The 72,089-nt window shown below is 45.6% G+C and overlaps 1 protein-coding gene and 1 long non-coding RNA gene across 2 annotated transcripts; both read left to right on the top strand.

Moving 5' to 3' along the window:
- The first annotated feature begins 14,103 nt into the window (after positions 1-14,103).
- LOC119371723 (uncharacterized) lies at positions 14,104-37,427 on the top strand. Its single transcript, XM_037642177.2, has 6 exons — positions 14,104-14,130; positions 16,652-16,700; positions 21,130-21,154; positions 29,411-29,543; positions 33,945-34,227; positions 37,213-37,427. Exons 2-6 carry the CDS (start codon positions 16,662-16,664, stop codon positions 37,405-37,407), a joined length of 675 nt encoding a protein of 224 aa, XP_037498105.1. The 5' UTR covers positions 14,104-14,130; positions 16,652-16,661; the 3' UTR covers positions 37,408-37,427.
- Positions 37,428-48,868: 11,441 nt separating this feature from the next.
- LOC119372629 (uncharacterized) lies at positions 48,869-54,510 on the top strand. Its single transcript, XR_005179601.1, has 3 exons — positions 48,869-48,918; positions 51,649-51,787; positions 54,399-54,510. It is a non-coding gene; the product is annotated as an uncharacterized LOC119372629 (long non-coding RNA).
- Positions 54,511-72,089: the final 17,579 nt, after the last annotated feature.

The raw sequence follows: 72,089 nt of genomic DNA, 5'->3' as shown, positions 1-72,089 counted from the left end.
TGTTTTGACTAACTGGGATGTTCTACATCGAAACTGAATGATCTGGAGTCGACAGCACGTCATATCCGCTCTAGCTTTATGTGTGGAGATGATCGGGTTCTTAGCCCAACATATGGGCACTGCCACATCTTAAATGTTTTTTCTTTACAGACACCCAGTGGCGGTTGCGGTAGACTGGATGATCTACGGTGACTGCTATCCAGAGAATTTTAGAGGATGGCCACAAACTAATTGCATTGGATATTTTTCGTGGTCCGTTCATGAAGGCATAGATTGTCCTTTCAGTCTTAAGGAAAACACTACGCTTCCGGTCAGGTACCCTTGGCTAACTCCGCAAGCATTTGAGCTTAGCCTAAATCAGCGATACCTATCGACAAATATCGACATCTGGCGCAATGAAAGTGGCAGCACCGTAACAAAGGTGTTCTCCACGGTAAGTGACACTTCTGCGTAGTCTGTTGCTAGACGCTAGGTTGCTGGTTCGACCGCCGGGCAGTGCTGCCGCGTTGTGATAGAAGTGGTGTGCATGAGAGTCCGCTAACATGCATGCTCTTTGGATGCGCTGTAGATAGTACAATTTTCGGATGCATCGTTCTTGAAAGAACTTGTCGCATCTCTGTATGCGCATGTAAACAACGATTAGAACTTAGTATTCTGGCTTCTCTTTTATTCCAGCAATGCCACTTCGTTGCGAAGATAACCTTCGAAGGCTACTTCGTGTATAATCTCACAAATCCTGAAAAAGGGAAATCAAACTGGGTTCCTGTCAATATCACTGTGCTCGAGAACAGTACCGAAGGACTTGTAGTGGAAAGTGGCAAGTTGACGTACTATTTGTGGGGCATATTCTTTCAGAATATCTGGTGCTACTGTTAGAACGTAAAGAAAAAAAAGTGTTGAGATGCTTCATCTATGCTTTGGCAAATATGATTACGACAGTGCTTTTTTAGACTCCCAGCAAGACGAATACCTTAGCGAAATGTGGTCGCTTCAAACTATCAGAAGGATTGCAATAGAAAACTGAACGGTTAACCGACGAAGTCTGAACGCTCAAGAAGCCAATGCCGATGTGCATCGTGGTCTAAGTCAGTCATTGAATAAATCTTACTATCCCTCTGATTTCTTGTCGCATTTCATGTTCATTATTTGCGTACAATTTTGTACTTTTTTCGTATCGTATTTCGCGCGCAAGCATGCAGAATGTTCGATTGCTCTTCCACTCGAGGTCTTTCAAGTGCTCCTAATCGTCTTGCTGCTCCTGGCGTGCGCGATCCTACTCACATATTCCGGTGAGATGGGCCTTGCTAACCTCATGTTTTTCTTGGCTTAGCTGGAAGCAATAATAATAATATCCGGCGTTTTACGTGCCCAACCACGATATAATTATGAGGCAGGCCATATTGGAAGAGTCCGAAAATTTTGGCCACCTAGGTTTTTTTTACATGCACTGACATCGCACAGTACACGGGCCTTCAGCAATTCGCCTACATCGAAATGCGACCGCAGCGGCCGGCATCGAGCCCTCGGCCTTCGGGTCAGCCGCCGAGCACCGTAACCACTGTACCACTGAGACGGACTTAGCTGGATGCATGCAATGGCTATATAAATATTATTTTAAATCGAAGTGGCAGCAAAATGTCTTCCTCTGTGCAGCATATTAGCTAAAAATGAAAGCGAGAGAAACCATTGCATACCTCATTGAGAAATATACCCAAATGCATTTCACAATGACAGTGCCGACCACATAACATACTGGTTAGGTCAATCTGGTTAGGTTAGGTCAACAATAGTTGAGAACCAAAATATGTATAACTAGCTACATTTCGAATTACGATAAACGCATTCGCTGCTAGAAGAGAGTCCTGGAGTCTAGTCCATTCTGTGTATGCTTTAATTGATCATAGATATGCACACTTTAACTGATTCAAGTGATAAAGTTAAAGAGCAACGACGGCTCTTAGTTCTCAGAATAGAAGAAAAAGAGCGTACCGCTATGGTTTTCAATGCAGATGTCTGAATTGGTTCTGCCGTCGATGTCAAGAATGGATGTCGTCATCGTAAAATGGGGTGGATGCCCATCCTGTCACAGCGAAAAAAACGCCAGGCCTGCGCTGAAACCGCAGCACAGTCACAGCGAAAGCTGGAAGAGCGGCGTTTCTAGAGCCCGTTAAGCTCTCTTGGGGCTACAATACAAGTAGACTAGAAAGGTACCCACTACGCCATAAATCACAATTTTTGTGAAGTTGGGAAGCACCTACTAAGCCATTATTCATCATTCTGCGGAGAAGCGTGGCACCAGCTGCACATCTGTAAGGCATTATGTGCACTTTGTTGACGCGACGACTGATGACGATGAAGAATTATGGCTCAGCCCTTTGTAATGGGTTTCGTAAAATGGGGTGGATGGCCATCCTGTCACAGCGAAAAACTGTCTTCAGAGAAGGGAAATATTGTTGAAGGAATGTCCGTTTACTTTTAAGGTCATCACCTTAAAAGAAAATCGAGCAAGTTGGTTACTATTCGTCACCGAGTTGAGGTCACTGAGTTGGCGAACAACTCGTGAGTGACTTTCACTGTGTCTGAGTCTTGTATTCGCGCTGCGATTTTAACACACATAAGGTTGTCAGTTGCAGTAGCAGAAATGATGTTCTCCTTTGATACTGCGTTTCACGCGTAGCGTGCAACGCTGTGTACTAAAAAAAGAAATGTCATCTCACTCTCTTTAGGAGTCTAGATTTGACAGGCATATAAATCTTTTAAAGAGACAAGTGAACTCTCGTTAAAGACCATTATACTCCCGTCTGAGGGTCGTGGAACCAAAAGAGAGTTAATCTGTCTTTCTAAAAAGAGCCGTTTATGTAATATGTCAGGATTCACAAAAGATAGTAACGCCTGCTCTTTTTTTTTCTTTGAGTGCGGAAGCTACGCGGGAAGTTCGGTTCTCTGTGTATACAACTCCGCGTGTTTCGCCGTCGTCTTTCGTACATGCCCGTGCAAGGCGAGCCCGAGTCTTCGAGTGAGACGTATTGCAAATATAAAAGCTACAAAACGAGAAGCACGAACCGCTAAATGAATTAGAGGAGTGTATTTTTTTTATTGACATGATGTAAGGAGATGGCACACAAATAAGACGCTGGCCGCTCCTTAGCTGTTAGAGGTGTCTAACATAGAGCACGTAGGGTCCAAATTTGTAAGCATTACTAACCCGCAGCACATTTAAAATACAACATAGCATAACAGTCAAGACATAGTATAACCGTCAAAACATCATATTCAACAATCACATATATTAGTACACACGATGGTGTTGAAAAAAGTGAGGAGCAACCGTTGCATAGAATAACCAAGGCAAACATATCCAACACGCAAATAAATATACACCGTGACGTTAAAAGAAAACAAAGCTTAAATATGCTAGTAACGGCCAAGAATGCCACTGTCTTCGAGAAAAATTTTCAATGATCTTAAAGCACACTTCTCTAAAGCTCATGTTGGCCACGGGCCCAAAAGTCTCTTTAAACTTAGTGGTCTAATGTCATTAACGATGATTTAAGCCGGCGTCTGGGTGTGTCCTGTTGTGGGAATTCTAGAAGGAGGTTATGTATGTCTTCATCTACGAATCCACAATCACATTCAGGAGTTTCAGCGCGACAAGTTTTGGGTAAAAGATACTTGGCGTCGGGTGTGCGTAGCCTTAATCGGTGAATAAGGGTTTCCACACTTCTGTCTAAAGATAAAAGAATTTCAAATTCTATAAGTGGATCTATATGATATAAATCACGACTTTTAGAATTTTCGTTAAACCACGTATTTCTACACATATTGAAATATTTTGCCTTTAAAATGCTCCGCAATCCATTTTTCACTATTGGAATAAAAACCATATCGTCTTTTCGATGTGCTTGGCATGCTCCTTCATTAGCTGCTGTGTTGCCAGGAATGTTGCGATGTCCCGGTATCCACTGAAACACTATTTCATGTTTTACAGCGAAAGCTGTTATGAGATCATTTGCACCGGCCGTTTTTGGCGCCGTAGTTGTCCGCCGCCGCCGCCGCCGCCGCCGGTGTCCGTAACCAGTATCGATCGAAATAAGAAAAAAACTAATAAAGAAAAAAATTCCAGGATGGAACGAGGTTCGAACCTGGGCCCTCTGCGTGGGAGCCCAGTATTCAACCCCTGAGCCATGCCGGTGCTTGAAACTGCTTTGCACAAAGGTCCTATACAGGCTTCATGTCGGGAAGGAACCCCATTAGCATATGCAATATAGCGTGGTAGAAGAGTAAAATAAGCACCAAGCGTCACACAACGCGAATTCTGTAACCAGGCGTCACAGAATGCGAATTGCGCAACGAGTAGGTTGTGAAATGCTTCCAACCCATTACAAAGATCTTGCCATAATGCTTCGTCGTCACCAGGCACAGCATCAACAAAGTGCGCATAATGCCTTACATGCGTTTAGCAGGTACCACGGATCACCGTAAAATGACCAAAAATGGCACAGTGCCTGCTGCCCTACTTCTAAAAAATTAGAATGATTTAGAGCGTAGTGGGTTCCTCGCAAGTGCACTTGTATTGGTTGCCAAGGAAGCCTATAAGCGCAGATCCATTTCCTCGGGGTCTCAGTAAAATTACAATGCTTTATAGCGTAGTGGGTTCCTCGCAAGTGCACTTGGATTGATTGCCAAGGAAGCCCATGAGCGCATGATCCATTTCTTCGGGGTCTCAGTAATGTTCTTCGCCCCCCCCCCCTCCCGTCTCTCTCCCACGTCAACGTATGTTATGCAGCATGACGGGAGAGGGAAATAGCGAGCGGGAGTCACCCAATGCAAATTACATAACTGGTGGGCCGTTTAAAGCTTCCAACCCATTACAAAGGGCTGAGCCATAATTCTTCATCGTCATCAGTCGTCGCGTCAACAAAGTGCACATAATGCCTTACAGACGTGCAGCTGGTGCCTCGCTTCTCCGCAGAATGACGAATAATGGCTTAGTAGGTGCTTCCCAACTTCACAAAAATTGTGATTTATGGCGTAGTGGGTACCTTTCTAGTCTACTTGTATTGTAGCCCCAAGAGAGCTTAACGGGCTCTAGAAACGCCGCTCTTCCAGCTTTCGCTGTGACTGTGCTGCGGTTTCAGCGCAGGCCTGGCGCTTTTTTTGCGTTAGTGAGCTATTTAAGTGTCTCGTAGATTAAAGTATTATTGATTGTTTTTGCTTTTGTGATACAGAGTGATGTTAGTGCCGCCTGCGATCAATGAAAATCACCCATTTTTGAGCATTTCGTGCAGAAGTGATAAATTTTATAGCACTTAAGATAGCGAATATTTCAGCTCTTGTAGATGATGTCACACTACATATCGTAAATGAATCTTGTAGATTGAGGTGCGGTACAATAAATGCTGAAGTTGAAGACCTTCGTACACTGGAGCCGTCTATATAGACATGCGTGAAGTCCGGATATCGCATATATATCTGATAAATCGCTAGTTATTGGGAGGCTCGAACGAACGTGTCATTTTTGTGATTATGCCGTCCACTGACACTTCGGCTTTTGGTAGCGTAATCAGCCACGGAGGATAATCGACGTCTGAGTTAAAAAAAGTCACAGTTTCGCCGCAACGGCGAAGCAATGAATGCAATGATAGCAACAAATTAGAATGTCACACGAAGAACGGCAAGGAACTCAGTACTTGCAACGCGCCGCTGGAGTGCAAAGAACTGGTGAGAAGAACACACACAGGACGACCGCGAACGAACAACGGTCACAGCTCGACACTTGCAGCGCACTGCTCAAACACAAGGAACGACACTCAAAAAGAACGCACAGGTACACACAGGATGAGCGCGAACTAACTGTTGTGGTTGTTACTTCTGCGTTTTTGAGCAGCGCGCTACAAATAAAGGCTCTCAGACATCTTTTTATTTAAAGCTGCGGCGCGTGGAGTGACTCCACCGCGTCTCCTCCCGCGCGGTGGCTTTAGACGCATCGTTTACTCGACGTTCCACATCGTCAGTAACTACAGAAAGGGGCTATCTTTTAGTGCGCGTCTGAAGAAAAATGTAGGAGCTTTGATTTAAGCGCGCCCTTCGGGCAATCTCGCGGCTGATACTACACATACTGAAGCACCTTCGAGCTCTGCGTGCCGTTAGCGTTAAATAGTGCATATAAATAGCTCGCCGTTGTTATGCTAAATAGCGGGAGGTGCGTGGCCGAGTTGTTTAAGGTAGCGCGCTGCGGAACGAGGGGTCCAAGGTTTGAATCCCGGTGGTAGGTTTCGGAAATTGTTTCTTCTATTTTTCTTTGTGATATTTATTTATATATACATACATATACATATCCGGGACATGAAGGCGTCGACAGACGGCGACGGCAAAAGCCAGCCGAGAGTGTCCATATAATTGCTATCGCAATAAAAATAATTCCTTGACAGCATACTGGCTTTTAGATGCGAAGTATCTTAAGGCGGAGCTCAATCCGGTGGTGGTGGTGGTGGTGGTGGTGTGCGGCGTGACCACCCTTACTGCGCATGCGCATACCCTCTCCACACACCTCCTCTCCACACACCCTCTCCCCTTCCACTCTCCACTTTCCCTCTCCATTTTCCCTCTCCCCTCCCCCTCTCCCCTCCCCCTCTCCCCTACCCCTCCCCACTCCCCCTCTCCACTTTCCCTCCCCCTCTCCCATACCCCTCTCCCCTCCCCCTTTCCACTCTTCCTCTGAAACGCGGGCTAGACAAGCCGAAATTCTCTCCTGCGCAACGCCGCGATGAGCTCGAGCGCATGCGCGTCCCCTCCCCTTCTCCCTCCTCTCCTACGCTGCCCCCCTCTCGCCCACCTGTCGACCGCATTCCCTGCTCGCCCTGTGAGATATAACGGCCAGGCTAGATGGAAGATACGACGCGCGTAGCGTCCCTCTTCGCGTTCCAAGACGCGAGGTCGGTGGCATGCCCAACGAACGCCAACGGAACGCGATCGTGCAAGTGCTCCGGCTTCGCATCGCCTCATGGTCCCCTTTAGCGGGAGATGGTGTAATTTTTCCTTAATTTTTTTGTGAAAACAGCTTTTATTCCTACGTAATATCTCCAGAGCCAATGGGTGGTTTTTATGTGGTGTCTGAAGGCGAAAAAATCCGACATGGTTTCTATACTTCTCATGACTGTAAAGGGAAATTGGCGAGTCTCTGCTAGTACAAGGGAACTGGAAGTCGGTTGTGGAACTCTTAGACCTATGCGTAATCCCCTTGCTAAAACCCTCTGAACTCTGTTCCAATGTGGGCGAAAGGCCGTGTAAGATTGCCGCAGAGTTTGGAATTCTTTTTCTTTATAAAGCATTGTGAACAGTGAGTAGGCATGACACTGATCCACCTCATGACGTACCAGGAATTTTGCGAAGTATTTTCACTATTGTATTAGCATAGCTTTCGAGTTTTTTATATGTGGTGTCCAGGATAGCTGCCGATCAAGTACTATTCCAAGAAATCGATGCTGTGTCATAATCAATAAGGGTCGGTCTTCCAGACTAAGGCTGAAATTCTTGAACTTCTTTCGGGTAAAGGGCAACACAGCTGTCTTCACATGCGACAGAGCCATCCCCCTCTCTGTTAAAAAGTTATTGACGGTATTTGTGCCCTCTTGTAGTGCCGTCTGAATTAATTGAACATTAGTTCCAGATGTCCAACTGCACACATCACCTGCATACAGCGAGAATCGTAACTGAGATGGCAGTCGTCTTGCTAAATCAGCCATGACACAGTTGAATAGAAAAGGGCTAAGCACACTTCCCTGTGGCACTCCCTGCTTGACCTCGTGTTCTGCACTCTTTCCTTCACCCGTCTGGGCAAATATTTTACGACCTCATAAATATTCAGAAATCCATCGCAAGGACCTGCCGGACATTCCGTATTCCAACATACTTAGTAGAACATGCACGGGACTGACGGTGACGAATGCAATCCTTATGCCCAAGAATACTGCCACCGTCACATTACCGCAGGCGCGTTCGTGTTCCACGTACGTTACTATATCCAGTATAGCATCCATTGGGCATCTGTGTTGTCTAAAACCTGTTAAATAGTTGGACAACACATCCCTTTCATTGCACCACCACTCAAGTCACGCGTCAATCATCTTCTCCATTACCTTGCGAATAAACAACTTGTCAAGCTGACTGGACGAAAAGAATCGAGGCACAAGGGCGTCTTTCCAGGTTTTAGAATCGGAATAACTCGAGGGACTTTCCAAGGTTATGGTACGATTTAATCAGTCCACGAATTATTATAAATGTCTAAAAAAGCTTTTGTGCCTGTCGTCCCGAGGTTTTTTAGCATATTGTAAGTACCGCCATCCGGCCGAACAGCAGACTTTTGACGACATGAAGCAATTGCACTTTGCAGTTTGCTTAAAGCGAATGCAGGGTCTAGTTGAGGATGTTGTGCCCAATAGGAAGCATTGATTTTCTGCTTTGCTAACGTAAAAGATTGATTAAATGCTGCAGTATTTGATGTCGAGCCAGGTCTGCAGATAAGTTAAAAATATATTTGCAACCACTATCTCCCGTGTGTCCAGAGCTAAGGCGAGGGCCCGAAATGGGAAACAGGCGTAAAACAGAGTTACTTTATTTCTGCGGTACAAAAGATATCCGTTTATTACTCTGCCTAAATAAAGAACAAAATCACGCTGTCAATCGTAAAAACACCGAAATATTTCTTGGCGCTAGAGCGCCGGCTGCAAGGAGTCTCCCTTTAGCCTTCATAGCGTTGCATGCTATGTGTGAAGCGGAGTGTATAAGAGAATAAGTTCGTCCTACATTGCCCTTTTCTTTTTGTAGGCAACCCATTTCTGCTCTTACGGCGACAGCGGATAAGTGCTTGGTATAGGGCTTGCCGTGTGTGTTCATTTTTTATGCTAGCCGCCGTGGACATCCACAGCACACGATGGCGATCTATATCGTGCTTCGGAAGTGCCACAATATGCCTAACACTAAGATAAAAAAAAAGACAGCAGTGTGGATCAGAGAACAAACTTGGTAGTAATCATCCTAGTCGACACTGAGATAAAAAATTTACCGCGTATGTGCGTTCTTCGCTGCAAATGTCGTCAAAAGACGATAGTCTTCTGCTGGCCGTACTACATGAGTCCCGGTCTCATCCGCTGTAGAGATGGGCAAAGCGGTTCACTTAAGTGAGCGGCTCGGAACGGCTCAGCTCACTGTAATGAACCGGTTCAATTTAATGGCTCACCCGCTCACCGGTTCACCTAACCCGTGAGAAAGGCCCAAATACAAAGCACACATTCAAGCAAGCGGTTCTATGACAGTTGTAAACCTGAAACTATAGTTACGTCGCGTGTGTTTCATGTCCGATGCTTGTTCGTACAACCAAGTAAACGTAGCAACGTGTCCCTTTCAAATCAGCCATTTTTGAAAGCATTAACTCTTTCCCCACAGCTCAAAACAACGAATCGGTATGGACGTGAATTCAAACAGACGCAATGAAAACCACGACGCAAAGGGCACGCTCACCTGTCGTTCACTTGAGGGCCGGCACCATCTACCAGGACCTGTTCTGAAAGTATTCGAGCAACAAAGCGCAATGCACGAACAACGCGAGCCGTAAAACAGTGCGGCGCACAGCACACAGCGAGCGAGTACCATGAAACAGACGAACGAAGACGACCAGCGCACGGTTCGCGATCGTCAGACACGAAACTTTTAAACGGATTTCGAAGCCGCCACAGCCAGCAGGACGGCGGAAACCGCGCATCCCGCCAAAGAGGAGGTCGATCCCGGCAGACAGGGGGTTGAAGAGAATTGGGAGGAGAGAGAGAGAGCAATTGCCATTCTTCAACGAGGCTGTATGCTGCAACTAGGTTGGTTTCGCTGGCTCGAAGATAAGAAGTGCTTGTGCTGCCGAGAACCAATCCTCACCAATAATGAGAGGGAATACATTATCCGCCAACACAGGAGCTTCAACAATCCCTGTAAATGGGTCAATGGATATCTTTAAAGTGCAGCGTCAACAGGCAGCGCTGTGCCTCCTCCAACCACAGCAAGAGGGGCTTGGTCCATGGGATGATCATGCATGCAGGCACACGGGCTTTGGAGATTAGTGTTACATTGCATCCAGAGTTGGGAAATGATTCGCACTCGCCGCCTGCACTGAGAGTTGTGATGAAAAAGGGCATTGCTGCTGTGAGCGGTGAAGCGTAACGGGTGCACTGTGCAATGCTGGAGGCTGCTGTGTCTTGGACTTGGTTGGAGGCGCTGACGGTACTGACAATAGTAAGCGGCTGGTGCGTCTAGGACATTTAAATGCCAGATGACCCAAGGCGTGAAAGTCGGCTTCCAGCTGAATGTCGACTGCTGAATGTCGGCTTCCAGTAGCTGATGAGATCCTCTTTCGAACCTGTGGTGTCCAGCTCTCACCGCGCCAATTTTGTCGCGTATAATGTCGATGCCAGGCGCGACCTTGTCGCTTGGGTCGAGATGCTCCCACACAATTCCCAGCATGACGTTCCACGGAGACGGCTGTACGTAGGCATTCACACACGAGAGACAATCTTAGCGCGTCCACCAGCAAGCGCATACAGACGTGCACATGGAGGCGAGCGAACAGTGGGAAACGTTCTGGCGAGGACCAAGAGAAATATGGCGAACTGACTGTCGAAGGGCGAAGGCTGGCTTGGTTACCGAGGCGTACTTGCGTGGCTGGGCGGCTAGACAGGCTCGGGCGTCGACTGCGCCAGATGTGAGGGCTGAGCGTGAGGACTGAGGCGTTAGCGAGGCTTTGCGAGTTGGAACAGAAGAATACGTTTATTGGAGCATTGCGACACGTGACCGTCCGCGCCGGAGGCGGGAGCGAGAGAGAGAGAGAGCGCATCCCGGCCCTCGCTTGGGCCGGGCGTTGTGTTGACATTTTGGCTGCGAAGGTGGCGCTAGTGATTAGCAGGCCGCTATGCTCCGTCACATGCGGGCGCTCATACCACATTGCACAGGAAATTATATAATAGGCCCGATTCGCGGATTGTGGGATGGGGGGCTGTCTACAAGAACCTTTGCAATGCGGTGGAGCCTATAAGTTTGCGCCTACTGTGAGCGTCTCTTTATTGCCGCGAAATCGACCGCACCAGCAGGAACAGAGTTTTGGAGTTATATGTGTTGTGTTCACTGGTGACATGACAGATAAGGATTCTACTGAAGTTTAAGGGAGCCGCTTTTAATGAGTAAACATCATTTTTGTGCAAAATTGGGAAAAATACACATGCTTTGTACCTTAAAAAACTATCCAATCCAACTGCTATCGCTTTCAGAGACGGAACAGCAAGGACGAAAGTGGATAGGCCATATTCAACGTAGACTCTTTTCTTGCCTGCTTCACGAAAGCGTATGTTGCTCGCACACGCTTCCGAATGTTTTCTGCAGCGTGTTCCTGGAAATAAATTGGTGCAGAATTGAATGTGTATTATACTGTGCAGCGATTGTCGACAGCGCTTCACATTACAGGCGAAAGGTAGCTTCTTTATTTTTTCTAATATTTCTTGTTCAGGAGGCGCTTGCGTCTGCAAATGATGGCGGCTATGCCTTTTGAGAAAAAACTCTTAGCGCTTAAGTCCACAGACATAACAGATAACTTAAAATCGCACCTAACAACATCTTTTACAAATCTAACGCTCAGTCGTAGGTGGAAATTGCCATGGAAAAACATGTCGTTGTGAAGTCTACTCCCTTAACAACACCAAAGTTTACTAATGTTCAGTGACACGGAAAACTGATAAGTTGACGCACAGTGCAAGACGCATGAAGTTCAGATACGCAATACTAAAGTTTACAAGAAGTCCAGTCACACGGACAAGAGATGTGTTGATCCACATCTTGACCAGGTCAGGGCAAACTAAATATACACATTGAGAATTTCACATGATGATGGATTTGGAACGTTAAACCCCAGATATTATTATGGCATCATGATAGATGCTCTTAGGAATAATGTTAAATATAGCTTGCGTCTCAAATACGTTCATCGTCAAGTATGTGCTTGCCGTGGTCTTAGGAACTTTCTGAGATGGGAAGGCTGTCGATCTAGTGCTATTAAATTGCGACATAGAATGATGAGAAATACAGCCATTGCCACGAACTTTCGGTGGCACATGCGACTTAGACGGCCTACCAAAAAGCGATCGTCAGCATCATTATGTCACCAAGCGCTTCGTATTAAAGAAAAAAAAGCACACGAACCTAAATGCTGAGTTCTTGATAATTGTTGACATTAGCTGCGATACCGTAGGCTTTTTAGATGTCGAAAGTGATTGCCCTTCCAGTGAACTTGCGGCTGTGCGCTCATCGAAAAAGTCACCATATCCGTCAGAAGAATATTCAGCGGCATTTGATGTCAGAAAACTTTCTATCGAAAAATGACAACGCTAGCACATAACATTTGCGTTCTCCATCTTTTCTCATAAATTTATAAAATGCTTCCTCGCTCCACTGAAGATATAGCATCGTGAGCTGGCACACAATTACGTAAGTTCATTTTAAATATACGACAAGTTCCATGTCTGCAGCATCGAATTGTAGTTATCGATCCTCAGGTGAAACCGAACGGTAGAACCAGCAGATCGCGGTACTAATCGAATGTCGATTTCTCCTATATTCGTTAGCATAGGCGGGCGTATAGTCCTTTATGAGGGGAGCGAAGTTTCACCATTGCCTCCCCCCCCCCCCCTCTCTGTTGGCAAAGTCCGAGAACAAAAAGCTTCGCGATGGATTCAAAAATGAAAATAAAGTTATAATGTGCTGCTGTTATAAAGCCCGGGATCATGGTCCGCGGCTTTCTGGGGGTATGTTTGGAAAGTAAACTGCTCTTGGAATGCAACAACAGGGGTCCCCGGCCGCCATTATCTTTAACGTTGCGCCTTGAAACAAGTTGCGTTCACATATGTGGACGTTGCGCTTCAATGGGATGATACTTATTTCAAGCTCACGTTGCAATTAAATTTAGGCCAGAGATGTATCTTTTGTTAGCAGGATCGTCGTCCTCGCCTTGTCTTTAGTGTTTCTTGCGAACGATATTTTGCATGGTACTCAGGGATGGATGAGTAAATATTATAAATATTATCATCCATATAATTCCTTGCGATTTATAACTCCATGGCTTCTTGTACGTGTCGGACCATGCAAGTACAAAAACCACGCTATTTTGCGTATATTATCGCGTGACAACCAGTCACAAGTCTAGGTAAAAATTTTGCATTTCCAACATACTCTGTGAGTGCGGACGTGTTTGCATGCATTTCGAAAGCCAGGACAAGCAAAGACGCACTGTAGGAAAATTGCACATTTAAGAATGGCCTGAAAGTTTCGACGAGATATTCATATGTTTTGGTGTAATTATTCATTCGCATAATAGTGAAGACTACAGGGAGCATCAAAGGTTAAGATAATTAGTTAATGGGGCTGATGATGATAAGGAGGTGAAATATAGAATATACAAACATTGTATTTCGGAGGTTGGTCTCGTCTGTGTTGCCATTACATTGTACCCGCGCGGCAGCGCGATTTCTTATGCGTGTGTGTCTGCGGTGCTGAAAATCTTCACGCATAAGCTTTAACGATCATCTTTGCATAGTTTCTGCCGCAAGTTTTCGGTACCTCGAAAAGTTAATAAATATTCCAGACCTGCCTTAGAAATTGATGGGGTATTGTCTGTGAAAATTGCAAAACACATGGCTCCTCTTAGCCATGTGCTTGTCATAGCTTTCAGCGTTTGTCTATTTGCGTTTTCGACAATGACGTAGTTTTCCTCTGGAATGTTTCAGGAAGATGAATTTGTGTTTTAAATAGAGGGCGTTGACTCGTGATGCTTACCAACATGCATATTGTTCTTTGGGGGCTTCGCTATTAACAGCGGCCAAATATGATTTTTTTCAGAACAGGTGCTAAACGTTTTAATGTCAGAATTTGCCAGAAGTTTCATTGTTTAGAAAAACAGTAAAGATAGCTTGTGTTCTTATTTTGCGCACTACCTTTCGAAGAAAAAGATAGTGAGTGCGCAAAGGTAGCGTCACGCATCCTCTGGTACTCAATCAAGATTTGTTCTATTGCTTAGGGGAAAGACCACGCGAACAAGCACGGAAAGTAAGTTGACCTTAAATCTTGAATAGCTTCACTTCTGGACGCTACTGTTACCTTCCTTCGATTAGCTTTGAAAAATTCACTGAGTACAGAGCTCTGTTCGGTAGTCTCAAAAAGGCCTTTTTTACCAGGTGCTAGATAATGAATTTGCTTATTCCCTTAAAATGTGTGAGGTGTAAGATGTGGATGAAAAAAAATGGCTGTGGCTTAGCTTGACTACGCCCGGTTATGCAAGCGAAAGCTTGTTATACTTGGTTATGCTCTATTGGTAAGCCGAGTTAGGCTCATATAGACGACCGCATGTTTTGCATTGTTTGCATCGTTTATTTGGACGAACGGAATCCTGGGTGACAGGATTCCGTTGGCGATTCCACGGCCGGCGAGGCAGCGGAAGTCATCCTAGCAGCAGCTGTGTGCGACCAGACAAAGTCACCAACTGTGTGCGACCAGACAAAGTCACCAACTGCTATCAGGGCTGTGATAGGTTTTTTTAAGAGCACAGAACTGGACACAAGACTATAGCGAAACCACAATGTCACGTGTGGTTTCTGCCACATCGTTGAGCACCGGCAACCCGATTGGCATGGGCGGGTAACTTTACCCGTAGCTGACACTGTATAGGGGCACCTTCTGTTTCGCCAACAATCCTTTCCACGTAGAGCATACGTTAGCCAAACGCAAAATCTCGGGATTCCACTCGGAAAAGCAATCTCTAGCGTGGGATACATCGAAACACTCACGGGCGTCAAGTCCTTCCTGTTCCACAAGCGTTCACACAGGTTACACATAAATCCAAACGGGTTGCACGTAAAGTCAGTCTCGAACACCCTCGCAGCCGAAGCACAGTTGCCAACCGAACAATATGGCTAGTCGAACGTTCCGTACTGCGAGCAGTCATTACCGTCATTTCGTCAATTTCTGAAGCCGTGGCCGAAGTCGAACGCGAGGGGTCCATTGCCGCCCATAAAGCTCGTCGCTGTCGTCTTTCCGCATACTCGTCCCGACATTTAGCTCACCCGAGTTCTTGTTCTTCACTCGTTTCAGCCTACCACTTCGCGCGCTGGTACTCTCGTTTTCGCTTAGCTCATTAGCAAGCCGAGCGACATCCGCAGGATGGTCCGACGGAGCTTCTCGCTTTCGCCGCTGGGATGGCGCAGACAACATCGGCACAGATGGACCAGCGTCCTCGCTCCCTCCTTCCATCGCACGACCATGGCACAACGGCTGAATTGAGCCACTGGCCCGGTGTGGCAGAGAGGGGCGACTCACGTAGTCACGTGGACACGGCTGGCGAGGCAGCGGTAGTCATCCTAGCAGCAGCTGTGTGCGACCAGACAAAGTCACTAACTGCTATCAGGGCTGTGATAGGTTTCTTAAGAGCACGGAACTGGACACAAGACTATAGCGAAACCACTATGTCACGTGGTTATTGTATATACGCATATCTCTTTCCTTTCCCCATCATCGCCCCTCATCACTCTTTTTTCCCCTTTCTCTTTTCCCCTGTGTAAAGTAGCAGGCTAGAGCGCACTAGCTCAGGCCGACCTCTGTCTTCAAATAAAATTCTCTCTCTCTCTATACTCAGATAACATAGACGGACTAACATAAGCCCGTGCACATCAAAACCACAATACAAGGAATGATAATTTATTGCATTCAACACGGTTGTGTTTATAATTGTTTTATAGACTATATGAGTGTTTTCGGCGGGTGAATAAATGTGTGCTATTAAAGCAGCGGCAGCCTCTCGTTACAGTCCTGATGTAGTGGTTTTCTCCTGATGTACTCGGTCTCACATTGGTAAAGCAGATGTTCGGTCACGTTAGTACTGCTATTCGAAATATCGACATGTTTCGAAAAGGATAAACGAAATGTACAGAAAAACTCACAGGCTCCCTTATGTATTTGCATAGACGACTCGCAGGCGAAACCCATCTTTCCCTTCTCAGTCGATGTATTTATTAAGCTTTCTGCACCTCGAGTGTTTTTGCATTGCTTCCAGGATCGGACGCATTGCAAACTTTCTGCTCCTCACCCGGTTTTGCACTGTCTCTGTGATCGCCCCACCTTTGACCAATTGATGGTGTCCACTAATGACGTCATCATGTTACGTCACGTCATGTGGCGTCATGACTAACGTGGGCGTTTAAGCGAGTTGGTAATTTATAGTAAAGAAAAAATTTAACAGCGCCAAAAAACAGGAACGTACGAAGGGAGGCGAGGAAGACTAGCTGTAGTCCGTGTCGCCTCCCTTCGTCCGTTCGGGTTTTTTGCACGTTGTTAAAATTTTGTTATGATGACGTGATAATGGCGCCACATATTTTGGCAATCTGTGACGTCATGATGCTTTCATATGGCGACGTCATCACCTGATCATGTTTTTTTGCAACACTCGTGTTGACGCCAACGCCGCGAGACGCTGACGTTGACGTGCGATTTCCGTGCTTTATGAGCCATGCAAGGCTTTCGTTTTAATAAATATGAATAGTTGGGTACACGCTTGTGTTTGTTGTGCTTTTAACAGGGCCATCAAGATGCAACGCAGGTACGCCAAGGGGATGTTCTTAGTATCGGTGAGAATGCCGTAGTTTGAAATTTCGATTAGATTTTTTCGCTGAATAAAACGAGTGACAAAGGTTGCCTCGTGTAAACAGACTCTGCGCCAATCATATCTTGTTGAATGCTTGTCATGTTCATCATCTCGTCATGTTCATCATGCTCGTCATGTACGTCATGCTCGTCATGCTCATCATCTCGGAATAAACAGCAATGTAGTGGAATGGATAAAGTCATATCTGTCACATAGGACACAGTACGTAGACATAAATGGCCACCAGTGCGATCGTCTAAAGGTTACTTCCGGTGTCCCCCAGGGTTCTGTCCTTGGACCGGAATTATTTCTCGTCTATAATACCGATATTTGTTCAGACATCAGTGACGATGTTACTGTGCGGCTGTTTGCTGACGATTGTTTAATTTATCGGGAAATATCTACCCACAGTGATAAAAAAAATCTCAGCGACGCGCTGGCGTCTATTGAAAAATGGTGTGCAACTTGGAAAATGCAGCTAAATAAAGAAAAAACTGTTGTTTTACGCGTGACAAATAAAGTCAAGCACGTCCTAAATTTTGATTATGAATTAAGTACCAGTGTACTAGCTACCGTTAACAAATGTAAATACTTAGGAGTGACAATATCTTAAGACCTCAACTGGACTCAACATATCAATAATATTTGTTCTACCGCTGAAAAAAAGCTATGGTTCCTACGTCGCAAATTAAAGCTCGCTCCAGCACCAGTAAAGCTAACAGCGTACATAACAATAATAAGGCCTACACTAGAATATGCAAGCATCATATGGGACCCTTATCAGAAAGGATTAATCAATAAACTTGAGCGAGTGCAAAGAAGGGCGGCAAGATTTATTCTTTCAAGGTACTCCCGAACTGATTCTGTGACAGATATGCTGCAAGAACTAAACTTGCCCATTGCCCACCCTCTTGGAACGCCGTCGCATAGCCAGACTAAAATTCTTGTATTTTCTCGAAATACATTTAACTTTGATGTAGCGCAGTACCTCATTCACGACATGTCCGAAACCTACGAAGCGACCACTGCAGAAACTTTCTAATCCCCCAATCTCGGGTACACACATGCGCATACTCTTACTTCCCTAGGACCATAAAAGACTGGAACGACTTACCGGAGGCTATACGGGATTGTGAAACTTTAGAAAAATTTGAATCCAACACTACGAAATATTTTCTGAGTAAATCTCCATGAATGTCAACTCTATTTCTCTTGCAATTGAAATAATGCCATGGAATGTAGCTAATTTGACATATTTCATGTGAGTTGTAAAATTTAGTATTGCGATGTATAATGCTGCGAAGTAGGTGATGTAATGTATGTATAATGTAAGTTGGAGAACGAAACATCGTGATGTGAATTTTCCTTCTATTGGCTATGTATTGCTGCTTTATGTTTTACATAATATTTATATGCAAGTTATTTACTTTTTCACTATTTATGTGTAGTGACATATTATGAATTCTAGAATATATGTGTTAGCTTTATGTTGCTACTTCATGTACACAATGATTAATTTGTGTCATATTTGTACCCCTCCCCTGTAACGGCCCAATCGGCCAACAGTACCTGGAAATAAAAAAATAAATCTTCTTGAAGAAGTTAGCGATTCTCCTCAGCGAGGAATTGTTTTGTGGATTAAGCCATGTTCTGTATGAACCGGATATCATCCTGTTATTACGTAAACCTGACAAGATACTGTTTCTACGCCTCAGAAATTGTAAGATGGTGATTCGCTTACGCTTCGGCTTTACACCATGTTATGCACCTCTTCTTACACCGACTTGCGCACATTGTGGTGTTAGCCTCACCTTGCCAAATGCCCTAGCCGAATGTTCTGGACATCAGCGAATGTATGTGACTTATATTAAACAGCATTAGGCGTTCCACACATTTCTCATTTCTCGTTTTTTGATCAGAAAAACCTCTTAATAAAATAAACGGAACGCAGTTTTCTGGAGATCGTCACATCCCTACTTCCTTACGCATTTAATTCAGCTTTCTTTATTTCGCTGGCCCAACAACGTCACGAGCGCGTTAGAGTGGGTGATGCATGCCACTCAGCCGTTCTCACTCTAACGCGCGACAGATGCAAGCACTGATATGGTCCACACTCGCATGCTTGCAACACTTCCAGCGCTTTGTACGAAAAGAGACAAAAACTTAGAAATAGAAAGCGGACAACAGGCTAAGGAGGACTCTGTATCAAGTTCCATATATTCAACTATCTGAGCTTTCTGCCTTCTGCAATATTGCACACACCTGTAAGATGACCACTGGTGAGCTTCTTAAGTATAAAAAAATGAAAATGAATGTGTACTGATGCTGCCACGCCGTAGACCAACGAGTGAACACGGCTTATCAAAGTTGTTAGCCGCGTTTTTTACATCAAGGGGCCGCTCCCAAGCAATATCGGTAGCTCAAGTCAATGACATGTAAGATAAGCTTACACAAATGTGTCACGTTTTTTTTTTCTTTTTGCTGAAAGAGCCAATTTGACTATAAGCGGAACTGATCAAAACGAAGTTGCTTGCTACTGAACATATAGTCCAGCCTGATCCAACAATTTTTGGTCGTTAAGCTTATGTCATCAAAATACTAAAAAATTACACCATCTCCCGCTAAAGGGGACCATGAGGCGATGCGAAGCCGGAGCACTTGCCCGATCGCGTTCCGTTGGCGTTCGTTGGGCATGCTACCGACCTCGCGTCGTGGAGCGCGAAGAGGGACGCTACGCGCGTCGTATCTTCCATCTAGCCTGGCCGTTAATTCTCACAGGGCGAGCGGGGAACGCGGTCGACAGGCGGGCGAGAGGGGGGCAGCGTGGGAGAGGAGAGAGAAGCGGAGGGGACGCGCATGCGCTCGAGCTCATCGCGGCGTTGCGCAGGAGAGAATTTCGGCATGTCTAGCCCGCGTTTCAGAGGAAGAGTGGAAAGGGAAAGTGGAGAGGGGAGGGGAGAGATGGAGGGGAGAGAGAAAGTGGGGAGGGGAAGGGGAGAGAGAAAGTGGAGAGGGTGAGTGGAGAGGAGGTGTGTGGAGAGGGTATGCGCATGCGCAGTAAGGGTGGTCACGCCGTACACCACCACCACCGGATTGAGCTCCGCCTTATGATACTTCGCATCTAAAAGCTATATTACAGTTAAGATGTGCGTAGCCTACTATAGCGAGTATTCAGGAGTGAAGTCTAGATTAGGCTATTACAGCTTTTATAGATAAGTCAGGCCGTAATTGACTAGTTTTGATTTTTCGGCTTGAATTGGCTATGCAGAAAAGTTTAAATGGCAGCGCATGAACAATATCGCAATACTTTGCGAAAACATTATCAGGTGTATGCTTTCGGCGGTACCCTGCTTTGTTGCATGGGCGTAATGGCGATGACTAGATGTTTAGAGCGGGTAGTTCTTCTTGGCATCTGGCGCACTCTTCTGGACAGTCAGCATCTATCGCATCTTCGCATCTATCGAAGGCCTCTAAAAAGTTATTCGGCTCTTGTTTTTAGCTCATTTTAAGCTGGTTTTACGGGGAACCGTTCGGGATCACTTCTTTTCTTCTTGGAATAGACCGGTTTCCAGCATTTTCATTTCTGTGGTCTTAATTTCAGCTATACCGTATTCGAGCGAAAGCATGATAGCTAATGAGCTAGGTCACACGAGAAAGAGACTGCATGTGGCCATGTTGGTTGTTTCGTTTACGACGTGCTAACCCAGCACTGGTTTGCAGCATTTGACTTACGTTCATTGAAACAGGAATGAAAGTGAAAAGAGCCTGTTTCGGAGAGCGCCTTGTAGCTTTGTGCAGCGCACAGGACGCAACTGTGGAGCGATAAAAGAGGGAGTATTGGCGCAGGAGCAGGTGGATAGAGGTGACGGCGCCACTTTGATTTCTTCAGGGGCTTTAGGGGTACCGGCATTTCCACTTTAAGAGAGTTGTGTTTCGAAAGAGAATCAACATTTTAGCAGCGTATGGTCAAGAATCTGATGGCGAGGATGAATGCGATGTAGTTGTACAGTTTGCCTGAGCCCTCGTAACGAACAATGCGCGACGAGAGCTTTGAGCATTTCCTGATTATGCTACATCTGCTGTCGTGGCTGATTCCTATATACTTATTAAGCACTAAAAAACATTAGGCTTGGTGCACCAACATATATGAATTATATGCAATAATGGAGGTTTGATTTTCATTCTTTCAAATGTTTAAGCGCAGGCAAATGAAACTGTTGACTTCCCACCGATAGGAAAAAACTCTTCTTGTATCAAGAAAAGCTACTAATGATACTCAAGATACTATACCGCGTTCCAACGACATTAATGTTGCGAAGAACTGCCACCGCATGAATTCAGTTTTAATTATGTAACACTTGTGCAGTTTTTTTTGGTGCTCACTGTTGCTTCTTCTACTACTACAATTCCAGGTGTTCTCGTGCATGGTTATCAGAGGTATGTATTATTTTTGCTGCTTCTATGCAATAAGTTATTCGTTGTCGCGGAATTGTTGCTGTGTTCTTGGTATTGATAGACGCAGAATCCGAATGGTTGTTCACAGTACCTTAGAAGAATATCGTATTCTGTAGAGCTTACGAGCAGTTGTAGTAATTAGCAGTGGTATGCGAATATTCAAAACTTCTAATATGCGATTAGGTTGGTTCTTTATTCGATTTAAACGTTCCATATTCGAAACTTTCGAGCATCCGGATATTTGACACCTTATCTAGAACATGTTGCTGAAACATAGAAGTGGCACGAAAATGTTTGATCAGTCGGGGTGGCGACTAATTTCACGCTAATCACGCAAAAAAAACACTTCTTAGCACCGTGTTCGCAATCATTCCATCGTCGCGGATCGACATTCTTAACGGTGCATCAATATGGCAGCCGTAAATGACATTCTTCGATGGTCAGAAAAAATTGGGGGACACTTAAGCTTCGCCTTTAAGAGTTGAACGCGATAGCGATATCCTGCCCCTAGTGCGCACTTCGAACACTACGAGTGTTCAAGAGAATGCGCGCACTAAGGTGTGTGTCTTATGTAATGGGTAGCATGCTTTAAACCAGGAGCAATTGTGCGCGAGAAACGTTTTCGAAGTTGCGATGCACTCACTACGCGCAGTAATGGGAATACGCGCAGTAATGTGTGTGCCTTTTGTAATGGGTGGCTGTCTTTAAACCACCAAGTCGGTATAATATTGACATGGTGTGACGCCCGATGGCAATGTACGCTTGTATCACGCAATATTACTGCGATATTACATTCAGAGAGTTACTTTCAGGGCAGCTCCAAGCAGAGGCATGGCTATGTGATAGAACACCTGCTTACCACGCAGACGGCCCGGGTTCGATTCTCACTCTGACCGAACATTTTTATTTCTTTTATTTGCAGCTTTTTCGATTTTTCGGTCACGGACAAGATGATGATTTTTCGCTCACAACCGACGGCGCCGACACCGACGCCGACGGCGGAATTTCTGCGATACGAGCTTTTTAACGCTATCGCGTTAATAAAGAGCAATCGCCAGTGGGTATAGCTTCACGCGCTCATTACGAACGTCGCAGAAGCGCGGCATATCCTTCGATTGCTTTTTGTCTCATACTTTCAAACAAATTGCGCGCTGACTGCTCGGGCCAACAGTTAAATATTTCGCGCATCGGTACCTTGGTCTGCAACCAGGCGCAATGAACGCGGACTTCTCGGATACCGCGGCGAAGCATTCCGCTCGACGACGACTTGGCATTGCGGTCAGAAACGACGCGCATCGGCGCCCCGACCTGCGCGATCAAGAACATAGCACGCGGACTCCTCACACCTGTGACAAAACATTGGGCAGGCCAGTATCTCCCATTTACGACAAAGCACCGTTAAGCGGGTTTTACCGTGTCCATAACTAACACCCTTACATCTTGGGAAGAAGGCATTTTCACGAATCAAAACACCAAGATCATGGGGAGTTCTCCATCGTCTGAATGCCCTTATTTACAGAAAAACAGAAAATTAATCGCTAGTAGAAGAAAATCCAGTCGCATAGAATGTGGCACATATACTCCCAATTGTACACACAAACATAGCATGGAAAAACACCAGGTGGACCGAGCGCTTGCGCTGCACAACCATACACCGACCGCCTGGTATGTATCGCTATAGTACATTAAGCCACCATTCAGTGCCGAGGGAGATATTCTTATGTGCATATTTAAACAATAAACATTCACATAATTTGTGCCAATTTATGGTGCGCTTTTAGATAGTCCTCCAAAAGACAAATTTGTTAATCTAAACCCGCCTAATATTCAATGGTTTTTTAATCAGCGAGTTGCAATTATCAGCTGACACTCCTGTAGTATGGGCCAAAAGTGTTTGGACAGCCCATACTACCCTTAGCTCCTAGAGGGCGTTTTGGTACAATATTAATCCTTACGCAAACGAAAAGGCTATTTGGAGAAGCAGAACAACTTTACACTCCCCTTTCTGAAAAATCTGGCTAGGGCAACGGGTGTTTTGGCTGCTTGAAATCGCTTTAAGGGTGCAAAGTGGTTTACAGTGCAGTTCTGGAGCTGTTCGAGCAAGTTCATATTAAGTAGGTGCCAGCTACAGTTCAGTATAATACCTTTTTATTAGTTACGTTTTTAGTTTTCGTGCCCTTCATATCTCGAAATATTAACTTGAGTACTGTGATTTTCTTGCCTAGAATAAATGCTGAACTTAAAGTCTTTGTGACCGTGTGATCAGTGTGTGAAAACATCTTTAAGCATGTTTGACCAGACCCCCCCCCCCCCTCTCTCCTACGGGCATAACGCAGTGGCAGTCGATCTCTAGTCATGCATAATTTCGATAACAGAGAGCAGCTAAGACGGTGCCGGATACGCGTGGAAAGAGAAAGCACGAATAAATTCAGTCTTTTGCATACGAAGTTTAGCATACACTCTGACGACACTAGGCGCACGAAGAGAAAAATTTATGCTTTTTAGATGCAAAGTATCTTAAAGGGATACTGAACAAAATTTTCGCCGCCGAGGTAAATGACTCAATTGAAAGATTGGGTGCTGAAATTTGTTGAAACAACCTTCATTTGAGCCAGAGACTAGCAGAAAATAATAAATTTAATGCATTTTTCGCGAATTGGCGCGTCTAGCGGCCGCGCCGCGAACTAGAGAGGAAGTGACGCGAAACTCCGCGGATAGTGACTCGCCAACCGTGCTCGCAGCAAAATCGCTTATCGACATCGCAAGCCGCCACCCGCTGCAGCGCGTCTCTCCCAAAACGTGTTTTCACGGTCGGGAAGGTGTTCTCCGTGCGTGTTCTCAACCGGCAGCCAACGACGCCATTGCCGCGCTCTCGGCCGTATATTTGTTTTCTCAAGCGGAGCTTGCGCCCACGTCTACGAATTTGCCGTCTGTGTTGTGTGCTGCTACGTAATGTGAACGGTGAAGCACCTGACACAACGCAGAATGCCTCAACGCTGTTCTGCGCTAGGGTGTGCCCTGTCATACTTTTCCAACAGAGCCGAAGCTTCGAAGGATATGGATTCGCGCTGCGCGCCCATCGCAGCCAACGTGAGTGCCTTCAAAGCGTGACCTTTCGTGCTCCGAACACTTCGAGGATAGTGATTATGAGTTACTGTGTAAATTGCTGGTCCCGGCTGCCGACCCACGTTGGGCTACGGCGGCTCGTCTGGCTCGTCGTCCTTGCTGTCGCTTGACACAGCAGAACGGTCACACGCATATGGTTGTATTTGGCGCATCCGTTTTGGAGGCCTGTCGAACTCGGAGTCGCAATGACCGCTCGTGGAACCACTGTCACTCGCACCTTGCATCTTTGCGCTCTCGCGACACGGTCGGTAGTTTGAGGAATAAGCGCTATTTTGTTTTCTATGTGGGGAAAAGAGGACAAGGCCCAGCGCCACACCAGGCACCCTCGGTTCTTGAGAGGAGAGGTGGAGAAAGGGAAGTGGCAGGGCAGGAGAGAGCGTGCCGGTTGCCCCCCTCTTGCTTGAGCACTCGACATCACGTCCGCCGACAAGCGCAGTGGCATGCAGCCGCCGCGCTCTCACAATCCACTAAAAATACGGCCAACTGCTCGAAATTACGTGAAATAAACGCTGAGTACAGGAACAGTCGTGTCGTCCGAGTCGAACGTAAGTGTTTTCGTAGCTTTTTCAAATTTTTGTTCAGTATCCCTTTAAGGCGGAGCTCAATCCGGTGGTGGTGGTGTGCGGCGTGATCACCCTTACTGCGCATGCGCATACCCTCTCCACACCTCTGCACTCACCCTCTCCCCTTCCCCTTTCCACTGTCCCTCTCACCTCCCCTTCTCCCATAACCCTCTCCACTTTGCCTCTCCACTTTCCCTCTCCCATACCCCTTTCCACTCTTCCTCTGAAACGCGGGCTAGACATGCCGAAATTCTCTCCTGCGCAACGCCGCGGTGAGCTCGAGCGCATGCGCGTCCCCTCCCCTTCTCTCTCCTCTCCTACGCTGCCCACTCTCGCCCGCATGTCGACCGCGTTCCCCGCTCGCCCTGTGAGAATTAACGGCCAGGCTAGATGGAAGATACGACGCGCGTAGCGTCCCTCTTCGCGTTCCACGACGCGAGGTCGGTAGCATGCCCAACGATCGCCAACGGAACGCGATCGTGCAAGTGCTCCGACTTCGCATCGCCTCATTGTCCCCTTTAGCGGGAGATGGTGTAATTTTGTACACACGCTATACATCTGGGCATGGTCAGAATTCACAGAGATCCAATCTCGCAAAACCAATCCCGACGATTATATAGCTCACCGTTAGCACGCTTTAGGATGTATGCGTGGTGGCCGAGCGGCTAAACGCATCGCGCTACGGAACGAGGGGTCGCAGGTTCGAAGCTTCGGTCTCACTCGACGAACAGATTTTAAATGCGAAGCATTTCTTAGCGAACTTCTGCGACTTTGAGCGTATCTATCTATCTATCTATCTATCTATCTATCTATCTATCTATCTATCTATCTATCTATCTATCTATCTATCTATCTATCTATCTATCTATCTATCTATCTATCTATCTATCCGCCTACGACTTTGTGCTCTCCTGGCCGTTTCGTTAATAGGATGTACACCAAAATTGCCGACTTTATGACGAACATAAATGACCGGTCATAACATAAAAATCATGATATCCATGTCATGAACGACATGATTTACATGCCACTGTCTTGGTGCTCTTGCGGCCGTTTCGTTAATTTGATATATACCAAAATTAGTGTGGCGTGACAAGAGTGTATGATGAACATAAGTGACAGGTCTTAACGTGCAAATCTTGAAACGCATGTCATGTACAGCATGATCTACATTCCACGCTCATGGTGCGCTCGCGGCCGTTTCGCTAGCTTGATATATACCAAAATTGGTATTGCACGGCGTGACTCTGGGACGAACAATATAACAGGTGGTAACATGAAAATCATGACATGCATGTCATGCACAGCATGCCTTACGTGCCACGCTCATGGTGCGCTGGCGGCCGTTTCGCTGGCTTGATATACACCTAAATTGGTATCGCGCGACGTGACTGTGCGACGAACACATATGACAGGTGGTAACATGAAAATCATGACATGCATGTCATGCACAGCATACCTTACGTGCCACGCTCATGGTGCGCTGGCTGCCGTTTCGCTGGCTTGATATAACCAAAATTTGTATTGGGCGACATGACTATGCGAAGAACTCAAATAACAGGAGTTAACATGAAATCATGACACGCATGTTATATAAAGCATGATTTACATGCCACGCTCATGGTGCGCTCGCGGCCGTTTCGCTAGCTTGATATACACCAAAATTTTCATCCCGTGACGTGACTGTCTGACGAACACAAATAACAGGAGGTAACATTAAAATCATGACACGCATGTCATATAAAGCATTAGTTACGCGCCACGCTCATGGTGCGCTGGCGGCCGTTTCGCTAGGTTGGTATACACCAAAATTGGCATTGCGCGACGTGATTGTCTGGTGAACACAAATAACAGCAGGTAACATGAAAATCATGACACGCATGTCATGCACAGCATGACTTACGTGTCACACTCATGGTGCGCTGGCGGCCGTTTCGCTGGCTTGATTGACACCAAAATTGGTATTGCGTGACATGACTATGTGACGAACAAAAATAACAGGAGTTAACATGAAAATCATGACACGCATGTTATGTAAAGCATGACTTACGTGCCATGCTCATGGTGCGCAGGAGGCCGTTTCGCTAACTTGATATACACCAAAATTGGTACTGCGCGACGTGACTGTGTGAAGAGCACAAATTACAGGAGTTAACATGAAAATCATGAAACGCATGTCAAGTACAACATGACTTACGTGCCACGCTCATGGTGCGCTGGCGGCCGTTTCGCTGGATTGATCGACACGAATATTGGTATTGCGCGACATGATTATGTGACGAACACAAATAACAGGAGTTAACATGAAATCGTGAAACGCATGTCATGTAAAGCATGACTTACGTGACACGCTCACGGTGCGCCGGTGGCCGTTTCGCTAGCTTCATATACACCAAAATTTGTATTGCGCTACGTGAGTGTGTGACGAACATATATAACAGGTGGTAACACGAAAATTATGAAATGCATTTCATGTAGGGTATGATTTAGACGCCACGCTCACGGTGCACTCGCGGCCGTTTTAAAGCGAAAGCCGTTATGAGATCATTTCACCGGCCGTTTTTGGCGCCGTAGTTGTCCGCCGCCGCCGCCGCCGCCGCCGGTGTCCGTAACCACTATCGCTCGAAATAAGAAAAGAAAAACAAAATAAGAAAAAAATTCCAGGATGGAACGAGGTTCGAACCTGGGCCCTCTGCCTGGGAGCCCAGTATTCAACCTCTGAGCCATGCCGGTGCTTGCAACTGCTTTGCAAAAAGGTCCTATACGGGCTTCATGTCGGGAAGGAACCACATTAGCATATGCAATAGAGTTTGGTAGAAGAGTAAAATAAACACCAAGCGTCGCACAACGCGAATTCTGTAATGAGGCGTCACACAATGCGAATTGCGCAACGAGAAGGTTGTTGAATGCTTCCAACCCATTACAAAGTGCTCCGTCACAATTCTTCATCGTCATCAGGCACAGCATCAGCAAAGTGCGCATAATGCCTTAGATGCGTTTAGCAGGTACCACGGCTCTCCGTAGAATGACGAAAAAGGCATAATGCCTGCTTTCCTACTTCTCAAAAATTACAATGATTTATAGCCTAGTGGGTTCCTCGCAAGTGCTCTTGTATTAGTTGCCAAGGAAGCCCATAAGCGCATGATCCATTTCCTCGGGGTCTCAGTAAAATTCTTCGCCCTCCCCCACCTCTCTCTCCCACGTCAACGTATGTTATACAGCATGGCGGGAGAGGGACATAGTGACCGGGCGTCACCTAATGCAAATTACATAACTGGTGGGCCGTTTAAAGCTTCGAACCCATTAGAAAGGGTTGAGCCATCATTCTTCATCGTCATCAGTCGTCGCGTCAACAAAGTGCACATAATGCTTACAGACGTGTAGCTGGTGCCTCGCTTCTCCGCAGAATGTCGGATAATGGCTTAGTAGGTGTTCCGAACTTCAAAAAAATTGTGATTTATGGCGTAGTGGGTACTTGCTAGTGTACTTGTATTAGTAGCCCCAAGAGAGCTTACAACGGTGCTTTAGAAACGCCGCTTTTCCAGCTTTCGCTGTGACTGTGCTGCGGTTTCAGCGCAGGCCTGGCATTTTTGTTAACTGGATATGTACCTAAATGGGTATGGCATGGCAGGAGTGCGTGACGAACATAAATGCCGGATCACGCATCGTACACATGTAGCAGAATATATGTTTCATTAGCATGGCATATACCAGATTGTACACGCATGCATGTATGACAATCTCGCGATATGTAGCGAACTAGATGTCACGACATGAATGACTTCATTAGCCTCAATGGCAAACAAGACGATGTATGCAGCTGTTTGCTGGCTGCTTCGCATTTTTTATATTTATTTATTTGCGTCTACCTCGAATTTTCGTCCACAGTAAACGCTGAATTTTTCGCTCACCGCCGACACCGTCGCCTGTCGCCTGTCGCCGAACCCGACACCGGTACCGACACCGGAATTTCGGCGAAACGAGCTCTTTAACGCAATCGCGTTAAAATGTTTGAACACCCCTCAAAACCAAAGCTGGACGCGTTTATGAAGGAAGTAGAGAGCTGAGTTAAATTCTTACTCTTGCATCTGTCAGAATGATAGTCGTGCTCCAAAGCTTGTTTTGCTAAAAATGTTTGCTAAAGTGTCGTGCTCCAAAGCTTGTTTTGCCAACACTTTCGGTATTTGTTGGGAATGAACAGGCTGCAAGAGGTTAAACTGTCACTGTTGCAGCCCTTTTAACTCTCACTGAAAAGATATACCAAAGCTTTGTCGAGCCTTTCTTTTAATTAGTTCTGGACTTAGTGCAATAACGGATTGCTGCGAGTACGCACACCTGTAAATATATACTTCAGAGATACACATGTGACGCAGGCCTGAAAACCTTTAACTTGCACCTTTTTTCCGTCGCCGTGCGTGGAGCTGCCAAAAGTAACAGATGCTATTTGTCACTGCATGGATCGATTGACTGAATTACTGGATTTGCAGGAAACATTTTCCACGCAAGAAATACTGGTTCAACGCTCACATCTACTGTTTAACGACCGCAGGAGGCTCCTACCGGGTGAACTTAACGGAAGCCGCCGAAAAATACGTAAAAAGCAAGAATACCACAGGCGATATCATCAGTTGGGGCCTTACAGAGAAGTACGATTACTGGAAGTACTATCCTAATTCGACGCAGTAAGTTTCATATTTCTTCACGCTTGGATGAAATGTCAAGTGTTTTTCGTTCACTTTATAACTTAATACTTCTTTTTCACTACTTGCTTTATTTTGTGTCAGGGCGAACTTGATTATGGTGTTAGAATGTATGGCGATCAGAATATATGAGACCGTGCGAAGGATTTAGCAGTGTAGGTGCTATTTCTGCGTGTCATTTACCGTAATTTATCCTCAACGTTTTCTTTGTCCTGCGTTGGTGTTGTAAATTGTACCCTTTGGTGTATTCTGAAGATACCGAGGCAGGTTTCGTGTAACTCATTCTTTACACTTGAAATAATATAGTTGTGTGATCGTCCTCATTGAATATTGATCAAGGAAGTGGTTTAGTATTCAAGTACCTGGTAAGACTACGGCGTTGTTCGTATGGTCGCATAATTGTTATTTACAGAATTAGTAGTATGCTTTGTGTGGACGTGCTCTGTAGCAAAACAGCCACTAGGTTTGAGATGAATAGCGGGTAGTAACGTTTTGACAGCAGAACGATTTAAGTGTTCGGCGATGTCGACAGCAAGGACGGCATTTCACCTGGCTCCGTGCATCTATACCACTGTTTTTGACACCAACCATTCTACCCACCTTTCCGTCCGTAATTGCGCGACATTCCTGTTAATGACTCTATGTTCACTCATCGAGCTTCTAATTACATTTTATTTAGTAACCAACTCTTTTTGACCTCCTCATCCATTATGCGTCTACTTTTCTATAAAATGAATTTTCGCACCTATAAACGGAATTTTCATGCTTCTCGGCCCATATTCTTGTAGCTATACGGCTGTACTCATCCAGGTACGAACGAATAAAACGCTTGATTGCGTCAATCTTCAAGCTCAGCCAAGCTCACACCAGGGTCTCTGAGCTGCGCCAGCGCCGCAAAAATTTGTTTACACATTGCCAGCGAGATGGCGCAATGTTCTCGCCGATCAGTTAGCACCGACGCTTCTATAGACGATTTTCCGCAGCTGGTTTGTTCAATCAAAACTAGATGGTGTCACCGCACCGTGGCCCTCCCCCTACCGTGGCCTTTGGCAGCGCTGCTCAATATGCCTCCAACCGCGTCGCGTCGTCTGCTCGGCGTCCTCATAACATTCTGCGCGCACGCGAGTAAAAGCGAGCAGACGGCAGCGCCAGAAAAAGTCATCATGGCGGCACCTCTTGATGCAGTTTCCTTGCGCCTCGAATTTATTGCGTCATCGTCCTGCGCTGTCTGGACTGTAACTTCGAAACCTACGCATTTATATGCTTTATATGTGCGCCCTGAAGCTTCGAGAGCAATGTATTCGTCGGTATTTCGCAGTATTTCCAAGATTCATTCTCATGTTCTCGGATACAAGGCTTAGCAGGCATGGCTAAATAAACAGAGCTGAACTCAATAATAAAGACAAAGCATATACCTGATGACAGCAGCGTGAGATGACAAAAAGCGATAGCCGATTCCACCATTTTTTTAATGCTGTGAGGACAGTGGGCGAGTATAGAAAGCGCTAGTTCGGATCGAAGCGGGTTGTCGCGCCTGCATGGGTGCTGCCATGTGGGCATGTAACCCCAGCTACTGGCGAGTGCTAATACAAAAATTCAAGGCATGTGCCCTAAGTGCCAAGTAGGTTAAACATATCACTAATCGCTGTGGCGTAGTACGTACCCAACAAACGCAGAAGTCTCAACGTTATCAACTTTTAGGTAATTTTATGTATAACTATGTTTTGCGGCGCAAGCATGTGACTTGCTTACACTATTCGAATTTGTAGGCGCAAGGAAGACACGGACGAGAAGGGAGACACACACACAGGGCGCCCTGTGTGTGTGTCTCCCTTCTCGTCCGTGTCTTCCTTGCGCCTACAAATTCGAATCATGCTTTACCAACACGCCCAGTTGCTCACCCTCACATTGCTTACACTCTGCTGCAACCAGCTTGTGTGGTACAGTAACGGCCGCTTCGCTGGCCCACTACGTTGGCTGGGGCAACTGGCTCGAGGAAGGCCAGTTACGATCACGTCATCAAACATGGCAGCTCCCATGCGCCGCTGCGGAAAATCGTATATAGCCATCGGCGCTTTGATCACGTGCTTCATTCCACGCGCGTTGTTTGTCGTCGCAACCCCGGCCAATGAGCTTCAGCGCAACGCTAGTCGCGCTGAACAAAAAGCGTGCTCGCATGCATGTCCGCAAGCAGAAACAACGTGCAGCGGCGCGTGAGACATGAAGCAGCACATGGCAGGAGGTTTCTCGACAGGATCCTGCAGTTCAGGAGCACAAAGCCGAAGCACATGGCACATAAAGCTGCTATTCTTACTTCGTGTAGTAGTGCAGTGTGTTGCTATCTCCTTAATTGCTTCGCTGTTCTGCGGAAACTGTGCATTTTTGTCATTCATGTTATCGAGTCCTTGTTCAAAACTTTTCCTCTTCTGTCACTTCAATGTACTCCCAAACTAGGCCACTAGTACATCATGGACCCATGATCACGTCGAAATGGTTCGCTGCATTTCAACACCGAAAAATATATCTCATTTTAAGCAGAACGTGTTTTAAGCAGAACGTATTAAGCTGAAAGAAAATAGGTCTGCCAAGGATACAAGATTCAAGGAACGGTGGGCTGTACCCACCCCTAGGGCATACGGTTGTACGCAGTCATTGAGTTTCACAGTGCCTAAGCGATTCAATCTACTTTTAAATGATAGCTTCGATTCTTTAGTCGCATCTAATAAAGATATCAAGCATTACTGTATGGGCAAGATCACCACAGAATACATAGCACGCAGGAATGAACTTACGCTCTATTGTCGTTTTTTTTGTGATGTGTTAAACGATGTGTTTCTTATCTTTGCAATGTATCGATATATGTATCATTCAGTTTCATGGTTGCGTCAAGTGTGTAATAATGAATTGTTATTTTGTTAGCTAAAGCGTAGCTACTACTTCTATTACCAGTTGTATAAATGTCCGCTTTGATTATCTATAGTATTTTAAGTGTTCTATTGCATTTATTTTCATGAATGTCCACTACACTGACATATAACAGGAAGTCGGGACCCTTGTCAAGGCGCCTATGCGGCTTTTAGTCCCGCCCCCTCCTTTTTTGACAAAGGAAATAAAGACAATTGAATAAATGAATGAAATTTCACTTGTAGCCTAACATTGAAGTGGGCTAAATGCGGAAGCGCTGGTATAATAACGTTGATGTGCATGTTAAAATTCTTCAGGCGGACAAAATAAATAAGCGATACTCCAATTCGATGTGCCTCATAATCAGAACGCAGTTGTGTCAGGTTGTGTGACGAAAAACTCCAGCGGCCGAATTCACGAAGCTCTTCTTTCATAAGTGCTCTTTCGCATTGGCTAGCCGGCTTCGCTAATGATGTGCCCGGGTGTAGGACAGGGAAGTGAGGCTGAGGTGGAGGGAAAGAAGGAGGAGAAGGCCTCCAGCTTCGCTGTTTCAGCAGTCTTCGCACGACTATAGGCGTGGCTGTCCATTTTTTAGATGCGAAGCAGCTTTTGCGCTGGGCTGTGTCCGTAGTTCTATTGGCGACTCCTAGCATAGCCATCTGAGCGCGCGCTCGCGCCAAGGAGAAGTCTTCTTCCTCTTGTTCTTCGACCGCCTTGATGATGATACGTGCAGAGCACTTTAAGGGCTGGCACGCGCTAGCGCGTTCGGGCCAATGTAAGGGGCTGGGTAAGACGCTGTGGCCTCTCCCACTTACACTCTCTCAGCAATCATGTGATGGCGTCGGGGAACGAGATTCTGCAGACGCGCCATGAACCCGCGTGTCCTGCTCCAACAAGAGTTCGGGAGGAGTAACAGCAACAGCAACTACAGTGAATTTTGGTGTGCTCCACTTGTTAACACCGGGCAAGGTGCCCGTGATGAACGTAGCTTTAAGTCGACCCATGCGCTGCTTCGCATCCCCACATGGTTCCCTTTAGTGGGAGATGGTGTAATTTTTTGGCTGCACTGCAATTTGCAAAAATTCTAGGACGTTGTAAACCTTGTGCTTCAAATTCGGAACCACGAGATTTCTTGTAACTTTTATTTAAAAAAGTGGTAAAATGTCCTAGACAAATTCGTAGATAAAATCGGCTGTGCGTTAAAATGTTGATATGAATCAAATATGTTTGAATTCGGAAATCTGGGATACTGGTGAAAGATTCCGCTTAACGTTACCGAATTTAGTATTTTCTCTAGAAAAGAGCAGCGTAAAATAATGCAGAATATTTCGATTCAGCAATGTTTTCTGCGATGAAACTGTAATTTTCATCGCGCGACTGCATTTCATGTGGACTGTGTCTTTGTTGAGAATGTTGATCACCTTTTCAAAAGAAAATTTAGAACGCTAGAAACTTTTCTTGTTTTTCTTTATCTTTCAGACAAGCAGTTACCGCTTCGGTAAAGTGGATGATATACGGTGATTGCAATCCACATACGTATAGAGGACGACGAAAAACTAAATGCACAGGATACTTTTCGTGGTCGAATCATGAATACATAGTTTGTCCTTTTCACCTGAAGTACAACACCGCGCTTCCGGTTAGGTACCCAGGATTAAAGCCGGAAATATTCGAGCTTGATCTAAACCACCTGCCTGCAAAAGCTGAACATAAAAAGTGGAACAGACCCCGACAGAGTGAGGAGACAAATGTGTTCAATACGGTGAGCGACACTTTCACGTATAATGTTGCCGAATACAAGGCCGCGTAATTGATTTCTGTGTGGTTCCACTGTGTGCTGGGGAATAAGGAGTGCAATGGTCTGATCAACAGTCTAAATGTTCGGACTTATATTTAACAGACCCTCGCGTAAGACGATCCAGTGCATCGGATTTGAGCGAAAATAGGAAATTCAAAACATTAGTTCACGGCCTGTGGCTTGGTACAGCATTTACGCGACACTTCTTATACAGGATAAAGCGTGCATCTAGTCCTAAGTGCTCTTGCGGCCACCCAGGCAAAGGTGTGCACCATCTGCTTCTCGAGTGAGAGAAGTATGTTTCAGTATGAAAGGTATTACGAGCAAGTTTGTTCCTTTTAGGTAGAAGACCATTCACTGTGAAGAAAATGCTTGGTCCATGGCCAACAGTAGGCCTCCAGAAAAGAGCGCTTGTCGCCCTCAAGAAGTTTCTTGAAGAATCAAATATTGTATGCAAATATTGTATGACGTACACGATGTAGTTGCCTTGCACTTCATACTGAAAGCAAATCTATAATGTTGTGATCGTGTGTTTGATGTTATGTGTAATATTTGTCTTAGTCTGTTTTCCTTTGTATGTTAAGCCATACAGAACCTCTGAGTTTGGACGTCTACATGTGAACTTATTTTACCCATTTGAACTTGTGCTCGACCACTTCGGACTCACGTGGTGCTCGATTGTTCTGTATTTGCACATCTTATGTTCGACTGTATAACATTTCGTGCCCATATTATTAGTATCATTTTTACTAGACATTTTGTCTGCAAAGCGAGAAAGAGTAGCCGGTGCCACCATGATGGCCCCAACCTCTTTTATTCATCGTTTCAATAAAAAATATAAAGAGTGCAGAAAATACCGTTAATTGCAAGCTTTTTGTTCCGCCGGGTAGTACAAACAAAAATAAACCGGCACTCACTCGCTTCATCTTCTTCTTCTGCTTCGGTCCCCCAACACGTGCGCCGATTTGTGTGGCCCTCGAAGGTAATACCAATAATAGGCGAGTATGTTACGTGACTAAAAATCACGTAACATCACGTAACAACTAGTCACGGGACTAAAATCACGTAACTAGTCACGTGACTAAAATTACGTAACATCACGTAAATAGCCACATGCAAAACAATCGCATAAATCACGTAACATCCGGCTACCTTACTAAATCACGTAACATTACGTAATAACGAGTCACGTGGCTAAAATCACGTAACATCTAGTCACATGACATGTTCCCGCTAAAAACACGTCACAGCTAGCCACGGACTAAAATCACGTAACATCACGTAACCAGTCACGTGACTAAAGCCATGTAACAGCAGAACAACTAGTCACATGACCAAAATTTCGTAACATAACGTAACAGCTAGTCACGTGACTAAGATCACATTACATCAAGCAACAGCTAGTCTGTGACATGTTCTCGCCATAAACCATGCAGCAAATAGTCCCGTAACTAAAGATCACGTAACAGCTAGTCATCATACATGTTCCCACCAAAACCACTTAACATCTAGTCATGTCTTATGTACCCGTCAATGCCATGTAACAGCTAGTTGTGTGACTAAAAATCACGCAACATCTACTCAGGTGACTGAAAATCACATAGCACCATGTCACAACAAAAATTCCGTAACATCACCTAACAGCTAGTCACGTGACAAGTTCCCGCCAAAACCACGTAACGGTTAGTCACGGTACTAAAATCGCGTAACATGTCGTAACATCTATTCACGCGTATAAAAATCATGTAGCTACACGCAAGAACTAGTCACGTGACTAAAATCACGTAACAACTAGTCACGTGACACGTGCCCGCCAAGAACTGCGCAACAGCGAGACAAACGACTAAATATACATCACGTAACAACCTTAATGAAAACCAGCAGATAATGACGCCAACGAGGGTACAGGGGACGTTAACAGTAGTTTTAAGGGTAGTGTAATAATTGCGATATAGGTGTGAAGAAAGTAAAGTGGGCAAAAAGACAACTTGCCGCCGGCAGGGACCGAACCTGCGACCTACGGATTACGCGCCCGATGCTCTTACCAACCGAGCTAAAGCGGCGGTCATCCCCTCGTCCAGTTATCGGAAATTTACGTGCCTACAAACCCTGGAAGTGTACCGTGTCATTCCGGCAGAGTTGATGCCTTCAGGTAGAATTCGAGGGCTTATTGGTCAGCTGTCTGCTCGATAAAGGTTCACTTGTTACGTGATGCCATCTGGCGCAAATAAAGAGTGTTCCCCACTCGCCGTCATGGCTAAGAGTGCCGCTGACTAACACTCCCAGGCTTAGTATGTACATAAATACCAGATAAGTGGACGAGGGGACAAAGGACACAGTTGCTCAGTTGGTAAGACCGGGCGCGTAATCCGAAGGTCGCAGGTTCGGTCCCTGCCGGCGGGAAGTTGTCTGGTCGTCCACTTTACTTTCTTCACATCTATATCTCAATTATTACACCACACTTAAAACTGTACCATTACCGTCGCCTATACCTTCCTTGGCTTCATTATCTGCTAGTCTTCATTAAGGTTGTGTCAAACAAAGAAATGGATCTTCAAAAATTGGCTTCCTTCATTAACATCACGTAACAGCTTGTCAATGACTTGTTCCAGCCAAAACAACGTGAGACGTGCGTAGTGTGGGGAACCGAGCGAAGCCGGAAAAGGATTGCCAAGCCTAACCGTACTTCTTTAGTACTACTAGCAAAAGCCTTACATCACTAGCGAAAACTTAGAAAAAGCTAGGTCGAACACTAGCTCGGCTGTTAGTTCCATCATTGCACCACTAGTGCAAGCTGCGCTTTTTCTCTCTATGTCTGTGTCTCTTTTTGATTGCACGATAGGGTTCATGAGTGTGCTTGCACAATACTTGAGACAATGTTGTGCATCCCTGCGTGTGCTTGTTAACGTAGGTTAGGATTTCCAGTAATGCCGCTTGATTTTATTCCAGAAATGTCACTACGTTGCGAGGATAGCGTTCGACGGCTACTTCGTGTACCTCAAAAAGCAAGGATATCAGTTAAGCTGGAATGCTGTTCATATAACTGAGATTGCCAGCGCCACCGAAGGGCTTATAGTAAAAAGAGGCAAGCTGACATACAATGTGTGGGGCATGTTACATGAAGCTATGTGGTGCTATGAATAGTGCAATAAAGGTAACATAAAATGAACCTCTTGAGGGCTGTGTCTACTATATCAATAATATGAATGCAGCTTTGACGTCAGATGTGGAGTCCGGCGTGTATTGATATCGGTATCTGGCCCAAGCCGTATTTCCTCTAAATCAGAAGCTCAAAAGTAGCCACCAGCGGCAACACTGCTTGAGTCCGCTGAGCTGGCTAACTAGAGCAAGCCTTCACGTTTTGCGTCAGCGCATTTTTAAAAGAAGCTTGTACGACTTACAGATTTCCCTGGCGGAGGCATTGTACGTGAAAAACCCGGCGCCGTTGAGTGTACACAAATGCGGCTCTCCAAAGTGAGATTGCCAAGTTGTCTTGTCGTCCACTTTACTTTCTTCACATCTATATCTCAGTTATTACACCACACTTAAAACTGTACCATTACCGTCGCCTATACCTTCCTTGGCTTCATTATCTGCTAGTATTCATTAAGATTGTGTCAAACAAAGAAATGCACCGGTCACGCGAATTTTTATGCGCATGGATGCGTAGTTTTATGCGCATTGATGTATTTGTATGGCCAAGTCGTCTCAAAGGATGGGATTCTCTCAGACCCGGACAAACTTTGTGTGGTAGCCGAGTTTCTGAAGCGGACTGCAACAAAAGAACAGCGAAGCTTCGTCGGCTTGTGCTCGTATTTCCGTCGTTCGTACGTACCTTTGCATCTATAATAGCACCAGTTACGAAACTTCTTGCTGGCCCTGCTAATCGTTCCAATTGGGCCCAAGCATGTGAAGAAGCCTTTAGTACACTGCGCCGCCTGCTTACGTCACCTGCCATCATGCGTCATTGCGGCATAACTTCTCCGACCGAAGTACACACAGGCGCTAGTGGTGTCGGTCTTGGCGCAGTGCTCGTGCAACGTAAGCGCGGCCTTGCGGAATACGTCGTCGCGTATGTTAGTCGCGCACTCACAAAAGCGGAAATCAGCTACTCAGTCACCGAGAAAGAGAGAGAGAGAAATGTTTTAATGAAAAGCTGGAAATGTTTGCCTGGCCATTCCCCTGACATGCTACTGCAGGTGCTCCAAGGTAATGATTATGATATATAAACTGATAACCACACACACATACATAGACTACACTGTTTACAGAGTTTCGGTCAGGCTTGTGGCCCGCAAGAAAGTCAGCAGCGCTTTCGTTGCGCCTAACGCACAGGTGCTGTTTTGCCATGGGCCCAGAATGTGACGCAGTTCTAGGACCGAGAAAGAGTGTCTCGCGATTGTGTGGGCATTAAGCAAGTTTTACTCTTACTTCTGCGGACGGACTTTCTACGTCTAAACGATCATCACGCACTCTGTTTGTTGGTTTCTCTGAAGGATCCTTCTGGTCGCCTTGGACTCTTCGTCTGCAACAATTTGACATTCACTTCGTCTGTCGATTAGGGTGAAAACATTCTGACGCGGACGTGCTCTCTCGATCACCAGTGAAATCTTGTGAAGTACCGCACTCAAACGCTGACTTTTCCATCGCCGCCATTTCCATCTCGAACATGTCACCTGAGAAGCGCAGAAAGCCGTGGATTGCCTCTCTCCTTAAAGGGGTCATGAAGCACCACTTGGGGTTGTTGAAAAAACACATCCTACGGAAAGCTGACACGGCTATGAACTGCTCAGTCAAATATTGGAGTCGTGCGGGCCGCGTAAAGGCTGTAAGCGGAGCGAGAATTGGCTGTTTTCTCAGGCGCCCTCTTTTCAAACAAAGGCCGGTTCTCACTCTCGTCGGTGGGCGGAGCGCCTGCCGGTTGACGTCGCGTATCTGCTTCTCCGCGTCGCAAAAGAGAAAGCATCCTCATTGGCTAATAGCCGACATAAATCGAGAGCGGCATTCAGATCAGATGCGCTTCTTGCCACGGGGTGCCGCCACTTGTCGGCGCCGCACTCCTCAGTCTGCTAACTTGACACGGTAGCCACACGCGCGCACACGAATCACAGCGGGAGAGGGATCGCGTTTAACGACGCGCGCTGACGTAACTTATTTCCCACGTGCCATCCCTCCCTGTGTAGCTTCCAGTGCACTCGTCGGCACGAGAAAAGAGAGAAAGCGCTGAGAGCATACGCCAAACCCCCGTAACTCCGCTCGTTCTTGACGGATTCGAGAAACTTTTGCGGCAATCGATTCGGGAGGCAGCAAACTCCGATACTGAGGTCATTAGACCATTACTTGGAAAAGTGGTTCATGACCCCTTTAACGTCCTTTACGACACTTCAACGACTACATACCTACTTGTCCTTCGCCGCCAGTCACACGTTTTGAGATACGGGACGCGCTATTAAACCGAGGAAACTACCAAACGGATGATCGTAACGCGTTGTTGGTTATTCGAAGCCTCATACGATCTGACGTATGTGCGTATTTTGATGCTGACCCACAACATGCTCACTCTGGCACGTTGAAAACGCAGGACCAGCTCTACCAGCATTACTACGGGCGTGGCATGTACGGTGGGGATGGAAAGAAATGCGAACATGCGGCATCTACATTCTCGGCTGTTTCGCATTGATTTTCAAGCGTTTGTAGCCTGGATGGTGACACAAAGCCACTATAGTAATCTATAATGCAATAGAGAACCATATAGCATTTTTTTTTTATTCTCACCAAGGTCAGAGCGTGATCAAAACAGTGGGCGGCGCTGTTCGCGTTTCTTTCCATCCCCCCTGTACTCCATCGTCCAATAGGATATTCGAGCCTGTACATTGTGGCAACAACGAAAGGCATTTGCCCATTCATCCGGATAACTCTAGCCTCTACCGTGTCCGGCACGCTCTTTCGACCGTGTTGGCATTGATCTACATGGACCGCTTCCGTGCTCTGTGGATTGCAATCTATGGGTAATTTGGACTTTGAGGCTGCTGGTGTCGCTATGTACAAAGCAAACACACAAAAGTACAAAGCAAATAACCCGTGTCATTCTCTCTTGCATATTTCAGCAATCACTTTCCGCTAGTACCCTACCACAGGACTGGAAGGTGGGAAAGGTCATCCAAGTGCCCCAAAAAAAGATAACCCAGCGTCACCGAGAAACTATCGTACCATCTCACCAAAGAGTGTATGTTCAAAATTAATGGAGCACATTCTTTATTCACATATTGCGAAGTTTCTTAGCTCTGTTAATTTCTTTCATCCCAGTCAGCATGGCTTCCAGAAGGGCCTCTCCTGTGACACTCAACTGGCTCTCTTCGTTAACGACATCAATTCTAGCCTTGGTACTAACACCCCCGTTGACGCGCTATTTTTGGACTTTGAACAAGCTTTCGATAAAATACCCCATAACCGCCTATTCCTAAAGCTGTCTCGTCTGAACCTTCATTATCTTGTTTTTCAGTGGATACGTGATTTTCTGTGTAACCGTCAGTAATTTGTCTACGTTAACGAGCAGTACTCCTCTTCTCTCACACCTGTTACATCCGGGGTTCCTCAAGGAACAGTCCTCGGGCCCTGCTCTTTCTCATATACGTTAACGATCTTCCAACTAACATTTCTTCCGGGATTCGATTGTTTGCAGACGACTGCGTGCTATACCGCCCTATTAACAATAATAACGATGCTTTATTCCTACAATCTGACCTCAGTCAAATTGAAGATTGGTGCCGCAAGTGGCTCATCTCATTAAACGCATGAAAATCCTCCCTTCTCACTTTTAATCGAAAGAAGTCATACCCTGCTCACGATTATATAATATGTGGCTCTTTAATATTCGCTGTTAACACCTACAAGTATTTAAAAATTAATCTCACTTCTGATCTATCATGGCACACCCACATAACCAGCATAACAAATTCTGCTAATCGCGTTCTTGGTTTCCTGCGACGTAATATCTGATTAGCACCCCTCTTCGCCAAACCTCTAACCTACTGCTCCTTAGTAAGGCCGAAGCTCGCATATGCATGTGCCCTGTGGGAGCCATACCAACATAACCACATTACCATGCTTGAATCGGTACAGAACCGTGCCGTACGTTTCATTTTTTCGGACTATTCCGACAAGTCTAGCTCATCGAAACTGAAATCCCAAGCCAACCTTCCCAGCCTTGTATCACGCCGTCGAGTCGCCCACCTTTCTCTCTTTCATAAATTCTTTCACAAGTCACCCCAAAGCCGATCTCACTGCTCCCGCACACCGCCACTCAAGCCGGAGCAACTACGAAAAGACCGTATACCCCCCTCAAGCTCAGACGGTCTCCCATGCCTCCTCATTCTTCAACCTGACATCAAGGGACGCATCATAGAACTGTTTTTGTAGATATGCCCACCCTTCATGTAAAACCCCTCTCTTTAGGGGCCTTTGAGGTATCATAAATAAATAAATAAATAAATAAATAAATAAATAAATAAATAAATAAATAAATAAATAAATAAATAAATAAATTGTCGCTGTAGACGATCTCACGAGATACGCCGAAACAGCTCCGCTACCTTCTGCTGGTGCTCAGGCGTGGCCAACTTCGTGTTATGTCGCTTCGTTCTGCGTCATGGTGCACCACGCGATCTGCCAAGCGACAGAGGGCCTGTGTTTTAAAGACGATAGTCTTTCTTGGGGAACTTAAACGCAGAAATTTTGGTCTGTCTTTCTGTCTGTCTGTCTTTCTGTTTGTCGGCACGTCACTCGATTCAGCCACCCGGCTAAAGTTGAACCACTTGCCCAAGTGCCAGCCATCTTGAACGGCTGACTAGGTTCATACTTGTGTACATTGTTGATCAAAAAGCAAACATTACACATATCGGAGGCTCAACATCACTAAGTATTAGCTTGTGCGTTCCTTTAACAGAAAATACATAGATACGTAATTCTAGAGACCCCAATTTCTTAAGCTGCGCTGTAAATGCGACTGCGCTGAAACTTGCCTTCCTCCGTGCCATCTGCACGAGCTCACTGTTGTGTTTCGGTTTCGGTTCAGTATTGCACTGTACGAATGCCATGGGGCGCCGCTCTGGCATTCCTGTTTTACCCAGGCGACGTGTAAATACAAGAGTGTGTGAAGAGTACTCTTTGAGTGCGGACGTTTCTTCTGCTTCGGCGCTTCGCGCCAAACCGCGTGTTCGGGCTGGCTGGCGTCCCTGCCGGTCGCGTTGGTCACCGCCGGTCTTCGCCTGCCGCTGCACCGGGACTACCAGCCCGCAACACAGCACTCATGTTTCCCGACGTATTGTTGAGATGGCGTCCATATCTCACGCAGCGCCTCTTCTATCGTCTTTAGACGACATTTGCAGCGAAGCACGCAGATACGCGGCCAATTTTTTATTCGAAGTTCTTCATTAACTCCTTCGCTCGTGTCGCACGGTTCAACGCATGTCTACAGCCTACAAGCCGCCGACCAAAAGTCTAACAGAGCGCTTTAAGCGAACGCTGGGAGACGTGCTCGGGATGTATGGCAGTTCTGAACAATACAACTGGGATGTTGTTCTCTCATTCGTAACTTATGCATACAAGACCGCGACGCAGTAAGCAACAGGTTTCTCGCCTTTCTTTCTTTTATATGACCGTGAACCATGCACCACTCTTGACACTATTTGGCCGTATCGTCCGGACATCGCCGAATTCATATCTGTTCCTGAAATTGTACAGCATGAGTGTCGTCAGCTGGCCCGCTCATTCACCTCGGAAAATTATGGCCTCGAAAAAGAACGCCATGATCGCGACCAGCACGTCCAGACTTTCGCCGTTGGCTGCGACCGCCCTTCCGCTACCCTGGCCTGTCCTCCAAGTTTGCTCCTTAGTATCACTGTCCTTATCGCATCGTGGAACGCTGATCTCATAACATATGTGAGGGAGCCGGTCAAGTCATTACAAACAGGCGCCGCCTTGGTCGCGAGACAGTTCACGTGAGTCGCCTAAGGCCAACCAAGAGCCGTTCCTTTTCTCATCTTCATGACTCGCCAAGATGGCTTCCCTTTGTCGCCGGCGTATTGTAGGCCGGAAGAACAATATGCCGTAGTGGAACACTACCTTAGCAGGAAGCGCTGTGCGCGAGCCAGGCCCGTAGCCAGGAGGGGGGGTGCTAGTCCCCCCCCCCATTTTGATTTTGTTGAAGTAGGTATTTGTACCAAAAATAACTAATGACAATAGGCGTTTTTCTCAAATAGTCATGGTTCTCAGCAAGTGCCCCCCCCCCCCCGAAAAAAGTTCCTGGCTACAGGCCTGGCGCGAGCTGTCGGCGTAAACACTGCGATTCTTGTGTCAGTTTTCGCCGCCCGCTTTCAGCGCCTATAAGCCTCTTTCTCAAGTGCTACTTGCGTCAATAAAGCCCGTTCCAGCGCCGTTTGCTTATGATTGATGATTGAAGCAGATTCCTTATTATGTAGCAAAGCCGAAGGGTGGCCAGTCAGGACGTGGCGTAAACGTGCGTTTAATTAGGACAGGGGTCTCAAACAGCGGCCTGTTTTACTAGCAGCCCGCGGCTTCACAAGAATAAAATTTTGTGACTTTTTTGAATTGGTACTCGCATTATTTAGTCGCCTAGTACGATTCTTTGTGGAGCACCCCATGGAGTCACCGTGTACTGAAACATAACCGTGAAACAAAATCTCTATATTTCAGAATCGGCGTCAAGATTTGAGTCATTGTAGAGATGAGTATCGATATGTTTCATGAATACTGACGCCAAGTCACCTTCAGAAATTATCCATATGTGAGGTATGGGAAATTTTATCTTTCAAATTGCAGCGTCAGACGACATTTTTTCCCCCTCCTCCTACCTCCACGCTTCAACCTTCTCCACTGTCCCGGCCCTTGGGGGATTAAATTTCTTGACTGCGCCCCGCTAGCAGAGGTGAGTTTGAGACCCCCAAACTAGGAGAACACCCGCGCTTAGCTGAGGAATAACGGAGGCCTGGAACATAAAAAAGAAGAAGACACCGGCTTGTTAGCCACCATTCGGTTTTGCTACACGAAAAGGAATCCCTTTTTGCTGACAGTTGCTTTTATAGTTAGACCACGTTTTCTATTATTTGCTTTTGCATGCTTAAACCTTTGTCTTGTTACGAATACGTATGTCCATTTTCTGTATTTATGTTCTTCATTATTGAATAAATCAAAGTTGCAAATAAGAGCGTAACTATGATTTAGTTCAGGTTTCCCAGATTAATGGTAAATGATTTCTAGCTTGATTATTCCACATGCTCTCTAGTTGACTTGTCGTGAAGGAGCCTGTGGCGCAGCCGATGCCTAAATGCCGAAGCACGTGCTACGTCTTTAGGGCGCTTGGCATAGCAGGCCGACGCATGACTGAACCATACGAATTTCACTGGCATCTTATCAAATATGACAGATGTAAAATTTCGTTGCATTTCTTGGTTTTCAATATCTTGCTGCTTTGCAATCTTGAACTAAAATGTGCGAAATATCACGCAGCCCCTTTTAGAATATGAAGTGAAGTCACTGTTTGCCATGGCATCGAAACAACGCTCACAGTGAGTCGCCCCTCGAGTCGTCTGCAATACATGCACATGTGGGAGTCTCCATGCGTGTGACATTTTTGTGACTACTTGCCCTGGGCTGTTTGCGAAATGCTCATTGCAGGTCGTCTTTGTTCGTGGTGACGATAATCCACAACAGTAAACTTCAGCTCCTACTTCTGCGGTGCAGTAACTTCAATGTTTCCCTGCCTTCACGGCATCCTGCGTGGTCAGCAGGATGCATCGTAAACAATCTGCTATGAGATTTGGATCCTGCCAAGTGCTTCTTATACATCACAAAGGACGTTTGCTACCATTTTTCAGGAAACAAAGTTGTCACTGCAGAAGCCTGACATAGCTCATTGCAGCTCGTGTGTCGTCTCGTGTCCTCTTCTATGTCGGCGTTTTCTTTTTATGCGCTGCAAATATTCAATGTCACCGAAATGCCTTTCACAGAGGCATCGTCAGTCGCGCAGGATTTCAATACTCGAATCATCTACTATCTATGACAGTTTCGTAAACACGTTCATTAGGCAATAGCTGTCGCTGCGCCGCGACTTTTGCGACACAATGCCAAACATACGAGTACATTAACGCCTTCGTATGAGAAATGTTGAGGAGATGTTATGCTCCATTTAGGTAGTAGATATGCGGTCGAAGGAATTACCAGTTCAGAGGCACTGGTCTGCGTCATGCTGGATGTAACTTCATAGTTTAAGAGAGTGGGAAAAATCAACAGCACAGATGATTGAAATGGACCGGACGAGCGCGCCATCCTGTCCCCTTCGTTCCTCTGTGCTGTTTTTTTCGTGTTTCCTTGAACTATGAATATACACCAACTCGTCGAACTGTCCCTGTTAGTTCTGGATATATCTTGTGGCTGGAGGGACGGAATATTTCATTCAATAGAGAGAAGGATCAGTTAAGAGAGGGAGCCCTATGGCGAGTAGTGAGGTGTGCGTAACTAACCATACCTTTATTGCTGATGCAGCCTCTGGAGTGGTTTGCAACGTTTGCATCAAAAGTGCCGGGGAATGATCATCCTGTAAAAGAAACAGGACTGAAAGCCGATGTCTTTTCTATGTTCCTGAAGATCTCCTGATGCCCACATTTTCAGCTGACGAGTGAACCGAAGCTCCAGACAAACGTTTTTTATGAGGGAACTACTTCGAGGTGAACACGTGGGGCACTCTTCGAGCTACGATATGAAACATCGAAACGATGCCATTATTCAGCGTTACAACTTACAGAGTGATAGCTTTTGTGACGAAGGCGACACATGGGCTATATTCTCGATGGAAACTATTCTGCTTCTCAGAACCGTAGTGGTCGTGCGCGCCTGCAACAGCTTGTTGCAGCCGATACCGGGAAGAACATTTAATGCAAGATTTACGGCACATATTGCGCATAGTTCAACGAGACCTCGTGACATTATAGGCCCAACTACGGTTTTTTTTTTATTACATGTCTTTTTGCTGTGACCACGATTGTATTTTGAGATTGTCATTTCTACGTCAGCGGGGGGCTATTCTGAAAGATGACGCTAACATGGAATATAAAGCGTGGTGGCATTAGGAAGCAAGATGCTTCGTAACCAACAATAAAGAGCATGGACAAGTAAAGGTTGCGTCCTGTGTCGGATGTGTCTCTGCATTTTGTCTCATGTATTTATCAAAAGCTATAGAACGCTGGAAACGTTAGATTGCAAGCCGGTCCACAATGTAAGTCTGAAGCTCATGCTTTTATTAGTGTCGCATTAGTATAATCAGCGGTTTCCAGAACCAGTTCAAGTATCGTCACCGGTCATACGTGTAAGTACGAAACATGTGGCTGAGTGTGATGAAAACGATGGCTGCCAATATGGCATGTCGCACAATAGCCTTTGTAAAAACGCTTTTAAAAGATTATGCACGACTTTTTAAAATGATCGGAATGGCATGTCGTGTGCGGGCTTTCATCTCAACACATTCCTTATCAATAAAGTAACGATTTCTTGGAGACAGCATTGGTATTCCAGCTATACACCTCGCATTCATGCCAGGCATAGGTCGGCAAAAAATATGGATCTCTCTCGGATTCACTCAAGAAACACATTTTGTGCTAAGGGCGCACTCAGTATCAGTCTCAAAAAGTTTTCTTAATCAGACTCATTCAGACTCAGACTCACTAAAGATTTTCTCGACCGGGCTTAGTCGGACTCAAGTTCACCAAAATATCACTCACCTGAACTCACTCAGACTCACGGCTCGATCTGAGTCTGAGTGAGTCCTAGTTAGGCGGCTCTTGGGTCGGTTAGCATATAATTAGCTTTTTGACCATGGTGTCAATGCTCTTGCTCTTTAACACCAATATGTCCCATAATCGGTGCTCTACGTGGCGCCTTTGGATGTTGTACTTTCAAACACGAGTTATCAGTGGCTTCAATCCAGACAGGACATTTTCTTGAAAGACCCGGCTCCCACGATGTATTTTATCAAGATCTGCGTGTATAAGAGACTGCGGGGGGGGGGGGGGTGTTGAAGGGGAAAGGTCGTGGCACCCCTTCCCCCAACCCTCTGTAACTCATACATCTGATCAGTCAATATTGAGATGGCGTGTGAACGCTAGTGCGTTGAAGTACGTTAAGAACACGTGAGTATAAGCGTGAGCCGTATAATGCTGAAGTCTGCATAGGTCTGCAAGAAAAGTGGAGCTCGCTCAGAATCACTCAAGGAAAATATTTTCCGCTTGGGCTCACTCATACTGAGACTCACCAAAATTTTCCTCAACCGGACTCAATCAAAGTCCAATTACCAAAATATTACTCGCTCGGACTCACTCAAACTCGCGGCTCGGTCAGAGTCTGAGTGAGCCTGAGTGAGCCGGTTCATGACTGAGTTTGCCGACCTATGATGCCAGGTCATTAGAATTAACGGCTCTGATGTCGCGCTGGAAAGTTTGGAGGACACAGCTGCTTCGGCTGCATTTAGATAGGAGAAAAATGCAGAGAAGCTCGGCGTGCGTTAAGTGAGCACCAAGCAGTGAAACACAAGACGGTGTCTCCTGCTGCGGCATGTCTCATAATCATAACGTAATTTTGGTAGAGTGGTTGATAGGGCTACTAAAAGGTTCACGATCTTAGGATTAAAGCGCAGACGAAAACAGGTGCAGCGATGCAGAGACCTGCGCAGACTACAAACTGATCATTTATTACTGTCCTACCTTGTGTATACTTGGGGATAACTAAAAGTGAAAGAGAGAAGAGACACAATACATGCAAGTTAGTGGGGTAAACCAATCACCGTTTTAACAAAAAAATCTGTGAAGCGATTGGAAATTACACACTGACGCCTCCAATGCCTGCCATTTGCGCGACATTCAACTCGCGGCAAGTGGAATTCACGGGAAGCAGAGCCGATTTTTTAGATGTGAAGCATCTTATAGCGGAGTTCAATCCGGTGGTGGTGGTGTGCGGTGTGACCACCCTTACTGCGCATGCGCAAGCTCTCTCCACACACCTCCTCACCCTCTCCACATTCCCTCTCTTCCCTCCCCCTCTCCACATGCCCTCCCCACTTCCCTCTCTCCCCTTCCACTCTCCCCTCCCCTTCTCCACTCCCCCTCTGAAACGCGGGCTCTACGTGCCGAAACGCTGCATCGCATCGCCTCAGGTCCCCTTTAGCCGGAGATGGTGTGATTTTTTCACTGCGTTGCTTTCTGACATAATGCTGTGCATGAGGTACGGTCACAACAATGGACTAAATGTTCGTGAGCATGCAGAAGTTTATGCGTATCATATATTCTTTCGTAGTCGGTTTCAATACGTTAGACGCTAACAGCTATTTTTGTTATAAAATTTATATCCTCGCTACCTAGTTTCGTGATCAACAAAACTGACCGGGTGTACTCGATGTCACATTAGCAAGGCTCAAGGCTGTCTGCCTGTGTGTGGCTTGTTGAAATGACCATACTTTATAGAAAGCATAAACGAAAAACGAGGAAATAAATGCGAATTGATCGGTGGTAACAGATCCCTTTTTCTTGTGCATTTGCCAGAGCCACAGAGATGCAACTAAGCTACGCCCAGGAGATCGTCTTACTATGGGTGAGAATACAGTAGTAAATAGTTTTGAAATTCATTTTTTGCAAATATTGTCTCTTAGTAAGAGGCTTTGCTCCTGATTGGGCGTTGTTTGCTCATAAACCGCACAGTGTACAAACGTCTACGTGAATAACAATATGGATATATAATTTATCAATACTATAAATAGCACTATTCTAAAGCGCGCAAAAGAAAAGCTTATTATCAAAGCATACTGCAAACTAAAATGGTATAAACAACATTGTAGTACCCAAAAACGAAAGTATAATATCTGTTATATCAATTCAAAAGACGTTGGCATTCGCGCTTCGAGAGCGCTGCTAATACAAAAATAGAGGCGTGCAGCCTTCTAATTAACCTTCGACCGCTTTAAACTTCCTGAGGCAAATTTTGCGTTGTGAGAGATTTGTACTTTTACCAGTAATGTGGTTATGGTTTATGATATATTATTTACCAATGCCTAAATTATTAGATACTTCGTCAACCAACATATATAGGACAAACTAATGCGTTTTAGTCTTCTACTTTAAACGTTTTACAACTACTCGAGAAAAATGTGAGCCTTTTGGTCGGAGGACATTTGGCCATATCAGCCCATGCGCTCATAAAACATAATGAGAAATAGCGTCATAAAACGGTATTTTTTCCTGACGACTTTAGCGTGGTTATCAGAACTAACACAGCATGGATGTTGTTCTCAATATGCCATGCTTGTGCTGTTGTCGTAATGTGCATTTCGTCTTCTACGTCTTCATTCCAGATTCTCCCGTGCATAATTAACAGCGGTATGTATAATTGCTCTCGTCTTCACGATTCGTTATTGTTGGACTGCCTCCGTCCACTCGGTTGTGGTTGACGCTGAATACGAGCGGGTGTTGACTATACTTTGTAGGGTTCTGATAGTAAGTGGAAATAAGCTGCTGTAAAACTGTAACCAAACGTGTTTTTGTTATAATCAATACTGCAGCTGGCGGGCAAGTCTAACTGTTTTGCCGCGGTGGACTTTTTAGCATCTCGAAATCAAAGCAGTACATGTTCGTGAGGCAAGTGGCGAAGTGCGTTCAATTAGAACTCTTGGATTTTTCAGTGACAGAATGTTTCTTTCGTTAAAAATGGTCATTTATTTCCTAACATTTCATGAGCCACTTTGTTATTTGTTGGAAATCAGTAGGTTCCATGAAAATCGGAACGTTATAGTTGCAACTTAAATTTTCAAGCAGCTATCAAAGTTTCGTGAGCCACATTATCGTTAGATACTTTGTTCTAATGCGTTGTGCACTTTTTGAGATAACGCATTTCAATGAGCCTGAACGTTACGTAAGGCTGCAAGCATACTATACTTGCTCTCAAGGTGCCTATGTGACGTTGCCAACGTCGGATCCGAGCACTCACGTACGTGAAGGTTGGGGGCGGGGGGCCCGTGTTGTTTTTTTGTTTCTTTGTTTCAGACGTTATTGTAATGAAAACAGCTAATTGCACTGTTCGATTCCCACATGAAAAAGAGAATAAAAGCTTAACGGGTGGCCACGCTTCGAATTTATTCATTGATTTCAGTAAGCACTTTCCTGCTTGAACAAAGAAGTGAAATGCCTCAAACTGTTTTCCTGGATGATACACCAGATGTGCGTGCATAGAATAAATGGATAAAATGTGCAGTAGGATTCTGGACGATTTCCAAGGTCTGAACGAGAGTGTTAGTGCCGGGATCCCGCACCATTTCACCCATTCCACCTTGTTCGTTTTTCCTGCAAGAAGCTAAATTTGGCCGACAGGCAGCATGAAGGTTAGAGAACAATGTGCGTCTCGATCAGGCAACCTGACGAACGACTTAGAAGGGTGCTAAATAGGGCGTGTTGGTAAGAGTTCATGATGACAGTTATTAACGCGAAAGCCTTTAATGTTTTATACTCGTGGTGTCTGACCACGTCCGTCCGTGCCCTGGCACAGTGCCAGCTGTGGCCTCTCCCCCTCACACTCTCTTAGCAATCACCCGAAAGTACAGCAGCGCGTAGCAATAGTTGTGCATTGCTCCTTGCAACGTGCGTTGTGCAACTGTTGCGCAACTCAGCGGCGGCGTCCGTCAGCGGAGTCGAATGGCCCCAGGCTTTCGCGAAACACACTTTGGAATTTACAAAGTGTCCTTAAATTTTTTCGCGCACAACTTTATAAGCGAGCACTGTAGGAGAAAAAACATATGCAAGAGCAAACTTTCAGCTGTATTTCATTGGGAGACAACAGACCGATTTGATGCGTAGACGTGTCTTTCAAGCTACGTTACACCCGTCTATGTATAAAGCCAGTCGCATCCCTGCTATTATAACTAAGTTGACAGTTTGCACTTGCATATATCAGTCTTTTCCTAGTGCTTGTTGGTTGACTGGTTCAAACAACTTTTTCCATGACGAAGGACGCAGAGCATGGACTGATGGGGTGCGGAAAAGGCGGGGGGTACTGACATTTGGTTTAGGAAGAGCGAACCCTCCGCCTCCCTGGATAAGCCCCTGAACTTATCAATGAAAAGTTTCAGCTTGCATTTATTCCTCCACGTCCCTGCGCGGAGCGTTGCAATATTAAAGCTGAGTAGATTGGTCCATGTACGAATCAATTGACTAATTCGCTCGACGTGCGGTCAAAATTTACTTGCGCGTTTTTGCTATGATTTTGTTCCATTTTGTTCCATATATGCTACATTTGGCGTAACGCTTGCACATTTTCCTCTTTAATCCAACGCAGCCGGCTCCTTTCGAGTGAATTTGAATCAAGTGGCTGCAAGATACATTAATAAAGAGAATAATACACGAGGAGGTAAAATCAGCAGCTGGAGCCTCACACGTGCTTGCAACAGCTTGCATCAAGAGAATAATCTGAAAAAGTAAGCTAACTTAATATTTGTCCTTGTTTCATTAATGGGCCAATTGCTCTTTGTTCTAGAACAAGAGACTGGTTGTACGAGAGACCAGATTGAACTAACAGATAGGATGAAATGGCCGTGGATGAAAGTTGGATTGGCAGAATGTATACGAATATGCTATTACAGGGGTAACATAAGAAAAAAATTTCGAAGGCTTAAATGGACAGACAGGAAATACAGGACATCAATAGAGATGGCCGTGTTGATGGAAGGATTGTATGTTTGTCTCAATCCAGGACTACTTTTGCTTTTTGCACAGGAGCTGTTTAAGGTCAAGGTTAATCCTTGAGGAGCGCAACGAAGGTCCATGTGTGTATGGGCCACGAAAATGGAGCAGTCCCCATTACTCACCTAAAGTGCACTGAAAAAAGTGGAGAGGCTGTCTATAACTAGCCAAATGGGTATGTGCCCACAGATATTGGGCAAGTCCCACTATTCACCTCCGGCCCACTAAAAATAAAGAAGCACTTCGAGCAGTAAAAAAACAAACAAAAAAAAAAAACGAACAAGGGCAGGCTCCCCGCGAGGTCCGCGATTGCGTGTGCGTGGCTTTAGGGAGATTGTGAAATACACTACCACGTGGTGTTTTATTAGTGCATATGGCCTTGCAATACAGCACACCTTTCTTTATGATAAGTGCAGAAAGTGCCGAAGTGTGATGCGTAATCGCGAAGAAGCGAGGTCTGTCCACTTGACCTGCAGCTCACTGTAATATCGCCATAGAAAAAAAATTGGCGCGAACATCCGAGAGCCCTATTTACATCAGGCCTTTCGCATCCATCACTTACTGTACACACAGTGAAACCTGTCCACTAACGCTATTGACCGAATATGACATGTCTGAGAAACGGCAAATCTTGGAGGCCCTTGGTTACCTTCCCGCAGCACAAATATGTGATTGTAGCATAAAACGGCATTCAGGAGGGGAACGCACTTAGAACAGGGCCATGTGAATAATATTTTTTAAAGACGATAGTCTTTCTTGGGGAACTTAAACGCAGAAATTTTGGTCTGTCTGTCTCTCTGCCTGTCTTTCTGTTTGTCTCTGTCACCCGATTCAGCGACCCGGCCAAAGTTGAACCACTTGCTTACCGCTCACCCATCTTGAACTGATACGGCTGTTCATACTTGTGAACGTTGTCGATCAAAAAGTAAATATTGCGCATATCTGAGGCGCAACATCACTAGGTAAGTATGAGGTGGTGTGTTCCTTTAATAGAAAATACATAGATACGCAATTTTAAAGACCCTAGTTTCTTAAGCTGTGCTGAAAATGCGGCTGCGCTGAAAATGCCTATGCGTGCTGACGAACGCCCTCTGCCACGGAGGAAGGAAACACTCTGCACAAGCTCATGTTTCTTGACGTATTGCCAGATGGCGTCCATATCGCACGCAGCGCCTCCTCTATCGTCTTTACACGGCATTTGCAGCGGAGCACGCAGATACGCGGCCAATTGTTTGCATTAGTATGTTTGTGTGTGTGTTGAAGAATATCAGGTGGTCAGTACCAATAAACTCCCTTTGGTGTGCCTTCTAATGAGATCATGGTTGTGGCACGTAAAATATTAAAACTTAACTGGCTCCCTTATTGCCACTTTCACATTCAAAATGAGGCAACAACCGTTAGGTCGCTGCTGGCGTTTTAAAATTGGACTGGAATTTTGTCTATGCCCTCTATCTTGTTTTAAGTTAAACGTTCTAGCGCTAGCAGTCCAGAGGAAGGCAGATACGTATTTGCACTATTGTGTGCTATGCTTCAGTCTATGTCTCACTGATGTATCTGCTTGCTGGCACTGAAATGTTCCACAGTAGCGAAATGAAGAACGTTGCAAGCAGCAACCCTACGTGTTAACGAATTATAACTACCTTTTCTTGTGGGCTTCGGCACAACTGATATTTACCATAACCACTCTGCTATCTGTTTGTACCAAGTGCCACGCAGATGGTGGAGCGATCGCCTCAGAAAAGCGTTTTTCTCGCTTTCGACCATAGGATGAAGTTTTCGTCAGCTGCTTAGTTTTCTTTATAGGTGATGTTTATTCGATAAACAATGTAAAAGAACGCTTCTTACAGGCCATATGCAGACACACCGTTTGATTTTGTTTTGTTTGTAGGTGGAGTACTATACTTCGGAGTCTGCATTTTTTTTCTGTTTCATCGCACTACGTAGAATTACTGAGGCTATGGGAACTGAATGATTCGATTGCACCGCCACAAATTTATTGCAGTATTTATAATATCAGAAACGTAGGTCCTAAATAATTACTACGCTTGAGGAGAGATACTATTGGTTGTCTTATAGCAAAACGGATGCGTGATTCACATATATTAGAACTGGGCATTCGGCGTTGGCCAAGGAGTACGGCTTCTTGATTCGTTTTCCAGATTCAGTGTTTATGAAAAAGCAATGCGGCGTAATAAATATCTAGACAATTTTTATTAACAGGGATTCTGAAGTATCCAACTATGGGTGGATGGGAACTTTATACTGGCCATAACTCTGCTGAGAGGGATGATCTGCTTCTGGACCAAAAATTCAGGGTGCTATCACATTTTTGTTTTCTTCTTACAGGCACCCAGTGAAAGCACATGTAGACTGGATGATCTACGGTGATTGCTATCCACATAAGTATAGAGGGCCGCGAAGAACTCATTGTACAGGATTTTTTTCGTGGTCCGCTCATGACGGCATAGTTTGCCCTTTCAGCCTTAAGCATCGCACTGCACTTCCGGTCAAGTACCCATATCTGAGTAAGAAGATACACGATCTACACCTAAATAACATACCTGTAGGACCTATAGTCGAAATCTGGAACAGTGGAGCAAATGCAACGAAGGTGTTCGGCTCGGTGAGTGACAGGTTCACAGATTAGTGACTCGACCTGTGACGTGTGCCGCCATGCGCTGATCAAAGCAAAGATCAGAATAGCCCGTCAACCGGCATGCTTTTTGGGGTGCATGAGAGGCTGCATGGTTACGGCTTCACTATTCTCAAGAGAACCATTGTCATCATGATCGTTCTCGGAATGTAATGTCCACGGCAGGAAGCAGGAATCTTTCGATGACCTCCAATACGCCCTATCTGGTGCGAGCTCATACCATTTTATCCCTGCGCACTTCTCATTTTAGTAGCTCCACCTGACTCGCTGCCCTTCTCAGCTGCGTTTCTCTTTCCCTCGGTAATTATTCTGTTCCTTTAACGGACCCTCGGTTGCCTTTTTCACGCGTTACGTGGCTCGCACAGAACTATTCCTTTTGCTTATTGTCAACTGTATAGGCTACTCTCCTGTGATGTATGACCCATCCTCCTGTCGAGCGATAGCGTAATCTTACTTGTATCATTTTGTGTGGGCTTGTAAAGACGTATTCGGAGAATATATTATAGTGTCTTGCTTTCATTCCAGATATGCCACTTCGTTGCAAAGATAACCTTTACTGGCTACTTTGCGTACTACGTCACACACCCTAAAAGAAACGTATCAAGGTGTGAAAATGTCAAGATCACTGAGCTCCAGAACAGCACCGAAGGACTCGTAGCGGAAGGGAACAAACTGACGTACCATGTGTGGGGAATGTATTTAGAGCATATGTGGTGCAGGTGAAACGTACAATAAGGTCAACTAAAAATACTTAAAGGGCCCCTCACCATTCCGCGTTCAAAGACGAGGGAGTGGTTTCCTCCTAGCCTTCGATACCCTTCCTACAGGCGATATCTCCCCTTCGTCACTTATTTGTTAAAATCACGTGTACCATCGCAGCACTAAGCGTTGAGCCTATCAAGATTTCGAACTCGTCGGCTACACGCTGTGATCTCCGCTGCGCAGTGGGAAACGCAGAAAATGAAGTGAAATCTGTTCATGGCGCACGATAGTCATGCGAGGCAAGGAAGAATGGACGGGCGGCTGCATGGCAAAGCAGCGCAGGGCACAATTCACAGCTGATATGTAGCCTATATGGACCAATGTAGAATATGTACTACATAGACGTCACGGGAATCACTGTTCTGCGTCACGAAGTGCGCCAGAAAGACAGGAAACGCCAGGAGAGAATATTGCGCTCGTTTTTTGTATATTCAGAGGCTGGTGAGGGGCCCTTTAAGAGCTCTATCTTCGTTTTCACAAATAGGAATAGAGCATGGAAGGAAGTTTTTCCAGCGAGAAACAATTGAGACGAAAGACCAGCAAAAGAAAAGACACAAACGAGCACTGACTTGGAACTGTTTGTTTTTCAAGTGTCCAAGTAATCTTTACACAAAAAGTCCTTCTAAAAAAGCCTTTCATGCGTACAATCTCTGCACATGAGCATTGTTACAAAACATTAAAAGAAACCATCTCAAGGTTCACTTCCCTTACCAAACGGTGACAGTGACGGTGTGCTGATGCATTTATTATTCGCTTTTATTACGTAATATGCTTTTATATTCTCTCGTTCTTTGTTTTATCTGAGGCTCGCTTCAGTAATTTGTTGTTGTTTTTTGTGTGCCAGTAATGGCGTCAGTCATATATTTTACAACGGCAACCCATGTTACCACCTAAGATGCTGCGCACAGCCAGTTGGTGCTCGCGTTCTGTGTCACTGAAGCATCGGCCTGCCTGACCAATATATGAATGTCCACAACTAAGCGGTACCTCGTAAACCACCTTACGTGTGCAGTCAGTGAGACGAATCACGCGCTTCATAGAGCAAACCACACGCGTTTCTTTCTATGTCAGTAGGAGGCATATTTTACAACGGAGGTGTTCAGCTTTTCGTTATGCACTTAGTCATCGGCAGAAAACTATCATCATCATAGACCGGCACGCGCTCTGTTTGTTCTCTTCTTCATCTTCTGCTTCACTTTCACAACAAATGCGCCAATTTGTCCGGCGTGGAACGCGGTAATTCTGATGGGCGAGAAAACGAGTAGAGAAAGAGAAACAAAGAGACCGAAAGAAAGAGAGAAATTCTTGGCGAAAAACATTTCTTGGCGAGGCGGGATTCGAACCCGCTTACAGACCACACGAAGGCGAGCGTCGTAACCTCTCGGCTATCCAGGCACGCGAGCGGGTCATAGTATAGCCTTGTATAGTATAGTAAAAGGGGGTGGGGTTTGGAAAGGAAATTGAGGGTGAGGAGGTGAGAAATGAGGAGGGGAGAACGTGAAGTATAGCATAAAAAGAAAGAGAAAGAGCTAAACAGAGAGATAGAGAAAGAGATAGAAAGGATGAGGAAGGGAGAAATAGAAATAAACAGAGGCAAGAAATACATGGAAAAGACAGAGGGAAGACAGAAGAAGAAAGCAAGAGAGGAAGAAAGAAAAAAAAACACAAAGAGAAACAAAAAAGGCCGCCCAGCTCCGCAATTTCTACTGGCTTGGCACCACTAGTGAAAAGCTGCCTTAATTTTTTTTGCCAACTAAATTGCACGGGGCAGAAAACTGCACGTTGACAATACACTTTCCAGAAACATTTTTGACTTTATGGGAGATGCGGTGAAGATACGGAATAGCGTATTTTTGTTAGGTTGACATTGAGTTTAAGGTGATCTTTTTACATTTCTTTCATGTTTGCTAAATATTTTCAGACACGTTTATGAAGAAGACCGCCGGGGAATAACATTCGGCCCTAGCCATACACACCGGGATATCCCCTAGCCACATACAGCTTTGTTGTAAAACGTTGTTTTACCGCGCTGTTTGCCGCGTGGTTTTAATAATTAATATAACAACCAGCAGAATGAAAAATCGGGTAAGTGAATTATTAATAGAACAGGGAGCGGATATCACAAAATTCAAGCTGCTGCCAACGAGTGAGGATGAACGGACCAATAATAATAAACAAATCGATGAATAGTCATTGAAGATTAAGGAGAAACAAGATGGCTTTAGCCGTATAGACAAGTTACATTCGAGTCATCATGAGTAGCCGAGTGGCGCACTGCGAAAGGTATAACACGGAATGTACTTTCGTTTCGTCGTACAACAGGCAGCCACTGCAAGAGGATCTGGACATGAGAAGAGGTGGTTTCATTCAGGGTTGCCAGAAGTACTTGCAGGTGATTACTAATTCGATTCCAGCAGACGCCCTCTAAGCGACTTGCCCTTCAAAAAGACATATTTACGGCGCGTTGCAGAACAGACTGACACATTATAAATGCGGATGAACTTCAGTGGCTTACTTTCTCCTTATGACGATACTTAAAAAACCCCGCTGCCTTCCTCGAGATGTTAAAATATTGTTGGTCTGCAATCTTTTACTAAAGTCTGCGGAATATCGTACAGTACTTTTTACCACGGTATCAACTGAAGTTTAGCCTGGAAAATAGCGCAAAAAAGGGCGAGAACGAAGGAACACAGCACACTGGACGAGCGCAGTGTACAATGACGAAGACAGAATGCTGGACTTAGTTCTCGTCCCCTTTTTCGCTGTGCGGTGTGTTTCCCCAGCTCAGCATGTATCAACGCTCCCAAATCAAAGTCATGATCTAGTGAAGCCGCTTCGTCACGGGCGACCCGAATTTATGCTTACAGTTGCAATTGTTGGGTGCTTGTGAAATGCTCACAGAAAATTATCTGTCCCATTGGGACCAGAATCAGCAGCATAGGGCTACAGTTCATAGTAGGTGTAGTAAGTTTCGCATTTGCTAGAGTACAGCCCATTACGTTTAGTCAGTGGGATGCGACGCCGACCACTGACTACAATTTTTTTACGTGCTAAAGCGTGTTTCGAAGGAGCTAAATAACTTTTTTTTCATCCTTGCGGCGAAGAGGCAAGACCTCGACGTCCCCACGTGGGAGGCCTAGGCCGTGCCACTCAAACTGCCGGCTCCCAATAAAGTTTATTCTTCCTCCTCCACGCATCCATACTGCTCAGCGTTTCCAATATATCAAAGAACGCATTTGCTGCCATTTCATAAAAAAGTTTCAACGGCGAAAAAAATTGAACTCACTGCAGCAGAATGTGGCACTAAGCGAGCAGTGTTGTGAGGTCGGGTATGAACTTATGCTCGATTTTATAAAAAGTGAAATAAACGTGGGAAAGCAGACGTAGCGATATAGCTAACTTCCAAGTCTCACCTTTGTCTGACATGTCATGCTTCTTTTGTTCTTGAAAGAAAGATTCTGCAACTTTAGAACTCAACAGAATAAAAACATTGCATTGGAATATGGTATCTAAGGTCCAATGGCAAAAAGTGGATAGCATTCACTCCATAGTACTTCTTTCTCGTATGGAACCTTACCGAAGATCGTTAATTGATCGTTGATGTATAAAACATATATTAGTATGGTGAACAAAAATAACAGGTAAACAGAAGGTTACGGGGTCGTTCGCAGCTCTGCGAGCGTTTTTACAGGCGTAGTGCCAAGATACATACAAGCTGATTTTGATATTATCAAACATAAATAGCTTTCAACATGATGTATTGGTGAAAAACGGCTGTGCAGCAGCTTGGTTACTTCCACGATGTTCAACGTCAGCAGTCGGCAGTGGCACGATGTCTCGTATAGGTACAGCTCCTCGTGATGCATATACAGATATATAGCAGTATACCTTGTTATTTAAACATAAGTAGAGCCAATAATACGACGAAAATAGATTAACGAAGGCAAGAAAAACATAAGGAGGAGAGAGTGAGAGCAAAGAGCTAGTGTGAACGTGAAAACAAATGACATTGAAATGCTATCAGACAAACAACTAAACTAAATGAGTATTATGCATACAAGCAGAATTCAAGTAGCAGTCGAGATACTTTCTAGATGATAATAGATATTACATGCTATGAAAATTGTGATTCGTGCTCGGCATAGACCTCAATATTGCAGGGTGTTGCACGTTAAAATCGATGAGTGTAAATACAATTGAACGTGCCTGTATTTCTGTAAAATTTCTGAACCGCTTTGCTGGGCTCACCACAAGTCGATGAAGTGAAGGCTTCGTAGCCAGAGAGCTTTATCGCTTTTGACAAATTTGGTTCACATATTACTAATACAGGAAACCTGTTGCGGAAAACGTACTGGCGAAAACATGAGATCCGTGATTTAAGTCCTCTGGCATTCCACTGGAAAACTGTCGCACTGCGTACTTCATCTCGGAATGAAGGCAGCAAAGTAATTGTGTATATCCGTACAGACTTAACCTACATTCCACATTTGGTGCAACCCCATAACGGAAATCAGTACGTGTGCCTCCGCGTTGCGCAGAAGAAGGTAGCCTTCACGCTTATCGGCGCCTACATCTCACCATCGGGTCGGTTCGACGGTGAGAGACTGCATGACATCTTGATGGCGACACCTGGACCCTGGATTGTTACTGGTGATTTCAATGCTCATCACTTCCTTTGGGGTAGCACCAAAATTGATTCCAGAGGCCGGAAACTTGCTGAATTCGCCTCACGCCACGAACTTAACGTTTTGAATGACGGCAGTCCGACGTATTTACGTGGTTCGAGATATAGCAGTTGCTTGGATCTTGCATTGGTGTCACGGCGATTCACTCAACAAGTGCGATGGTTCACTGATATTGAGACTCACGGCAGTGACCATATTCCAACGTATTTGAAGGTCACAGGTTTTACAACATCCTCCTCATCAACTTACAGAAGAGTTAATTGGACAATGTACAAGACAAAGGTGGAAGAGGCATGCGATGATATCACGTGCGGCCTCGAGGAGGTAATTATAAATGTGATGGAAACGGTTAAGTGCGCCTTTACGTACGTATCAAAACGTACAGATTTCGATGTGGAACTTGAACGATTACGAACGATTCGTAGGCGGGCTGAGAGGAGATACAGGCGCACTAATTCGATTCATGACCTCAGAGATGCTCGACGTCTACAAAAGAAAATCCAACGTCGAATGGACAAGCTGGAGGACCAACGGTGGAAGAAATTTTGTGAATCACTCGATCCTCGCAAGCCTATGTCGCTTATATGGAGGACGGTGCGTGGCCTTGGCTCGACTCCACAACAACAACATCCATTCAGCACATTGGCTCTCCATCAAGGCCGTCTGCAGGTTGACGTTGCCGAAGATTTCTGCGTGAAGATTGCGGGCAATGTGGTCGCCATGAGTGACGAAGTTCTCGATGATGTTCCTGTAGCGCGCGTCTCTGAACTGAATGTGCTTTTCTCACTCGAGGAACTAGATGCGGCTCTAGCCACCTGCAGGCGTTCATCGTCACCTGGGCCGGACGGCATTACATACGCTGCTTTATGCCATCTTGGAAGGCGCGGCCGAGACCAACTGCTGAAATGCTACAACCACTCATGGAACGATGGCGTCGTTCCCGAAAGGTGGAAGTCCAGCCGTTTGGTACCGCTCCTCAAACCTGGAAAGTCGCCGCTTGATCTGGCATCATATCGACCCATTGCGCTGTCCAGCTGCGTGGGGAAAGTAATGGAAAGAATGGTTCTGACACGTCTCGAGTGGTACCTAGAGCGCTACAATATATATCCAGAGGCTATGGCTGGTTTCGAAGAGGCCGCTCTTCTATTGATAATGTCATCGACCTTGTAACCTCTGTGCAACAACAGAAATACCTCAAGCGCATCTCGGTTGCAATGTTCCTCGATGTGAAAGGTGCATACGACAACGTAACGCACGATGCCATCCTCGATGCCTTGGCGAACGTTGGAATCGGTGGAGAAATGTTTCGATGGATTCGGAGCTACCTACTGAGGAGATCCTTCTTCGTGCATACTGCGGAAGGCCGCACCGTTGACCATTACACCACTCGTGGCGTTCCACAAGGCGGGGTTCTCAGTCCTACGTTGTTTAACCTCACGATCATTGGCCTTGTCCAAATTCTACCTCGATCAGTCAACCTCTCTGTGTATGCTGATGATATATGTATCTGGGCTTCAGCAGTGACACGACCCCAGGTACGCGCACGGCTCCAAAAAGCAGCGAGAATAACGTCGATGTACCTCCATGCTCGAGGCCTCAGAATTTCCACCGAGAAGTGCGCCTTAGTCCCTTTTACCCGCAAGCCCATGATCTGGTATCCCGTTTCCATCGACAACGTGAGGCTTTCGTATACGAGACGTCACCGATTCTTGGGCGTCATTATCGACAGAGATCTTTCGTGGAGTGCTCACATCTCGCACTTGAAGAAGAGGCTCACCTCTATCACACACGTAATGAGATTTCTCGCTGGGAAAACGTGGGGCACATCAGTGTCATCTATGCTTCAGCTGTACAGAGCGCTCTTCTTGGGATATTTGCGGTATAGCACGCCCGTGCTTTCCAACGCCGGAAAAACTAACACCCGGGTCCTGCAAAGCATTCAAGGCCAAGTACTGCGCACATGCTTGGGGCTACCTCGGTGTGCTAACACAGTAGCAACGATTGCTATTGCTAAAGACCACCCGATCACAACATATATAACTGTCGACACACTCCGGGCACATATCCGCTACGTATCCAGAGTGCCTGACCACCACCTCGCTAGCTTGCCACTAGAAAGACCAAAGGCAGCGTTTTCCAAGGTTGTTGCGGCTAACCAGCATTCCATCTCGTGGAGATTCTCGCCCGCAACAATACCACTATCTCCGGAGTGGTGCATGAAACGGCCCACTGTGCACCTTGAAGTGCCGGGGATATCTAAAAAGGCAAGCCTGTCATCTGCAGCCCTCAAGCAGATCGCACTGGACCTTTTGCATTTGTCGTATGCTAACCGAATACATATTTACACAGACGGTTCGGTCTCGGGAAGTTCGACAGGTGCATTTGTGATACCATCTCGATCAATCACCGTCAAGTTCAAGACATCACACGTCACGACATCTACGGGCTCCGAGCTCGCCGCTCTTCGAGCCGCTATGGAGTTTGTTATGCAAGAATCCCCTAGTAGATGGGCCATATTCTGCGACTCCAAGGCAGCCCTTCAATGCGTGCGAAGTCTACGACGTGGAAACTACCACCAGTTGGTGTCTGATATCAATGCAATTTGTCATCGCGCCGCTAATCAAGGACACGACATTGTTTTACAATGGCTGCCGGGTCACTGTGGCATCAGTGGTAACCACCTCGCTGACGACGCTGCCCGATGTGCCCACGATGGAGCGCCCACACTGTTCATACCCTTGTCGAGAGTAGATGCAGCTAGAGAACTTCGTCGCATCGCGCATAATACCACGCTTGCGCACTGGAATTCTCCGCTTAACTCCAATCCTCGCCCTAAGAACCTTGAATCATTACTCCAGCTACAACTGCCATCCAAGATTTCTCGACGTGACGCTACAATGCTGTGCCGGTTGTGGATCGGTGTAGCGTTTACTAACTCATTCAGCCATCGCATTGGCATGGCCGATTCATCCATGTGCGAAAGCTGCAATTGTATAGAGACTACTGAACATCTCTTGTGCCACTGCGCCCAATTTGATGAAGATCGCCGGACTCTCCAGTGTGCCTTAGATAGACTGGATGACCGCCCCTTTAATGAAGCAAAGATCTTAGGAGCCTGGTCGCGCAGCATATCAGCCCAGAAAGCCACACGAGCCCTACTGCGGTACTTGAAAAGAACCCTATTGAGCGACCGCCTGTGAAACTCGGCACTGTGTGTGTGATGTGACATGTGTCTATCCTTCTCTCTCTCTCTTTTACTCCCCTATTCCCCCTCCCCATGTGTAGGGTAGCAAACTGGACGCATTGTCTAGTTAACCTCCCTGCCTTTCCTACATTCCTTCTCTCTCTCTCTCTTCTGAACCGCTTCAGTAGAGCTTCGATTCACATGGAGTATAACATGCGCATGTAATTTGCATTGCCGTTCTGCAAACGCAGCGTTTGTATCTTGTAACTGTAAGAAAATATTAAATAAGTCACGATTGTTGTTTTTTGTACAAAATGCAGTTGCAACTGATTATGTAGTACGCGTTGCCATTAGGTGAGCCCTGCCCACTAGTCGCGCCAAAGTCGCCTGTTATCCCCTGCTCTACATCATCCCAAGCCACACCATTCCACGCGGTCTTACCTTTCGTGACGCTTATTTCTTGTCGATGTTGATAGTTGTGCCATCCGCTCATACTGTACTGAGCAGCAAGTATAGCTACGACTTACCACATATGAATGGCCTTGCAGAACCAATTACCGGAATGTTTAACAGTCATATAAGCGATCTACTTCGCCACTGCAACCACCAAGGCTGGGACGTCGATCTTTTTATAAGTCACCTCCACCTGTAATTCGTCGTGATATGACAATGCCGACTATTGGCTGTCTTACCTAGATGTTAAGCACAGTCCTGTATCGCTTCTGGACACTGTAGTTTCGCGTCGGACGCTGCGGCTCATCGCGTACGACTGTGATGCAATTCACACGACAGCACAGACTCGTCAGATCGTGCACTCTAGCCCCTTAACTGCTTTGGACGATCAGAGCTCATCCTGCCCAAGCTGTCCCCAAACTGCTTTGGACGAACAGAGCTCGTCCTAGCGGAATAGGTACTCCCCTGTAGCGTTCAGGACAAGAGGCGCTCTTCTACAGCTTAGATTGCGTGTAATTCACCAGATGGCAGCATTTACTTGGCAATTTATTTTTCTCCTGCGGAAAGAGCGCGGTTTTTGTACGAAAAGATGGCTATCAGTGGCGGCCACCCATGCATAACTGGCTCGTCAACACGAAAAAGAGGCTTTTCATTTTCGCCATCTTCTTAGAGTGATGATCATTCGGATACAGATGTTTATCTTGTGTCCGGAAGTGAAGACAGCGAAGGCGGTGAATTGAGCATCTGCTCTGGTGTTGATGAAAACAGCTAGGAAGCGAACATCGCGAGTGCTCGCCAGTGGATCCTGCTTTATGCGGACAAGCCTCCTGTGAAGCCTCCTCGCTTTCCATTCTTGGCCATTCCTGGCAAGACTTTCAACTTGTCATTGCCAGATGACCTTATGGAATATATTCAGCAGTTTCTTCAAATGTGTTTCGTTTGCTCTCGGAAGCGAGGAGAAAACGGGAAAAAAATAAGAAACTCGCTTTTGGTGAAGGAGCTGCAACAGGCCCCCTTGCGTTATTCTGTATTTTGATTTGACTAAGTATGTGGTACAAATATTTTTTTTTCTACATGGGCAAGCTGCTTTTTAGTAAAATCAGATTAGAAATCAGCAATAAAAAAAATAGGCACTTTTGCTTGGGAAATTTTCAAAAAATTAAGCACTTAAGGGGCTAGGCTGCGTGCTTCCCAGGCTCTCAAAAAGTCCCATTATAATAAGCACGACAGTGACAGGCACGGGAGGTATTTGCCTGGCGTAGTTGTACTCTTTTGGTCATTACCTTCTGGGGTTGGAATATAGGGAAATGTCTTGCCGTGTTATTCACATCCCTACCAAAACATACGGCTGCTATCCGATTTGAATAACGAAATCACTCCAGAGGAGCGTGCTTGTTCATCGGCAAAACGAAAAAATGATGACATTCATGCGACCCGCCTGAAGTCATATGTGCGGGCCTTTCAGGGGCCACGATAGCTTTATCCTTCACTGTGCTCAATTGGTGGCGGGGTAGTGTCATATATCACTTAACTGGGAAGGCTAGAGACGATGAGGAAGGAGTTGTGATGTTATTCATAGCACTACGGCGGCACTGTTTTCAGACGTCGGCTGGTGTTTCTTGCGTTCTCCGTACCTACAGTCATAAACCAGTTTTGTGCCTTTCTCTCTCGCCCTCGCCACAATATATATATATATATATATATATATATATATATAGATATATATTATATATATATATATATAATATATATATATATATATATATATATGGTTTTGCGGTATAATAGAGCCAACATTTATCAACTGGCACCGGGAAACAACGCATTCACTAATGAACTGCAATGTTTGAGAAATGCAGTTTTTCCAGTCGAAGCATAGCAGGCCACGAATTGTGAGCCCCGCAGCTGACGTCAGCAACATGCCATTCGCAGAGCCATCATCGGTCGCGTTGTGAGCAGAGCCATCATCTGAGCGTACGAAGACATTTATCGCTTTGCTGTTTTTGTAACTTCTTTTTCTAACCGAACCCTAATATACCCGTGGTATGCGGCCTTGTTATTTAAGCACGGTTTTGCGCAATAAATGTTTCAATGGAAAGTAAACACACATCCCGTGTTGTCCTTCTCATTAGTGTCTCGTTTTCATTTCATGCTGTTCGTTACTATGCATCCATGCCAACTAGCCCAGCTTGCCACTCCTTTGAAGTTGTATGCCTGCGGTAAACGAGATTAGTTTCTGACGTATGAGCCGGCAATTATATTGTTGGCTGAGCAGCCATAACTTAAAAATTTCACTCTCGCTTTTTCTGTGGCAAAATAAAGACTAAGCAAATTGAATATAAATGGCCCAACTTTCTTTCGCACCTTTTCAGTTGTATAAATTCTGTTCTCAGTGGCATGCAAAGTGCAAAAACTGAAATATAGGCCGGATGTGGATGACGCTAGTAAGATTTATTTATTTATTTAGCTTTTACCTCCATCCCCAAAAGGCATTGCGTAAGTGGGGACGGGGGGGGGGGGCACTTGTCACAGCATAACAAAAGTGCCAATAGATTGTGGCACAAGAGAAATTTTGTACAAGATGGTACGAAAAAGACGAAACCAGAAGAGACAGCGACATGGCACGAGGTAACTACAAATCAAAACTTATTAAAAAAACAGATATTTGAAGAGAGTTCTGATGCGTGCATGATTTTTTAAAAGGTACTTCTACGTATTCGGAATGAAAACTTCGGAAACTTTACACGGCGTTTATTGCAATGGCGTCATCACGATCTCTCTCGTGTAGTTATGTATTAAGATGTTCAGAGGGACAGCAAAAACCACATGCTCCGAGAATCTGGTTGTCCGTTTGTGATAACTACTGAAGTTTCTGCGCCGAAGTCTCGTCTCGCTTGAATGTCACATATGATGTGCACATTAGAGCTTACACGCGCAACGTTCATATCCTCGTAGCTGAACTGCTGCATGAAATATCGAGCATTGTGCGAGTGGTGAAATACAGCCAGAATGTTCAATGGAGAAACGGCTGCGTATCCAAATTAGGCTCGATGTTATGTGTTGCTGCCTGCACGGTGTGCGAATAATTGAATGAACGTGGGCGCACCACATTTCTGTAGCAGTGAGACGTTTTGATTAAAATATGTTTATGGATAGTAATTGTCTGCAGTGGCCTTATACATAAAAACAAATGGCAGCATACTTCAGTTACACGGTAGCACCGATCCAGTGTTATCGCAGCACGCCATCTTTTGCGTCCACAAAATCTCTCTTTTTATTCAGATTAAAACAAGACAGAAGTTCAGAAAAAAGATTCAGGCTGGAACTGGTGAGATGTTGGCGAACTGGGCATGCGGATGGAGATAATATTTCGGCTAGAGGACTTGTCAGTTTCTGCTTTGACGAAGACAAGTTGCGTGTACATGTGCTATGACAGATGGCCTGCAAACGCAGATGGACAGCTTTGTGAGCACTTATTGCTTGGCCTGTGATTTACCGAAGTAGTGTCACACAGGAACTGCTTGCCACGTTGGCTTGTTCCGGCTGAAAGCAAAGCGCGGAAGGTAATGAACACCTCGTGATGGAAACGCTAGATCTTGACAGAGAATCATTCGCAGTACCTCTTTAAGACGCTGCAGGTTTCAGAGCAGATAAATGAAAGCATTAACTAGCCAATAGTTAACGTGAGCTGGAGACAAAATGAACCAATAGGACTTTGCGTCACTATAGATGAAGAAGTACTGGACTGGGAGAAAAAGGAAAACAGCCTACCTAGCTATAATGGCCGCCGCCCTTGTATCCAGTATCATTGGCACAGTGGAAACATGCAGTGGTAAGCCTGAGTTGCAGCTATTGCCCTTTTACCTTCACAAATAATTTTATTTGGACAAGTGTAAAACCATGTGCGACTCGAAGCCTCTGCATACGAATCTTAATTAGTGTTGCTAGAGCTCGAGGCATGTGAAGTACTTTCCCGGCTGTTGAACATCAAAATGTTCGTGGTCTTCAAGGTTACAGCTGCACTTGTGCCTACCTTACCTACTGACATGAGAGCTGCTGCTCTGCGTGCATGTATTAGGTTAGCGACGAAATTTCATATCGTGGCGAGAGCGCCACATCATGCAGGTATGGTATGTTGAATCTGTGAATGTTATGTAACAGAGGCCTCCGACACGTCATCAAAGTATGTTTCGTTTACATTCAAGCATTTTTTCATTATGACGACAGTTAAAGTTGACAGTTATATTTTCTATAAGGATGTAAGTTGATAATACTGTAAGTAATTTTTATACTGAACGCAACCGGTTCCTTGCCGTCAAATATTAGACGTAGTTTGAGGATCCGTCAGGCTTCGCATCATTTTGCATTTGACGCCATTTCTGTGACTGATTTTCAATTCTTTCTTTCTTTCTTTCTTTCTTTCTTTCTTTCTTTCTTTCTTTCTTTCTTTCTTTCTTTTTCTTTCTTTCTTTCTTTCTTTCTTTCTTTCTTTCTTTCTTTCTTTCTTTCTTTCTTTCTTTTTTTTTTCTTTCTTTCTTTCTTTCTTTCTTTCTAAATGTGCGTCGTTGAGTTGTCTCTTAGATTAGAAGCCGTCGTTATTTATAGGTTGTGGCATCTGCTTGCGTACGGGCATCGAAATTGCTCTGTCAAGTAAAATCATGTCACTGATACGTAGCAGCATCAGCTCTGATGGGATTAATACATTAAGGGCAGGAGCTGTGCCGTCTCTACATTAGCGTTGATAAGTTGAGCGGCTGCGCTCGTTGGCATCTTTCGTCAACCTTATTCATAGTAGCCAGAGATATCCATATACGCCGGTACCAAACGTATCTAGGATGTCAAATATCATTCCATGTAGCGGTATCGACTGCAGCGGGTGTCATCACGACAGTTGAAGAGTATATGAAGCCCTAGAGCTTTCGGTGTCGATTGATCTTTGTTTTTGGCAAAAACGTAGTGTTATTGATAGCTAAAGTGATGCTTGGGCGTGTTGGTACGACACGCCCAAGCATGGCGGAAATGGCTAGGCTGGGCAGCGTGTGCGTGAGCAGGCCTTCAATTGCCTTGACAGGAAAGGAAATTGATTATGTATCTGATGGTTGTACGCAAAATTTGCATGGGTTACTGTGATTATATTAATAGTTTGTTCATGTCATCTTTTGTTTATCGCTGTCCATTATTTCCAACGTTTTGCACTGAGATAGCATATATGGCGTGGTGTTGACGATTAAGGCATTGTTGTAAGTCAGCGCTGTTGTTTGTGGTTCCTTTTCTCTTCTGCTCAGTCCTTTGCGCTGCTTTCTTTCCGTTATTGATAGAACGGATAAGAACTAATGAAAAAACCAGGCTTTCCTTTCTGATGGCAAAGAGTCAAGCAAGAAACGCCGCCGTTTTTATCCGAGGTGCGCTGAAGAAAATAAGTCAACTCGTCGCTACTTTGGCTTCACCAACCTTTCCTTTTTGACGACTTCTTACTTGAAGCCTCCATCTTGCCGCGAACACTTTTGTATTGTTTAGAGTTTGTAAGAATATGCATTTAAGGTCGTGATGTTATGTTATTTAGCGATGTTTACAAACCTGTTTTGTCTAAACAATCTTGCCGCTGTTTTTCTTGTATGGGTCGGAGTAGTGCATTCTTTCTTAGAGAAGGTATTCAACGAGGGTATGTCGCCGATGTGTTTTTTTTATCATACCAATGGTGAGGATAGCGGCCTAAAGGTCACATTCGGCATCATCTGCTAGGCACTGGCAAAAACAAATCCAATTGTTCGCAGAAGTTATCGCTTCAGGACGTGCAAAATGTAAGTAGATATTAAATCTGCAATATGTTTAATTTTTTTGTACACCAAGTTTGTCTTAGTTTGCTCCATGGGATCACCGAATGTAAAACGACTCTCTGGATAGTCTTAATAACACGCATTGGCTTCTCAGTACGACAATATGAATTTATGTTTAGCCACATACGGCATAACACGAAGTAGCGTAAATGGAAGGTATGAACATATTCGACGCTCAAAGAGCCTGAAGCCTCTCTTCGCTATTCAATATAGGCTATTTGCCTCGTGTATTGCACGCATTAGACGGAACTGTTAATTACAGCAGGACTGTGTAAGCGCAACACTACGTCGTCAAACTTATTACATAATAAATTAGAAACTCAGCGTGCGTCATTACGAATGGTGCGTGAGCGCAGTTCCCAATTCTATAACATGAGCATGCGTGCCACTGTGGAGCTTCATGACAGTGACAATTCGGTTAGTCGGTTAAAGGCCAACTCCGGCGATTTTTTGGCCATGTCAAAGTAATGGTGCTTTTATATTCCTGAGACGCTCCTGTCACGGGTCCGATAGCAGAAACACTCGGCAAATTGGAGAATAATTTTAAATAAACAAAAAAGCGCAACACCGAAACCTAAACCCAACCGAGCATACTGTCTTCGCGTGACGTATAAGTGGTTACAAAACCGGAAATCATGCAAGGCATGCCGGTCCCGCCAGCGCGTAGTATGAAAGCTGCGAAAGCGGCGAAGAGCAGACGCTCATTTGAAAGGTGACTCCGTCGAAAATCTTGTGTGTGACTGACCGTGTCACGTGCACAAGCTGAGCTGTCGGAAAATGACAGCTGTGATTCCGACGCATTTGGAGGCCAACTGTAATGGTCATTCCTCTTCGATGAAGTGGAACACACCTGTTCAGCTCTTTGCTTGCCTGGTTGCACATTCCACCGCCAGATGGCACCACCTGTCCAGGGAGCTCAAGTCTGTGCGGCCGTGATTGGGTAAAATGCTATCGCTGAGAAGTTCGCGGACTAACTAAAGCTTCCTAATATTGCTATGGGAAGGGTGCATAAGTTTGGCAATAGCGGCGTTCAACATCGCGTTGGTACGGCCGAAGGAATTTAATGTAAGCCAAGTATGAGCCACCTTTCGCACCATTAGGTTACGTTGTTTCGCACGATGCGCAGCTCACCGTATACCGATAGGCCCGGTCACGGTGCACCCTGTATATGCTACGGGAAGTGTTTCCGTGGTGTTCACGCATGTAGATTCTTTAGCCGGTACGGTATTACCGTACTTTCCGTGCGGTAAACCGGCATTGCTAGCTAAAACACTCTAATATAGAGACGCAGGGTAATCGTTAGGTGCGAGTGTATCATGACTGCCAACGGGGAATCGTGTGCAGCCCACAACGCGACACCACTTGCCACCCATCGCACGCATTACCACAAGGAACTGAAATTCACACGCCCAGCCAACGAAGCGCTCGCCAAACACTCGCGATTGTTGCCTTGCGGATAGCAGACGCTCTAGCCCCTCGGTTCCGTCACTTCCGCTTAACAAAAATGACGTCACGCACCCAATGTTGCCAATAATTTTGGGAAGCGAGGTGGGGAGAGTCGGGGCAATCAATAAAATTCATTTGCAATGAATCTGCGTATGTCTCCAGCTTGTAATTTGGCATATATAACGGGAACGTGAAAAGGAACGTACTCAGCGAATTTTATTGAGATCCATGGACCTCGAAAAATCGCCGGAGTTGGCCTTTAAGCACTGCCGTTGACCATATACGTAGCGACGACGTGGCATGCTTCGGCTTTTTTAGGGGCGTAGCTCCTTATAGCATCACCTCGTCGGTCGTTGCTCCATCCGGCGTTCCCCCGCCGTCGCGTCTCCCGTATCACTCAATAGATGGCGCTGTTCCATAGAGATGCATGCAAACTGCAGGTGGGTGACGATATACTAGATGGCGCTGTCCCATAGAGATGTGTGCATTTCGGCGGTTGGGTGAATGCACGCTAGATGGCGTTATAGGTGCCGCTGGTCTCAGATTAGCTGCTGCGCCCGTTATCTCTCATTCTCCTTGATCGTCGCCGTACCTGGAGGAGTGCGCTTGCCGGATCGTGCTGCTTGGCGGACCATGAACGACGAGGAGCGCCGGGTGCGGAAGGCCGCCGCGTCTCGTGCTCGTTGGCAGGATCCCGAGGTGCGAGCTCGAGAGGCTGTCGCCAGGTGAGCGCAGCAGTAATCAAAGCGGCGTATCGCTTTGATTACTGCTGGGCGAAACCACTGAACATTTCACGGTGTAACCATGATTGCTTCAGGAGCTTCGCCCAAGCTCTTCATCATTCAACCGTGGGTATGCTGTAATTTTCTTGTGCGTGGGTAGCCACCGGTCATTCGCGCCAGGTTAACCTCCCTGCGTTTCCTTTTAGATGCGAAGTATCTTAAGGCGGAGCTCAATCCGGTGGTGGTGGTGGTGGTGCGCGGCGTGACCACCCTTACTGCGCATGCGCATACTCTC

Source organism: Rhipicephalus sanguineus, chromosome 10, assembly GCF_013339695.2.
Source record: "Rhipicephalus sanguineus isolate Rsan-2018 chromosome 10, BIME_Rsan_1.4, whole genome shotgun sequence".
NCBI classification, from domain to species: domain Eukaryota; kingdom Metazoa; phylum Arthropoda; class Arachnida; order Ixodida; family Ixodidae; genus Rhipicephalus; species Rhipicephalus sanguineus.
The sequence above is the reverse complement of the archived record's forward strand: the minus strand, read 5'-3'. Positions and strand labels throughout refer to the sequence as shown.

Coding starts and splice junctions, on each gene's coding strand:
- LOC119371723 (XM_037642177.2), top strand. CDS start 16,662: ATGCAACGCAGGTACGCCAAGGGGATGTTCTTAGTATCG. Junction 16,701..21,129: donor AGGGGATGTTCTTAGTATCG/GTGAGAATGCCG, acceptor CTACAATTCCAG/GTGTTCTCGTGCATGGTTAT. Junction 34,228..37,212: donor AGACAAATGTGTTCAATACG/GTGAGCGACACT, acceptor ATTTTATTCCAG/AAATGTCACTACGTTGCGAG.